The following is a 72,089-nucleotide window of genomic DNA, read 5'->3' as shown; positions in this document are numbered from 1 at the left end:
CAAATACTACTTGCAATGAAATTTTTCATATACAAACATATCTTGCAGATAAAGAACTGGCTAACAAATTGGAAGAACTTAACCAGGTGAGAATGTGAAATACTTACATTTCAATTTTAATAATAATTATAAGACATTTTCTTTGCCCACAGTTTGAAAAATTATTAGTACTATACTGTAAAATTTTTTTGGTCCTGCTAGAGAAAGAGTAAAGTAATCCACTAGAGGAAAAAAAAAAAAAGTCAAATTACACTAAAAAAAAAAAAAAAAAAAAAAAAAAACGACCAAGAAAGAAAAGGAAACCAAAACAAAACTATAGCTGAAGTGAACTTGAGATAAAATGTGTAGAAAATCTGGATTCTCGTCCCAGCTCTCCAATTAACTAACTAGAAGACCATGGACAAATTAAAAGTCTCTGGATCTTAATGTCCTCATCTGTAAAATGGGAGGCTATACCTAGATTGGTGATTTTCAAAATTTATTATTATTTTTAAATATGGAAATACCTTTTCCCAAATAAATTGGATGTGGTCCTAGTAAATGAAGCATCTGAAGGTGGAGCTGTCCTGCTCCCCCCTGGTTGGGGGCCTGAACTGTCACCTTGCTCACCTGTTCTCAGCCCTCCTGATAGGGAGCGTCTTAGCAACCTTATTCCCCCACTGCTTGACAGGCTGGGAAGAAAATCTGAAAGTCTCCAGATTAGATGATTTCAAAACTTGTCTACATACATGCATGCAAATCCATTATGATACAAACCGTGTGGCTGTTTGGGAGAGAGAATCATGCCCCATCATTCTGAGCGGGTCGGACATGGACACCCTCAGTAGCCAGGCTGAACTCGGGTAGAGTTAGGTCTTCAGGGTATGGGCAATCGGAGAGCTTGCTAAAAATTAACACGGGTTGAATTCCAGGTAAAAACCCTAGTGCCTCAAAATACTTCTCCCTTCCTTCTGGAAAGGAGAAATATTTCAGGAAATTCAAACATTTACATAACTCTTTGGAGCTCCTTGAAAAGGACTGCTCATTATAGGTGATATAAAATCCAGTCCAGCAACACAGGCTGTGTTTACAGCCTCCCCATTAATTAACACCTAGAACTGACTTCCTTCACCATAAACCTGTTTTTTCCTGATCTCCTGTTGAGTCATGTACCTTTCCCAGCCAGTCTCTAAATACGAGTTCCCTTGGAGTTTTCTACTTAATTCTTTTTGTTTATTTTCTTTATCACTTTTTCTCCTTTTCCATTCCTTTTTTCCCTCCTTTCTTCCTTTCTTCCATTTTTCCTACTCTTTTCCTTTCTTATTCTAATTATTCCTCTTCTTCAATAGAAAGCAGCATCATTCTTATTAAGATCAGTAATTTTTTATATTTGATTTTTATTTTTAACAGTTGGAAAAGCTCAAAGAGCAGTTCATGGAGGCCAAAGATGCCGAGATATCCTATGCTATGGATGGTCTATCTTCTTCCCATCCAAATAAGCGAGGTAAATTTTAATTTCAAAGCTTTAAAATTGACATCTCAAAGATTACTTTTGCAATTCTTACTAAGAGGGAAGAGATTGACTTGACATTTCTCAATCCCATGCTGATTATCAAGATCAAGGTCCATATTTAAGAAAAAAACATGCCAATGAATATGTTCCCATATGAATATATGTAAGCTCTGTGGTGTTTACAGGAGGGGATAGTAAGGTCATACATACCGGATTTAAGTAAGATAGGCCCTTGTTGCTAAAAATTGTGACCTACCCTTGCTACTTGGCTTAAAGACTGGAGTTGGGAGAATCACAACTGGAAGCAAGCAAGTTTTAAGTCAATTCAAATTTTAGAACCTCTTTATTGAAGTAAGGAGAACGCTCATTGCTCTAACACTTGGTTCAAGGTTTGAATCATAACATTTAATTTTAGAAAGATTTGTCTTTCGGATCCTTCTTATTTTTTATAACATTTCTTGGGCAATTTTTGTTTCTTGCTGAATTAGTTCTTATATTTGAAAAAAACTGTATGTGTATTTCTCCATTCATAGAGTGATGTGAGCCTTCCTAAGCCTCACTTTACTTATTTACATTTTCTTCCTCCTCCCAGATTTGTCTTTAACTTGTGCGAAAACTTATTTCACAATGCTACTAAGTAGAAAGAGGATGCACTGGTATTATTTAAACACTTGGCATATACCAGACATTTTATACTTTAATATGTCAAAATATTGTGGGTAAATACATAGGGTCTAGAGCTAAACTGCCTGGGTTCAAATCAACATTGACATTTCCTACCTGTGTGATCTTGAGCCGTTAATAACTTCCTGCGCCCCATTTTCTTTGCCCCCAAATACAAATTATAATAATAATTTTTATAAGATTGTCAGCAGGATTTGATGAGTAAATATTTGAAAGGCATTTAGAATAATGCCTGGCATATAGTAAGTACTATGTAAGCCTAACTTGTTTTTTATGGTTTTGATCAATACTATAATTATTATTTTATTTTCATCATAAACACCATAGGATAGCTATTACTATGCTTATTTTATAGATAAGGAAATTACATCTCAGAGAGGTGAACTTATATGCCAAAAATAATCCACCTGCTTCATGACTCAGCAAGTCGGCCTGAAGGAGAGGGCAGTAGAAGATGAATTGGAAAGGAGAGAACCTTCAGGATTTTAAGGACTTTAGCTTCTGTTGGGTACCATATGGGACATCATTGGAAACTTTTAGCAAAAGAGTAATATAAGTTTTAACAGAACCACTCTGATGCTTTGTGGAAAATACACTGCAAAAGATGGACAAAGGTAGAAGCAGAGAAACCATTGATAAAAAGAATTCAGTGGTTCAGATGGTAAGTGGTAGTAGCTTGGATTAGGGTGGCAGTGGTGAGTTGATAAGAAGGGGTCTGATTCTGAATATAATTTGAACAAAAAAATCCACAAAATTTGTTGTAGGATTACATGTGGTTTGTATTTTTTTAAAAAGGGAAGGCATCAAAAATGATTCCAAAATTTTTGTTTTGAGCAACTAGGAAAAAGAGGGCAATTTCTATTTAATGAGCCAGAGACAGCTGGAAGAGGAGAAAGTTTGGTGGTATAGAAAGATTGGTATAGAGATTTATTGGGCCTTCCCATCATTAGCATAGCTTAGGCTATGATATCGTACCAGTTTTAATCCAAATCTCAGAGGCCTATTATATAATAAAGTCCAATGCATGTTGTACAATCCTATTCTATTTTCTGGCTATATCATCTAGAAGGTTGTTATACGTTGACTGCCCCTAATATTGCCAAGACACAGGAAAGGGATAGAGGACACATCCTAGCTCTAAACTGCCTGAGTTCAGAACTCAGTTCAGTGACAGGTGTCACTTCTCCTGAAGTCCATTAACTAGAATTAGTCACATGGGCTGCCACCAAAATATTGGCAAGGTAGGCTGAGAAATTTTAGGAAGTACATACAATACTTGGGGAGCACTGCCTCTACCACACTCAATCCTTTGATCTCCCCTTAGCCATATAGTATACTCAACCGATTCCCATTAAAGACAATTCCAGATCTCTTTCACTGACTGAATCCAGAGCAAAGAACAGGCTCTCCAGGAGGAGATACTCACTAGTCTTCATCAGCTACAGAGTGGCTTCTTCCTCTTCATTCACAGACCTGTTGGCTAAAAAGACAAATCCAATAATTGGCAGAGGAACAAGGATGGGATAATCACAACCAGTAATCCCTTTCATAAGGGAAACAAATAAGACACACACAGAATGCTGCTCTCCAGCAATTCTGAAATCTCACTGGGCAAAACTATAAAGGTCTCCTACCCCGGGGATGGGGAAAGGTGTTTTGACTGTAGTCGGTCGTATCCAGGAGGAGTCATCTGCCCATTGTAATATTTCCACTGGCTGCACTGTTTGAGATTTTTCTTTTTCATTTTTATCCCTGGACACATCTTACATGCTACTTGGGGATTATTCCCTTCTCCAGGATGGCACAGTTTTCTCAGGTCTCATTCTACTTTTGCAAAGATGGAGGCCAAAGGTTTATCTTGTCTTTAAGTGTTAAAGATATTTTTATTTTAGGAGTTATGGATTGACAACGATGTTCTTTCAAAAATTTAGAAAGCTTCTCATGTACTTGCTCCATGCAAATACTTTTTAAAAAAGCATTTTTAATTATTCTGCATTCTCACCCCCAATTTAGTCACAGTTGCCTTGAAAGTATCTGGAATATATCTTAAAGACCACACACTCAATCTGATTTTTGCCCTGCGTTCTTTATTCCAACTGCTATTTACAGAGCCTCTGTCCCTTGGAGTAGTTTTAAATCTCATAGTGTTTGGGATCTAGAAGAAGTTAGTTCTTCCAATGTTTCAAGATCTTACATTTCAGGACTCTCTTTATTCCCTTTGTAGTTGTTGTCAAATTGTATTTGGGGATAAATTAGGCAAACTACTGTAGCAGACTAACCTTACAATGTCAGTGATGTAGCTTGCTTTAAGATTTATTTTTTGATTACATGAAGCCTCGTGTATGTTGGTCGTTTTCCTTTACTCCTTATCTACTCTACATGTCCCTGTAGTAGAACAGGAGAGAAATGGAGGTAAACACACTCTTAACTGCCAAAATTAGGTACACAGATCTTAATCTAACTTATCAGGGTCAGGGAAGCACCTGGGAAATGTAAAGAAAAGTACAAGGAATATTTGGAGTGTCATGTCCCTACCACAGACATTTTGAGCTTGTCATGCCATGCAGAAGAGTATCTTCCCAGTATAGCAGCCTCCTTATGCACACTTTGCAATTTCAGTTACCTGTGGTCCACCATGGTTCAGAAGCAAACGATCCTCCTTCTGACATATCAGCAGAATTCTGGTCAATGGTAGCCTAATGCTACGTCATAGTGCCTGCGTCATTCACCTCACTTCATGTCATCACGTAGGCATTGTATCATCTACATCACCACCAGAAGAAGGGTGACTAGAGTATAATAAGATATTTTGAGGTAAAGAGGTCACATTCACATAACTTTTATTGCAGTATATTTTTATAATTGTTCTAGTTTAACATTAGTTATTGTTGTTAATCTTTTCCTGTGCCCAGTTTATAAACTAAACTTTATTGTAGGTATGTATGTATAGGAAAAACATAGTATTTGTAGCATTCAGTACTATCTGCAGTTTCAGGCATCCTCTGAGGGTCTTGAAACATCTCCCACAGATAAGGGGGGAACTTCTGTAGTGATCTGAGTAGACCATTGAATATATAAATTTGAAGTTTAGGAAAACAGCTCATATTGGAGGTATAAATTTGACAGTTACCAGCATATCAATATTGCTTGGTATTGTGATCAGACCATCTAAGGAATGACTCTAGATATAAAAGAGAGGATAGCAGGGCTGAAGCCCAGGTGATTCCAAGGTTAGAGTTTGGGCAGACAAGAGAATCAGCAAAGGAGGCTTAATAGGAGTAGCTATCAAGGAAGAAAGTGACAAAGAAAGGAAGACTGCACTGTTTCCAGGAAGTAGTGAATATATATTAAAGCTATAATAGGTCCAGTAAGTTGATAACTGCAACTTTCCTTCTGAATAGCAATGAAAGATTATTAATGGCTTTGACAAGAATTGTTTGGTGAACTTTGGGTTAAAGAGAACATGATAAAACAGTATTTTTATCATTTGTCAGGAACCACGGACAATAGACACTGCTTTTGAGAAATTTTGTTCAAAAGGTAGAAAAAATTGGGATATTAGCTAGAGCAGTTTGAAAGCGGGTCAAAGAAACATCTTTGTTTTTTAAGCAAGGAGATATTAAAACATATTTATATGTAATTGGAATAAAATAAATATTTGTGGTGATAAACATATGAAGTAGATGCCCAGGTTAGGTCACAAAAACAACGCACATTTAAAGTGTGGTTCTATTGCGTAACTAGGAGTTGTCTACCATGAATAACATTGTGTGAAGATAAAATGGACCCAGAGATCCAGCTAATACAATAGTAACTTATACTTACTGGGGAATATTATATTTTGCTTTACTCATTTAATATATAATTGATAGACACCTGCTGAAGTCACTAAGAATGGTGCTGTCTAATGTGATAAAATACATCTTCTCAGGATAAAAACAAATTAGGTATCAAAGGAACATGCCCCACTATAGTAAAGACCATATATAACAAACCCACAGCTAATATCATATTCAATGGAGAAAAATTGAAAGGGACTTCCTCTGAGTTTGGAAACAAGATAAGGTTGCCCACTCTCACCACTTCTATTCAATATAGTACTGGAAGTCCTAGCTAGGGCAATTAGGAAAGACAAAGAAATAAAAGGCATCCAAATTAGGAAGGAAGAAGTAAAACTGTCACCAATTGCTGATGATATGATCTTATACATACAAAATCCCAAGAAGTTAACCAAAAAACTAAAAAATTAATGATTTCAGTAAAGTGACAGATTATAAAATCAACTTACAGAAATCAGTGGGATTCCTTTATACTAACGATGAAACATTGGGGAAAAAAATCCCAATCACAATAGCGTCAAAAACAATTAAATACTTAGGAATAAAATTTAATTGAATTATAGTTGATATACAAAATTATTTTAGTTTCAGGTATTCAGCATAGCAATACAACATTAGGAAGTGTTCCCCAGGATAAATCTATCCACCATCTGTTACCATATAAAGTTTTTAAATATTTTTAACTATATTCCCTATGCTGTACATTGTATCCCAATGTCTTATTTATTTTATAACTGGAAGTTTGTACCTTTTAATCCCCTTCCTCTATTTCACTCCCTCCCCTCTGACACTGCCAGATTACTCTCTGTGTCTAAGAGTCTGTTTCTGTTTTGTTTTGTCTGTTCATTTATTTTTTAGAGTCTACATATAAGTGAAATCATATGGTCTTTGTCTGACTTATTTTATTTGACATAATACCCTTTAGGTCCATCCATGTTGTCACAAATGGCAACATTTCATTTTTAATGGATATTCCGTGTGTGTGTGTGTGTGTGTGTGTGTGTATTTGTGTGCAATCTTTCTATCTATTCATCTATCGATGGACACTTAGGTTGCTTCTATATCTTGGCTATTGTAAATAAATAATGCTGCAATCAACATAGGGATGCATGTACCTTTTTAAATTACTGCTTCCATTTTCTTCAGCTAAATACCCAGAAGTAGAATTGCTGTATCATATGGTAGTTCTATTTTTAATTTTGGAGGAACATCTGTACTGTTTTCCATAGTGGCTGCACCATTTTGCATTCCCACCAAGAGTGCACGAAGATTCTTTTTTCTCCCAACTTTGCCAACAGTTGCTATTTATTTATTTATTTATTTATTTATTTTCATAAAAGCCATTCTGACAGGTGTAAGGTGATATCTTATTGTGGTTTTGATTTGCATTTCTTTGATGATTAGTGATGTTGAACATCTTTTCATATACTGTTGGCCATTTGTATGGCTTCTTTGCGGAAATGTTTATTCAGGTCCTCTGCCCATTTACTTAGGCAAAAATTTAACCAAGGAAGCGAAAGATCTGCACAATGAAAACTATAAGACTTTGCTGAAAGCAATCGAGGAAGACACAAACAAATGGAAAGAAATCTGTATTCATAGACTAGAATAATAAATATTGTTAAAATGGACATATACCCCAAAGCCATCTACAGATTCAATGCAATCCTACCAAAATACCAAAGGCATTATTTACAGAAATAGAAGAAATAATGCTAAAGTTTATGTGGAACCACAAAAGACTCCAAATAGCCAAAATATTCTGAGGATAAAAGAACAAAACCTGTTTTCAAACAATACTGTAAAACCATAGTAGTAAAAACAGTATGGTACTGGCACAAAAATAGACATACAGACCACTGAAACAGAACAGAAAGCCCTGTATTAAATGCTGGTGTACAGAGTCAACTAATATTCACAAGGGAGCCATGAACACCCAAAGGGAGAAGGATAGTCGTTCAAAAATGATGCTGGGAAAATTGGAGAAACACCTACAGAACAATGAGATTGGACCCTTACGTCACACCGCTCACAAAAATTCACTTGAAATGGATAATAGACTTAAACATAGACCTGATAACATAAAACTCCTAGAAGAAGATAAGAGCAGTAACTTATCAATACTGGCCCCGGTAATGACTTTTTGGACATGACACCAAAAGCACAAGGAACAAGAGCAAAAATTAACAAATGGGACCACATCAAACTCAAAAGTTTCTGCACAGCAAAGGAAAGAATAAAATGAAATGGCAGGCTATGGAATGGAAGAAAATTTTAGCAAAACATATATTGGATAAGAGGTTAATATCCAAAAATTATAAAGAGCACAACTTAATTGCAACAGAAAAAGCCCTAAAAAATCTGATTAAAAAATGGGCAGAAGAACTAAATAAATACTTGTTTTTCTAAAAAGGATATCAAAACAACCAAAAGGCACGTAAAAGATGCTCCGCATCACTAATGAGCAGGAAAATGCAAATCAGACCACAATGAGATGCCACCTCACGTCTGTTGGAATGGCTATCATCAAGAAGACAAGAGACAATGACTGAAGGTGAGAATGTGGTGGAAGGGAACTCTTACACACGGTAGGTAGGAATGCAAATTCATCCGGCCGCTATGGAAAACAATATGGGTGTTCCTCGAAAAGTTAAAAATAGATTTACCATACGATCTAGCAATTCCACTTCCAGGTATATATCAATGGATGAATGGATAAAAATGGCGCGCACACACACACACACACACACACACACACGGAATATTATTCAGCCATGAGAAAGGAGGATATCCTGCCATCTCCAATGATATGGATGAAACGAGCACATTATGCTAAGCAAGATAAGTCACACAAGAGAACGACAAGTGAGTACTGTATGATATCACTTGTATGTGGAATCTAAAAAAGTCGAAACTGTGAAAAAACAGAGAGTAAAATGGTGGTAACCAGGGGATCATGGAGGCAAGGGGTTTGGATAAGATTGGTGGTGTTTAAGTATACACACCTGTAACCGTCAGTCAGTCATAGAAATCTGCAGTGTAATGAAAGTGGACAATAATATTGTACTATAATGATGTAATCTGACATAGACTACTTCAATCATATTGCAATGTATAAATTTATCAAAGTAACACACTATACACCTTAAATTTACAAAATGTAATGTCAAATTGATCAAATAAAAAAAAAGAAGGAAAAAAGGGCTCCTTAGCTCTCACTCTGGTCTATTTACTTAGCTGCACTCCTAATGACTTTTTTGATTCATAAGCTGACGTAGGATAGAAGCAGCACATTTGAAGAAACTTGGGGACGGGAAATGAAAAATAAATATATAGCTGTCCAACACATAGCATTCTGCTAAAAACAGGGTTACAAGAGTGAACCGGACAGACATGAAATGACACCAGAATGCTAGCGAGAGGCTTCCTTCACACAGATGATACCCAACAGACAAGCACTGAAGGTTGGCTCTACTGGGGATGTCATTCACGACCCTTCCTTTCATCCAGGTCCAGAAAATTTCCCAAACTATATTCCATTGCCTACTTGAGCCGCTTACGAGTAATTTTGGGATATGTGTACATGTATATTTTCCTGATAGACTGAGATCGTCAATGACATCTGAAGGGCCAGAAAGGGCAGTGACGATAACTTTCCAAAGCACACTATATAAAGAAGATTGGATTAGTGGGCCGGGCTCCTCAGTTTAATGTCTGAAAATAAACTCCTTTCATAGGATTTGAATGTGGTTTCATTTAAAGGAAGCTGTGGCTCTTGTAGAAATGAAAAGTGGACTCTGAGTGCTGTCATAACGCTGCGTGTGTAGGTGGTGACGAGCTTGAGGGTTACAGTTTATGGAGTGAATAGAGAGGGAGGGAAACCTGGCAAGCAGACAGACTTTTATCATTTATTTCAAAGAGTATTTCAAAGAGTATCTTTTTTAACTCTTTTTCATTGTGCGTCCCATTCATCAATAATGAATCAAAGACCTGTCTCCCCAAGGTCTTAATTTTATAAACCACTTAGATTGAAGGAAATTGGAGAAATTTATAATGAGTCTATGAAGCTACTGTAAGTAGGGAGCAACCTACAGAAGACTTAAAATGACTCGTTCGTGCACTTGAGGATTAAAAAACTGTTAGAGTTGGTTTGATTTTTCTGAAGCATCATTTTTTTTAAAGATTTTATTTATTTATTTGACAGAGAGAGAGAGAGACAGACAGTGAGAGAGGGAACACAAGCAGGGGGAGTGGGAGAGGAAGAAGCAGGCTCCCAGCCTATGAGCCTGATGTGGGGCTCGATCCCACGACCCCGGGATCACGCCCTGAGCCAAAGGCAGACGCTTAACGACTGAGCCACCCAGGCGCCCCTGAAGCATTATTTTTATGATCAGAATGTGAGGACTCACTGTGGCAATTAAATTACTTAAATAACATTTGGTGATCTGCAAAGTGAACTTCAGACTCTCTTCCTTCTTTTCCCCCCCAGTAAACTGAAACATATTTATCATAGTTTTTACTCACATGACTTCCTCTTTGGGATTTCAGTTACCCCAAATATAAAACAGGGAGGGTGTATCTAATAGGATGATCTACTGTATTCTCTGAACTGTATTACATGCATTATCATGTAGAACGGTGCTATCCAATAGAACTTTCTGTGATGATGTGACCATTGTCTAATGCAGTGCCCATTGTGGTAGGCACTGGCTATAAGTCACTATTGAATATTCTAAATGTAGCTAGTGTGATGGAGAAGCTGAATTTTCAAATTTTATTTAATTGTAATTAATTTATAGATTCACATGAAGCTAATAACAACCATATTGAACATTCCTTTTACAAAAGTCTCTTTCTCATACTGAGGCACACATAACCTTTTATTCAAATGTTTCATCAAATACCCTCCTAATAAAGAATTTGGTTTGCTTTGTTTTTTAGCCTGCTTTTGGAAATACTGTGTCTGAAGTTTTTTCTCTGGATACAAAGAGAGAACACTAGAAAAAAGATACACAGCTACTCACTAGTGCTTCAAGATTGTAGCTATTTCAAGCATCAAAAAACTGTGGCATTTATTCTGCCTATTGTATACTTAAGGATTAAGTTGTAAATAAGGACAAATCAGTTGCACTTTGCCTGGCACGGGCTATCAAATGGCTTGTAGTGCTCAGGTTGACGTGTTGTATCTATTATTGTATGCTTTCCATAGATTCATTGTTGACATATGGTTTTGTCTGGTGATGACCACTCTGTTGAGCTATCAATTAAAGTATTTTAAAAAGCATTAAAATAAATTATATTGTCTCAATTTATGGAAAAAATATGCATCATTGTCCTTTCTCTTACGATTATGCTGGCTACTATCTCTTTTCTGTTCATTTGGACAACTGTCACTAAAACTACTACAACCAAATGAATACATTGCTAGAGAGCAGGAATATAAGGTTTATTGGACTCTGGGAGAAAGTAATATCTATCAGAGATAGATATTAAGAAAACTTTCTTACAAAACGGTTTGCCTTTTGGTTTCTTAATTCTCATCCCTGTCTCCTCCACAACACCATGAACTATTTGAGACCCAGCATGTCTGTAAGAGCTTACACTCATTGTACCAAAAAATAAACAAAACAAAACAAAAACTCATTGGCCTTGAGTCTTTTTTCTTTTCCTTTTTCACATCTGTACGTCAAACCGCTCTTGCTTACCTCTGAACAAGCTTATTTCGTCAGCTCAAGGCTGGGAGTTCAACTTCAATTTTGTCTGTCTCTTGTGCTATCACAGAACATCATCAAAGTAACTTTAAGGAATATTAAGGGCTAGAATAGATGGTAAGAAGAGGCTACACACAGTTCCTTACTTCACAGTCTGGGGGAAATGCAGTTAATCTACATAATATCTATTTTGTGGTGTTTAAAGAGAAAACTATCTCAGAAGAGAGTAGGAACAATATTGTTTAAGTTAAAAAAACCGTAAAACAAACCAAGTCGAGTAATATATCTAAAGTGCTATTTGTATACTTGTTAGGGGCCACTCAAATGTACATAAATATTAGTTGCTCAGTAATGCTTAAGTATTCCCACTTATTTACACTAGTTGTAAACACAAACATCATATTGTTATAAAGAAAGACAAAAACTCCTGTGTTCACCATCTCATGTTTATTAACTTTGGAACAGTTAAACAATATGCAGGTGTTTTGAAACTTCAGGGGTAAGGTCATTCCAAAAACGTTTGCTACTTCTTCCTTTTAGAAGAATCCATTAAATTATCTTTTAATAGTTTGCTTTAAGAAATTTAATTCCCTAAAGCTATCTGTAGGTTAAAGGTAGAATTTGCTAGACTTTCTGTAGTAGAAGAAAATTTTAAGATGATGTAACCGGAAATGAACACCCCTCATGAAAAACTGGTTATGTAATTGATGCCAGACCACGGAAATTCATATTTACAATTTGCTCTGTGAAGTTTCACAAAGGAATGAGATGACTCATCATATTCTTAACAGAAATTATGTTTTAATTTCCTGCTGTGTTAAAAGAATGCCCTATTTCAAACTTGCGTACTGCTGACTTATTTTCTACTTTGTATAAAGTAGTGGTAAAAATTAAAATATGAAATAAAATAGTTATAAGTGGAGAAAACATTTTTCTCTTTGTGTTCACTGAAGTCTTGGGTACGTATTATGAGATAAATGCATTATACATTAGAATAGAGTATAAATCCATATATTGTGACCTCTGATTTTAAACTGAATGCCATAAGCATAACTTTGCATTAAGAAAATAAAGATGATAGGAAGTCGATTTGTTTAATTCAACCTTAAATCTTCACCATGAGAAAATTTTCAGCTAAAGTAGGCTTTAATACCTTTTGTCAATGCGCGAAGCAGCAGCCCCCAGCTGAATTAGAAGCTTACAAATATCCAGATGGAGAAAAAGGGAAGAAAGAACTTCCAAGGAATAGAACACATTTCTACAATTCAACAGAAGGTTGGGGGAAAGTGGCAAGAAATATTCTAACTTCTTCTTAAAAAATTCTTTCAAATAGTGAGTCCTACAAGGTATTTTTCCCTGTACCACGGCTAACTTTCTAATGCAAGTTTATGAAAAACAGAATTGGTTAGCTCTCTCAGAATTCAATCTTCTTTGCTATAGTCCATCTATGATGGTTAACAGAATCATTCATTTATTATTTTTTTTCTAAGCTTAAATTTTAGCAGTTGGAAAAATTTCCCCGGAACTAAGAATTTATATACAAAGCCACTCTGTCTTCTGAGTATACGTGTTCATTGAAATATGTTCATATATATGTTTAAGTTCATTTTATTCTTTGAATCATACATTTATTCATTTTTTTAGTTAAAATTAACAACTATCCATTTTTCTCCCCTTGAGATATGAATATACCTTCTCATAACATTCTTCCTTTTTATGCTAAAATACACCTCTGTCCTACTGACCAAGCTTTTTTCCTCCAATGTATCAGGTCTGTTTGATAGTGATTATTAGGGTTTAAAGAAGTGTTTTCCAGAGGCTTTATGAACTTCTATTAACTTATGCTAAATGTCTAGTTCAAGAAATAAGTTATCTTTGTGTTTTGAAAGCATACCCCATGCGTAATGGGCTTATGTACCTAAGTGGCAGTAACATCACAGCTACTGTTGAGAACCGAGCTCTCCAGAATATGAGACTTTGTGCTTTGCTCGATCAATTAAAAATAATTTGAATCATTTTAAAGAAATCATTCTTAAACACATTATACTTTTCAATGCCTTATTAAACACAGTATATGAAACCAATCAAACAGTTCCCTAGGTGAGTCAGTAGCATCGACATGACGGCTTATCGTACTGTGCTAAAATTATGTGTATTTAACGAGCCCCAGACTGGTCTAGTGGTTTAATAGTAGTGATTCTCTGCCTTCCCCCATAATTTCATCTGTTACTCCTGTGTGGTGGTTCTCATAATTAGCCAGCACCATTCTTAATTAACTACCAGTTGTAATTTAGAGAAAACAAACGTTGTTAGGGGGTGTGAGATCTGCAAACTTAACAAATGAGTGATATCCTTCACTTCCTAGTTCTCTCAATCTGCTCTGACCTACAAGTATTTTCTCAGTTCTTTGGAAGAGTAAAATTGATGGGCTTCATTACCGCTGTTTTTTTCCTTGCTTCTACATCTTTCTTCTTTGATTTCTGGAACTGGGGCTATGTTTTATTTGGTTGAACCTCACTGAAATGTGAATATGTTAAGAGAAGCCTAAGTTCATAATTATTACCCAAGAGGCTCACAGACAAAGGATACGAGAGAAGTCAAATATTTAAGAGAACATATACAACATTGTCTTTCCTTATCCCTCAAAAATGAGCAAACAGATTGTACCTAAGTTGTACAGAAAAAAAAAATCAGTCTTAGGTTATTATTCTTCAACTGCATAAATGTAAATGGTAAATGCATATAGAAAACATTTCACTGTACAGTGTGTTTTGATTGTTTCTTAGAAAAGCAAGTTTTGGGGCTAGGTAACTATCCTGTTAATTAAAATATATATTTAAAAAAATATCCATGCATTGAAATGGTCTGCATAATTTAATTGAAGTTATAACGATACTGTGATGTGATGGACTGAAGTTCGAACTGTGGAAAGAATTTGCAGAAGGTCAGTTCCTTAAATGTTTAATCATTAATGAGTGTAAAGAACTTCACTGAAGCATCTTCCATGTTTCTGTGACATTTCACCGGAGGAAGCTGTGTCTGCAAAAAGGAAAGTTGAAATTGTTAAAGCTACTGAGAGCTCCATAGATAAGGGGAATACCATAAATTTCAGTGGAGAAGAGCTAAAATTCTACATGATGTTTCATTATAGTTTTTTTCCTGAGACATATATTAATTGCAAAGACAATAATGCAAAATGATCATTTCAGATCAAAAAGCATTAAGAAGAACATCTTCAATGTATAAGCCGGTGCTTATGCTCAAGCCACAGTTCCTTTCTTTGGGTACCTGCTATATTCTATTTCTTTTCAGTTTTCAATCTTGGTTCAAGGACGTTTGCCATGACATACAAAAGAAATAAAGAAAATGTAACTATTACTTTTTATTTATTGCTATGATAACACATTGATAATTGTATATTTTGCTCTACTGAAAGGGACCAACATAACACTGGTATTTAAACATGATTCTTCTGCTCTTTGAGAGTTCTGTTAATATTTGAATGATAGGGCATCAATATTGGTCTAAAACAGAACAACAACAACAAAAACCTGTCGGTATAACACAGCAACATGTGCCTTACATTATTAAAAGTCTTAGTGCATTTGGCAGCAAGGGGTAGCATAATTAGTTATTTCTACCCAATTTCAACAGGAAGGCATCATACTTTCAATGGCAGAGACCTAGAACTTGCTAACTGCATTTAGAGAAGCTGTGAAACGTTAGACAAAATCTCTCTCTGAATTTGAGTTGCTTAGAGCTGACGCCTATTAAAAAAAACCCTCAAAATTGTGGAATATGTTAATGATCTGAGGATGACATTGTTGCAAATACCAGGTTATCTTCCTTTCCAAAACACATATCGAGAAGAAGTTAACATTTGTTCTGGAAACTAGGTAACACAGAGCAGTGATATATAGATCTAAACTCAAACCACGCAAAACTTCCACGATTAGAACCAGTTTCACTTTTAGTGTGAAGACTTAAGAGTGAAACCCAGAAGGTGAAAACCCACAAATAGACCTTCTTTAAAAGAGTATACATTTAACTCCCACGGAAGTGGAACAGAGATTTTCACAAAGTCTAACATACCACTTCTGTTTGTTTTAGAAATGTATAAGCAGAGAAGCTGGCGTCCAGTAATGACTACTTAACCTCCTGATGACCTTATAGGTCATGAAGAGAACACAGGCCTAGAAGTCCAGAGACCTGGATTCTGGATCTTGTTCTGTCTGAAAGTCTGTAAAATTTTGAGCAAATCAACTTTCTCTCACAGACCCATTGTCCTCATTTGTAAAAAACAAAACAAAAGGGTTGGATTAAATGAGACTTGATGTTCTTGAATCTCTTAGTGACTTAATCCAAGAAATAAGAAACAATATATCAGAAAACGATTTGGAAAAGTTAAATGGAAATTAGATATATATTTTTATTTATTTTTTATTATTCATAAACTATAAAACATAAAACTTCACATGAGGAAGTAAAAAAGCATCTGAAAAATCTTGGTGATAATGGCAGGAAATTGTGAATAGAAATGTAATGGCTGAACGGTGCTCCTGCAATGATTGACCTGGTGATAATCCAGGGTGTCCAAGGTGATAGAGTACATGTGGAAACTAATCGAACTTAATTGTTTTAATCTCAGTGTCAGAATGCTCTCAACACATCAAGAAACTGGAGGATTGTGATCCTGATTTCAAGGAGTTACTTGGTTTTAATAGCAATTAGTTAGATCCTACTCAGATAAATGTGATTTTAAAATTCTGAAGAGTGACCATACTTGGTATATCTCTAGACATAAAGAATGTTCAGTCTGCATTTTGAAGATGGTACTACTCAAAATGCACTATTCTTCACAGTACTCATTAAGTCCTCTTATATTTGTGGACATTCAGTAACTTCATAACTTCATTGATCAAGAGATCCATGGAAAAAAATTCTTTTAACTAAGTCATTCTGAGAATAAGAAAGTTGAAGTAAAATATTCACTTCTCATTGTGGTTTAGGGCATTTGATGAAGAGAACAAACTGGCATGATTTAAATTGAGAGGTTCAGGGTTAATGTGATGCTTCTGGGGACTCTGCAGCATTGGTCTAAGGATCATCCCGAGAGAAATGAAAAGCATGAAAGTCACGCTTGAAATTGTCAAAACAGTTCCAGTTTGTCTCATCTGCTTGGGAGGGAGGATACATCCCCTGTAAGCTTTACTGAGAAAAAAATACATTGCCTAGATTTTATGTTTAACATTTCATGTTTAAAATATATAATATATATGACCAAATACACTTTTGAAAATAGAAGCTCAGAATTTAAACTTTCTGGATTTAAATGCTACTTACATCACTAGCTATATGGCATTGTGAGTTAATATATCTAAGTTTTCTACGTATTGTATAATATTAATATTATATAATATTGTATAATAATAATGATTATTGAATACTTACATGTCAGACACTATTCTAAATGTTTAACGTGTATCAATTCATTTAGTCCTCTGGACAATGTAATGTGGTTGAACTTTATTATTATCCTCGTTTAATGGAGGGGGATTTCAGAATTTAACCAAGGTCCCACAGCTAACAGATAGCGGAACTGGGATTTGATCCACAAAGCTGGCCTCTCCAGCTGGCACTTTTACCCCTTACACTGTACTACTACTCAGGATACTGGAGACAGTAATAGGACCTACTTTATGGAACAGGAGGATTAAATGAAGCAATATGTGCACGCACTAAGTATAGGACCCAGCACAGAGTAAAGTTTCAGAACTGTCATCTAAGACCATATGCATGTCCTGTGTGCCCAATACACATCTAATTGAATTCTCACAGTACCACTATGTTACTATCTAAATGTACAAGATGTAGAGAAATAAGATATGGAAACGAGGTGATGAACGAATGAGTGACAGAGCCAGGATTTGCATTAGGTGTTCTGATTCCATAGCTAATACTCTTTCTGCTACACCATTCTCTCTCCTATGTTCCATGTTATCATAAATCTGGGAATTTAGTTATTGGCAACAAAATGGTGTGTGTCTGAAATGTGTCTTCTTTATAATAAAGGGATTACTACACAGTTACGTATACGTATGAAGGTGATTTATTACGTCAATTAGAATTTTAACCATTGTTCACATATTTATATTCAATAATTATATAAGAATCTGTGGGAATAGCTGAATCTTTTTTATGGTGAAGTAGATCTAGGGCATTCCTTTGCTTCTTTACTGTCATTTAAGTTACTTAGCATCAATATATTGATTTAGTACAGAAATGTGAATTTATAAGCTAGGAAATTAAAAGGGCCATTTATAAATCAAGATGGATCAATTAGCCCACTGTGAAATGTTAATCAGAAGTCTGCATATACTGTTACTCAAATTGTACTCACGGCTGGAATCAATTAGCCTCTGGAATTAGAGAGACGGTTTCCACCAATCCGATCCACTGGGATACCAAATCTCCTTTTTGGGTGATCTACTACTTTTCTGAAACAAACCAAGGAGAATATTTTTAAACTAAAGTCCAAGTTATCAATTAATGACTTTTTCTCTTTTATTTCTTGCTCACCTGGGGGCTTTCTTTGGGAGTTTGAATACACATGATAGTTACCATTCATCATTACTCACTATGGGCCAGACACTATCTCTTATCCTTTCGACATCTGTCAAAGTGGGTCTCACCACCTCCACTTTATATCTGAGGAATCTAAAGCTTTGAGAAATTAAATTACTTATCCAAAATCAAACATTGCCGACGAAAAGCCGGGTCTTATCAACATACCAATCTGCTAAGTTTTTAGTTTGGGTAAGTCCCTTTCTCTCTTCAAATGTTGGTGTATTCCTGTGTTAATGGAAGACAATTACACTAGGTCAGTGGTTTTCCCCAATCTCTGACTCAGAATGGTTCTTCCAGGGAAGAATGGTGATGGGGGAGGAAAAAGTGCTGATGCCAACAGTGACTGTGGAGTAAGGGTGCTTCTCATGTCTTCGCTCGGATTTTACCCACAGAAGCTTTGTACACAATGGTCTATGTCTGTTACACATTCTCTGTGTCAAATAGTATTGGAAAAAATTAGCTTCATTATTAAAATGAAATTTAAAAAGTCCAACTAGGGAACTTCCAGCTTGTATGTTTTGTAAGTTCTCTTTTTAGAAAGAAGAAACATTTTCATTTGATTTGTTCTACCAAGTCAAATCCTACTAGGGGAGGTCCCAGAACTCTCAGAACATAACTTTCACTGGCCTTGGAGCTATGAGAAGTTTTGAGTCTTCTCAATGGAGAGAGAAACAACTGAATCAGTTTTCAATAGCTTAAAGAGTTAAAAAGATTTGTTTCAGAATATTTTTAATAGCTTTTATTCTAACTACTTGCATTGGATTGTCAATATACACTACACAATTTAAGCACTAAAAATGAATGAAAACTTCAATATCATTTTTTCCTATTATCATCTATTATGTAACTACTATACAAGGTTCTTTTTGTGGCTGTCTTGGGATTGATAAATCAGACATAGACTTTGCTTTCACAAACCTACAATTAAGTACTTTCAGATGAGTAAGGATTTAATGTAAGTAAGTAGAGGAAAAAATCTCTCATTTTTATCGACACCAAGTTTTTACCTTAACTGCCAGGTCTAACCAGTGTTCCTCATATCACTATTAGGTAAATAATTGATTTAAAAGCTCTGAGAAGTATAGAGAAAAATGGAAACATGGGGTATTTTTATTACTGTGTCTTGCACATAGAACATTCCATAAACTCTGCTGGATTGTAATCAAAACAATAAATTTGATGGTAATTAATATTATTTAATGCTTTATACATGCCAGGCACTGTGCTTAGTACTATGTAGACAAGAATGATAAAAATAGGCCTGAACCTGACTTGAATCTTATCCCTAAATGATACTGTAGGAACAGGGCACAGGGCCATGTTATGTTTTTTATTTATTTGTTTTTACCGAACCCAGCCTTCTTTTCTGTTGATTCACATCCATCTTCCTTTATAGGTTGGCCTTTAGTTTTGCTAGTCTATGCAGATAGTATTGTATGTATGATCTTACAAGGCTGTCTGCTAGACACCAGTTTGATCAGTGGGGGAAAGTCTAGGAAAAAAATATTTAGTGCTTATCCTTAACCTAGCCATACCTCTGCCTCTACTCTTCAAATTTCTGAAAAACATACTTTTTTAAGTGAGGTCTATCATTTGTACTTCTGGATTTTTTGATATTACATTAACTACATATTTTTCAACTTGATAATCAAAGGGGAGACATGTTATCTGTAAAATTAGCATAAAATTAATGATGAAGAGTCATAGGAAATATGCATATCAGTTGTGCTTTAGGTATTCTGATATAATTATAAATAATTATTGTTGGAAAAAAGAAAAAAAACCTCTTATATTTTTTATTTTTATTCACATAATTTATGGACATTTATTTTAAGCAGTTATTTTCCTTGTGGTAGTAAGAATAGGGTCTTCCCAAGGACGTCCACACCACAATCCACAGAATCCATAAGTGATAAGTGATGTCCTCTTACGTAGCAAAAGAGACTTTGCAGATAGGATTAAAAAGGACCTTGAGATGAGAAGATAATCCTGGATTATCTGGGTATGTAGGCCCCATCTAGTCTAGTCTCCATAAAAGTGAAAGATGACTGAAGAAGAGTGGGTTGGTCAGAGAGCTGCACTCTGAGAAGGACTTAACTTACCATAACTGGCCTTGAGGATGGAGGAAAGGATCAAGAACTAAGGAATGATAGGAGTGCCTGGGTGTCTCAGTCAGTTGGGCCTCTGACTCTTGATTTCTGCTCAGGTCATGATCTCAGGGTCCCCATGTCTGCTCTGCTCTCAGTGGGGAGTTGGTGGAGAATTCTCTCTCTTCCTTTCCCTCAGCCCCTGTTCTGTTTCCCTCACGCTCTGTTCTCTTGCTCTCTCAAATAAATAAATCTAAAAAAAAAAAAAAAAAAAGGAATGCTGTGACTTCTAGAAGCTCTCAAAAGAAAATGAGATGTCAGTCCTACAACCAAAATGTACTCAATTCTGCCAACAACCTTAATGAGCGGGAAATGAATTCTCTAGAGCCTCCAAGGAGTGTCAGCCGCTGACCTCTTGACTTCTTCCATAGCCAGCTGGCAGAGCAGGCAAAAGAGAGCATGGAGCAGCTAGCAGGGAGAATTTTAGAGGTTACACAGTGGCTAACAATCACACGGCTGCACCTAATTGGAAAGAAGACTGAGAAAAGTTGTGTAGATTGGCATATGGTTACTGCAGAGATTACATTGGACTTCTGACTTACAGAATTGTAAGATAATAAATTTGAGTTAAGTCCAGAAGTTTAAGGTAATTTATTACCATAGCAATAAAATATGAATATATATGTGTGATTTAGATCTTATGTCTGAGGGTGATGTTGTTGATATATATATATATATATATATTTTTTTTTTTTTTTTTTTTTTAAAGATTTTATTCATTTGACACAGAGAGAGAGATAGCCAGCGAGAGAGGGAACACAAGCAGGGGGAGTGGGAGAGGAAGAAGCAGGCTCCCAGCAGAGGAGCCCGATGTGGGGCTCAATTCCAGGACTCTGGGATCACGCCCTGAGCCGAAGGCAGATGCCCAACGACTGAGCCACCCAGGCGCCCCTGTTGTTGATATATATTTTAAAAAATCAGACTGATATGATTCTTTATTACTTAAACCTTTCAATTCCTTTACTGACTACCTCCATCATAACTCCAGAAAGGGGTAAGATAGAAGCTACCTCAGGGAGAGAGTACTCAGGAGAAGTTCCAGACAAATAAGGAAGAGGAAGTGAGAAACCAACCCTTCTAGTGTTTAAAGGACTGGTAAGAAGGGGAAGGAAATGGCAGCTGGGAAAAAGAGTAGTGCCACACATGTTGAACTGACCTCCCAAGCACCTGTGGGATGGATGGTGGCAGGAAAAGGAACGCTTCTGCTTTTTTAAAGGAAAGTATGATGGTCTCGTGTACATCATAAATTAGAACAGAACATTTCTTGGTTAAGATTACTAAGCAAACGAATGATATACTATATCTTGGCTAATTGAATTTAAATTAAAAAAAGAGTACTAATGCATTTTTTCAAAAATAAAAGTAAAATAAATGAAAATAGCATTTTTTTTCTTTCTTTCCTATAGTTGATCTTTTTTTGCTCGAGCAAAAAAGAGGCAGCTGCAGTGGTGGAAAGCAAAATAAATTCTTTTTTCCTTCCTTCTTCCCTCCTTCCATGTTCTTTCATTCCATTCTTTCCCCAAGATTTGATTGGGAACCAGGATATGAAAGACTTAGATTCTGTTTGGTTCTTCTACTTATCCATAGTGTAAGAGTTTGCACGACTGTTATCATTCTGAGCTTCTCTTTCTTTTTTCGATAAGATTTAGATAATACCTGCTCTGCCTATCTTTCAGACTGGTTTGTTTATTTAATACTTCTTTCTTAAGCAAATTTGATTGCTTTATGCACACTGTTGTTATTTTTTCTCTGCACTGGGGATACAGTGGTGAATAAGATGTTTTACTTGAAAAAAGCTAATGAGGTAACACACCTGAAATTATTTTATACATTTTACTGACTCTACTATTATTTCCTATCAGTCCTGTCCAATGGCTTTCAAACTATTTGTAGTTTACTATTTCTACAAATAAAAGCTTTACAAAAGAGATCAATACCTAAATACATGTTAATGTCCCTGTAAAGAAGTACCCCTCCTTCTCCATATATGGTGGTTCCTGAAAGAGCTTCCAGAAACACTTAAGGGTACTTAGAGCAGAGCTTGAAAACCACTGGTCAAGTGGATATGAATGTTTTTGTTCTAGCCATAGATCCATAATTACTTTGATTCATTCTCTAAAATTTGGGATTAGTTTCAAATGCTCACATGTATCTTGAAATCAAATACGAAAAATAAACAAATACATGTGAAAAGCCATTCAATATTTAAAATTTTTAGCACTAATACAAAATGAAATGAAATTATTCCCATAAACCAGCTAAACCAAAAAAAAAAAAGAAAAGAAAAGAAAATAGCTCAGTAAATTAAATAATCTCTATACAGACTCCATCCATTTAGAAGTAAAATGGCAAACTAGTATTTATCTTAAGATTTTTGCTGACATGAAATATATATCACAGTACTATACTCTGTAACATACACTTACAGAAAAAAACAGTGTGCAAAACATAAATGTTAAGACAGTGAAATAGTCTTAAGACCAGAGGGGAAATCTGTACTTTCTGACTATCTAGTCCCTCTTGTGACAAAATAATGGTATGACATGGCTTATGTTATATATCCACGTTACATTTTCCATTTTAAAAGATTCTGAAATAGCTTAAGGATACAAAATATCTGCCAAATTAATAAAGAGAATGGATTATTTTAAATACAACTTTAAACTTTACATTAAAATGCAATTCTTGTGGTAAATAGGATTTTTTAAAAACATTTATGTTCTTTGATGATCCAGTTTCTGAAAAACTTTTTACATTCTAAAACAACACAGTTAGAAAATGTGTATTTAAATGTTTTATTGAGAATCACTTCACACATACATAATGGCCTATAGATTTATCTATGTTCAGTGTAAGGAAAAATAAAATGAACATTCCTGTTGGCACCAAAGGAAGAAATAGAATATTGCCAACACTTTGGAATGAACCAGTGTTCTTGCTCTCAGATTGCATCCCTTTCATGGCTCGGTCCCAGAAGTAATCTGTAGACTGAATTTTGGTCTAATTATCCCCTTGCTTTTCCTTATAATCTCTATGTATTCCTCCAAACTCTCTTGTTTAGTGTAGATGGTTCTAAAATTTTATTTAAAAGAAATCATGTATGAATTCTTCTTGACTTCTTTCAGCTAATATTTTGTTTTGAGATTTGTCCATTTTGATATATATAAGCGGCATTCTTTATTTTTACTGCTGTATGATATTTTATTGTATTAATATACAACAGCTTATTTAGACATTCTACCATAGATGGAAATTTGAGTTATTTTCTTTTTTGTCATTATGTATTCTCGAGATGAAAATTTTCTTATAGATGCCTTTAGTGCACATTTAAAGATTTCTCTCAAGTATGTTTTTAGAAGTACAATTGTCAGCTATGCCTGTACTTAATTATATTACATAGTGCCAGACTGTTCCAAAGTTGTACCAATTTACATATCCAAGAGCAGAGTGTGACAGCTTCTATTGTTTCAAATCTAGGCCAGTCCTTGCAACGTGGGATTTTTGTTTTTCCTTCCCTTCCCCTATGTTCATCTGTTTTGTTCTTAAATTCCACAAATGAATGAGATCATATGATATTTGTCTTTCTTTGATTTATTTCTCTTAGCCTAATACCCTCTAGGCCCAACCACGTTGCTGCAAATGGCAAGATTTCAAGCATTTGTAATTTTATCTCACAGTGGTTTTAATTTTGCTTCCTCTGGATAATTGTTTCTCCCCTTTTCCTTTGTTTATTGGCTACTTGGATTTCTTCTTTTGGAAGTGCCTGTTCAAGTCTGTTGCTTTGTTTTCTATTGGTTAGTTTTTGTTTTGTTTTGTTCTGTGTTTTGTTTTTTAGAGAGAGAGAGAAAAAGGGAGAGAGATGGTGGGGGAGGGGCAACAGGAGAGGAAGAGAGAGAATCATAAGCAGGTTCCACGCCCAGTTTGGAGCCTGATCCAGGGGTCAATTTCAGGACCTTAAAATCATGACTTGAGCCAAATTCAAGAAAGGGACGCTTCACTGAATGAACCACCCAAGTAACCTAGTTTGTCATTTAAATATTGTTTTGTAGGAGGGTTACAAATACTCAGAATGTTAGATTTTGTCAGTTATATGCAAATATCCTTTCCCATTTGTGGTTACTCTTTATTGTGTCTTTTATAAAAAACTTTAATGTTGTTTTAAAATTTATCAGTATTTTTACTTTTTGTTTATTAATGACTTCTGCTCTAATATTATGAAGATATTCTCCTATTTCATGTTAAAATCTTTCTGTAGTTTTGCCTTTCACATTTACGTTCTTTAATCCTTTTGAAATTACATATTTATGGAATGAGACAAAGGTCATGCTTTTTTATATTCACATTCAGTTATTTATAAACATTAGATTCAGCTTATGAAGTTTCATGGAAAATCCTTATGCAATTTTACCTTGGATTGTATTGAATCTAAGATATAAAGAAGTTTGGAGAGATTTGAAATCTTTATGCTATCGAATCTTACTATCTAAGATCTTTTCTTTAGGTTATCTTTCATGCCTTCTCAAGAATTTTTGTAATTTTCTCCATAAAGACCTTCCATAGTTTATTGGATTTGTTGTTGTTGTGACACTATTTAAAAACATGTGCTGTAGGTTTTAAATAGTGTCCCTTACTTGGTTAAAAAAAAAGTTTCCTTCTATTGCTATTATTAGTTTATCAGTGATTTTGATCATGAGTAGATGTTTAATTTTATTGAGTGCTTTTCCTGCATCTGTTGAATGATGTGGCTTTACTTTTTCAATCTATTAACTCTGTAGATTGACTTTCCAAAGCAAATCAACCTTATGCTGTATTTTTGTAATGAACCCAGTAATACATTACTGGAACTGTTTTGTTAATTTTTTTGCAGGAATTTGTATCTACTGTCATTAATGCAGTTGTCCTATAATTTTTTCTTGTTCTCTCCATATATGGTTTGATGATCAGATAATGCATTCTCATGAAATGAGTTGAGGATCATACCTTCTTTTTTGGTTATCCTATTGCTATTTAATTATATCATGGTGTGAAAATATGTTCTATATGGTAACCAGAGCTTTAAAAATTTTAAGGCTTATTTCATGGACTGGAACTTCCTTGATTTTAATAGTTATTAAATGTTAACATAAATGTTCCCCCCTCCCAATTGTTGGATACATCAACTTTTACTGATCCTGCTTATGATTTTGAGTTCCAAGGAAAGAAACCTACGAATCAGAGTGTGGAGAATGTTCCCTAAAAACAACAGTCTGATTTGTCAGTGCGTCTTAAATGGACATGCCACTCTAGCAACCTTGAGTAATACGCAGAAAGGGAAGATGTAGTGATGGTTAACAGAGGATGTTCTTTTAAATAAGTTCAGGAATTTATTTTTATTTTAACAATTTTATTTATTTATTTGAGAGAGAGAGAGAGAGCACAAGCTGGGGAGAGGCACAGAAGGAGAGGGATTAGGCAGCCCAACAGGGGGCTTGATCCCGGGATCCTGGGATCATGACCTGAGCTGAAGGCAGAGGCTTAACCGACTGAGCCATCCAGGTGCCCCTTAAGTAGCTCAGTAATTTAGATTAGTAAAACATGTAATTAAACTATTATACCATACAGCTTAGGTGAGTACAGTAGCCAGGTTCCAACATGAACCCCAATAATACCACGATAATTCAGTCTCCTTCTGCACTGAGCAGGGCTGACCTCTGTAACCAACAGTATATTGTGATTAATGTGTAACTTCCAAAGCTAAGTCATGAAAATATTGCAGCTTCTGCCCTGCTTTGTTGGATCACTCAGATTAGGGAAGTCATCTGCCATTTCCTAAGGACACTCTAACAGTCCTATAGAGAAGTTTTTGGGGCAGTGAACTAAAGCCTCCTACCAACTGCCAGTGAGGAACTAAGACTTCCTGCCATCACCCATGCTGAGTGGGTCATTTCGGAAATGGATAATCCAGCCCTGGCATAGCCTCCAGATGACTGCAGCCCTGGCCAACTTCTTCACTTTAACCCTTAGAGACACCTTGAGCCAGAAGCATTCAGGCAAACGTTTTCTGGATTTCTGATGCACAGAAATTATGTGAGAACATCAACATTTATTAATGATTTAAGCTGCCAACTTTTGGGTAACCTGTCCACATAGCAATAGATATCTAATACCACGAGATTCAAAATGCTCTGGAATTCCGCAAGGGAAGAGATCGCGTCTAATTTGGGTGTTCCAGGAAGAATTTATGGAGCATATGGAAACAATAAAACAAATGATGGTCCCTATCTTGGTTATCACAATTTATAATTAAGGTACAGAATTAAGAAATTACTGAATGAGGGGGAGTCTGGCTGGCTCAGTCAGAAGAACACACGGCTCTTGATCTTATGGTCATGAGTTCAAGCCCCACACTGGGGGTACAGATTACTTAAGTAAATAAATAAACTTAAAAAAAAAAAAAGAAGAAATGACTATAGGAGGACAGCTATAACTGTATGAACTTGGAAGGACTGATGTATGAGGACAGACTAAAATGAAGGATTCAGCAAAGCCCTGAAAGAATGAAAAGGCAAATCATCAAAGTCCACAGAGTTGTATTTAAAACAGACAATTAAGCACCAAAAACCATACGTTACCTTGGAATTAACTTAACCAGAGACGTAAAGGATCTATATTCTAGAAACTATAAATCACTCTTGAAAGACATTGAGGAACACACAAAAAGATGGAAAAATATTCCATGCTCATGGATCGGAAGAATTAACATAGTTAAAATGTCCATGCTACCCAGAGCAATCTACACTTTCAATGCTATCCCGATCAAAATACCGAGGACATTTTTCAAAGAACTGGAACAAATAGTCCTTAAATTTGTATGGAACCAGAAAAGGCCCCGAATCGCCAAGGAACTGTTGAAAAGGAAAAACAAAGCTGGGGGCATCACAATGCCGGATTTCGAGCTATACTACAAAGCTGTGATCACAAAGACAGCATGGTACTAGGCACAAAAACAGACACATAGACCAATGGAACAGAATAGAGAACCCAGAAATGGACCCTCGGCTCTTTGGACAACTAATCTTTGATAAAGCAGGAAAAAACATCCGGTGGAAAAAAGACAGTCTCTTCAATAAATGGTGCTGGGAAAATTGGACAGCTACATGCAAAAGAGTAAAACTTGGCTACTCTCTCACACCATACACAAAGATAAACTCCAAATGGACAAAAGACCTCGATGTGAGACAGGAATCCATCAAAATCCTAGAGGAGAACATAGGCAGCACCCTCTACGACATCAGCCAAAGCAACCTTTTTCATGACACATCTCCAAAGGCAAGAGAAACAAAAGATAAAATGAACTTGTGGGACTTCATCAAGATAAAAAGCTTCTGCACAGCCAAGGAAACAGTCAAAAAAACTAAGAGGCAGCCCTCGGAATGGGAGAATATATTTGCAAATGATGCTACAGATAAAAGACTGGTATCCAAGATCTACAAAGAACTTCTCAAACTCAAGACGCGAGAAACAAATAAACAAATCATAAAATGGGCAGAAGATATGAACAGACAGTTTTCCAATGATGACATACAAATGCCTAACAGACACATGAAAAAATGTTCAAAATCATTAGCCATCAGGGAAATTCAAATCAAAACCACACTAAGATACCACCTTATGCCAGCTGGAATGGCAAAAATTGACAAGGCAAGAAACAACAATTGCTGGAGAGGATGTGGAGAAAGGGGATCCCTCCTACATTGTTGGTGGGAATACAAGTTGGTACAGCCACTCTGGAAAACAGTGTGGAGGTCCCTTAAAAAGTTAAAAATTGAGCTACCCTATGACCCAGCCATTGCACTACTGGGTATTTACCCCAAAGAGACAGACGTAGTGAAGAGAAGGGCCATATGCACCCCAATGTTCATAGCAGCATTGTCCACAATAGCTAAATCGTGGAAGGAACCAAGATGCCCTTCAACAGATGACTGGATTAAGAAGTTGTGGTCCATATATACAATGGAATATTACTCAGCTATCAGAAAGAACGAGTTCTCAACATTTGCTGCAACGTGGACGGCACTGGAGGAGATAATGCTGAGTGAAATAAGTCAAGCAGAGAAAGACAATTATCATGTGGTTTCTCTCATCTATGGAACATAAGAACTAGGAAGACTGGTAGGGGAAGAAAGGGATAAAGAAAGGGGGGGGTAATCGGGTAATCAGAAGGGGGAATGAAGCATGAGAGACTATGGACTCTGAGAAACAAACTGAGGGCTTCAGAGGGGAGGGGGGTGGGGGAATGGGATAGGCTGGTGATGGGTAGTAAGGAGGGCACGTATTGCATGGTGTACTGGGTGTTATACGCAACTAATGAATCATCGAACTTTACATCAGAAACCAGGGATGTACTGTATGGTGACTAACATAATATAATAAAAAAAATTAAAAAAATAAAACAGACAATTAGGCTTTTAAATTCAAATTCCAGAATATTAGGATGAAGGACCACAATGAGTCTGAATGATGGTGTAGTTTTTAGGGCCAATACACAATGTCCCTTTTTCCCCGGAGTCTACATTCAGAAACAATAGAGAAATAAGTTATGATTAATGCATGGAAACCAAAATGTCATTTTTATTAGTGATCAAGCTGAACACAGGATGTGGCTTCACACCTGCATTTGAAAGGGCTTCTTCATGTTTCCTGCTTGGATTAGACCAATTTATACAACTAGTCATGGTTATCAAGTAACAGGAAGAAAGGTGATCAACAAAACATGCTCAACTCTTTCTCAATAAATGGCCTATTAGATAAATGACTGCTTTCTCTTCCAGAAGGGAGTGAATCAAGGGTAGGACAAGAAGCTAGTCTTTCCCTAACTGGAGTTCCTCTCCATGGAAATTTGAGGCTTAATGAATGGGATATGTTTAATAAGATGGAAGAAAGTGCTACTTTGCCTAGCAGAAAGTTGATATATGGCTTTTGGAATTCTATTTCAAAGCAGTAATTCAATTTTAAATGGATTCTATTAAATTTATGATGATGGTGCTAAGCATAATGTCACCTTCTAAAGTATTACCCCAAGGAATGGGCAGAAACAAACCATGAGCACTGGAATAAATAATGAAATTGAAGTTTCTGTAAAGTAACATAGGCATGCTTGATTTGGAAATTGCTGTAAAGCATTAGGATAAGGCATAGGGGATCTTCATTTGCTTGGCTCATGAACCTCTGTGACCCAGCAAATAGATTTACACAAAAATGTCTTCTGGAATTTTCTTCTGGGGATGGGAGTAGGTGACGTACATATCAAAGCCTATCCATAGAATCAAGTATTGCCTCTTTGGGGAGAAGGTTTTAAACTCATCCATACATGAGTGAGGTAGGGAGCAAAGGCAAAGGGACTGTCTCAGTCTGTGGTATTGAGCTGCGGTGATGAGAGGCCAGCAATAGAGAGCAGTTATGAGGAACAATGGTCCCGGATCATTATACTTAAGAGCATTTCCTATTATACAGCAGGCTTTTCAACTAGAAGGAAGGAAGTAGGGAAATAGCACACCATACTCTGAATCATTTTCCTGTGTTTCTCACTCTGAAATGGAGCCCATTTTGAACTACCTCCTTAGGGCATCACCAAATAAGAGCTGGAAAGGAATAGCAAAAATCACGAAATTTCTAGGCTGGCCTCGGTCTATAGCATTGCTTCTCAATTAATTAGAAAGGAAAATGAAATGTTAAGATTTTTATCTTTAATCTTTGGGACTGCCATCAAGAAGGGCAATCATATCTGACAAAATGAAACCGCAATTACTATTCTCAACTGTAGCCTGAATTTAATGTCTGGCTTAGGACAGAAACCCATATATCATTGGTATAATTTTTCTAAAGCTATTTATTTAATGTACACATTCTAAGTGAACCTTGCTGTTCCGGGTCTTGGAAAAGTGCCTTTTTCATACAGAACTTTAATTTCTTCATCAGAAGCAGCTATTTACCTGGAAAGTCACTGGATTTAGAGTTAAACAATCTAACATTCTAGCTGGTAATCTCAGAAAAATAATTTTGCCTCCCGGAAAATATGCAAATAAAATGGGGATAATAATATCTTCTTAGGGAGTTATAGGGATTGGGAAAAAAAAAAAAAAGCCCATATATACCAGAATGTTAAAATGGGATTTTTTTCTATCTCAGTTTCAGCTGTGGCCTCAAAAAGCTGAGGAAAAACAGAGGTAGGTGGCAAGTATTTCCTCTTGCATTCCAAAGTGAGACGCTAGGTTCGTGCCGTTTTTGCAAAGGGGTTTCCTAAAAACTGATTTTCTGAACTTGAGTCCAATAACAGGACAGATGTAGAATAGGTGAAGAAGGAGAATTTCTGTGAAATGAGTTGTTGGAGAACAGTGGCATTTTTCCTCCTCTTTCATATTCCAGGGTGGGGGGGCGGTTCAAGAAAACAACTTAGATGGCTTGACATGTGCCCGTGGAAGGGGCAGGCCTGAGAAAGCAGTGTCAGTGAGATCTGAAGAACAAGATGCTGGGAGACTTTGCTCTGGGCAAGAATGAAGAGATGCTGACATAAAGAGCAGCTTCAGTTTCAGTGACCAGAATCAAAGATGTGGGATTTCTGTAGGGCAGACACAGAGCCAGCGCACGGGTAGAGTTGGCCTAGGTTCATTATAAAAGGCACCTTCCCTGATGGGCTTGATGCCAGGGGTGATAGTGAGGCGACCTCAGTAGGATGCTGGTGGTGGGTGGTGTCAAATGAAGAAGTTGGGAAGGGAGGATGAGGATGAGGGGCAAACTGACCTACCAGGGGAGAAACATTGCAAGAAGCAAGAAACAATGGGGGTTATGTGATGACCCCCTCCCCCAAATCCCATGATAAGGAATCTGCTTTGAGCATTTAGTGAGGCCAGAGAGCAGTAAAGCCAGGGCATAATAGTATCATTCAAGTCAGACTTTTCCTTACCTCTCTGCACTGCCATCCCCAAGACCGGGGAAGCCGAAGGCAGCCCACTGTAGCAGGGGAATGGGTGAGGACAAACTGACTACAGGCAACCCCCTTCCCATTACTGGTTTACGGCTTGAATGGGGCACAAGCAGGGGAGAGGAGAAACTTTAATCATATTTATGTTGGGCTAAGATATAAGAATAGTTATTTGAATGGCTGAAATATGGTTGTTTTCTAATAAAAGTGACCAGAGGGTTCTTTATTATTTCAATGGGACCAGTGGAGCCATAGTACCCGCCCTTGTTTTTATCTAAGATGTAGGAAGCAGCTCCTGCTGAATAGGTTAGAATGCACGGAGGTGGGGATTAAAATTGTTTTTCTGAGTATGTCCCATGGAGTCCTTCTCTTTGAACTAAGTGGTTATAATAACAATGTATGGGAGCAAAGTTTATTGCCCTGAATCTGTACAATGTGTATAATTACACTGGGTATATCTTCCATCTTGCGTGCCAGAGTCAATCTCTGCCTTTTCTCATTTGACTTTCAGTCCAGGAGGCTAACCTGTTTGGATCACATAAAAATTCCTTTGCTCTCTGGCTTTCGTTTGGGTTAGGCAATGGGCAGCCTTGGAAAGAGACTAGAAGAACAGAGGAAGTGAGGTCAGGATAATGCCCCCTGCCTCCCGCCTTGCCAGGTCACTTCCCCCGACTGAAGATCACTGCTTCTCTGAACCCATCTGACTATTCAGGACTCTCTGACTTCTGGAAACCTCTCCCTTCCTTTATCTCTTTAGACCAGTGTCTCAGGCTGTTGCGCCATCCATTATGATTCCCTTCTACTCAGTCTTTTGTAGTAAGTCCTGCTGTGAACAAATGCTTCTCCAACTTTCCTATTTCCAATGTGCTGCCTATTTCCTGCAGAAACCCCGACTGACACAATAATGCTGACCTCAAGATATTAACGAGAGAATTCAAGCAATAACAGTTGTGAAGATGCTTATAGTAAGTCAATATAAATAGAGTATTAGTGTTGTTTTCTTTTCCACAAGGTATTCTCAGCATTGTGTGAAGGAGTGAGGGAAAACAGTTTTTAGAGAAATTCCAGGCCTATTATTAGCATCTTCTAATATTAAAGCGTCATTCATAGAGTAGATTCCATTTTGCCAGGGATATAATCATAGCTGCTTCGTTTTATTTGCATAAATAAGAAAACCATTCATTAACTGCAGGTTTTAAACAAGCGAACTGAATGAGGAAAATACTTTGGACTTCAAAACACGGTTAACTTTGCCCTGAGAATTAATTTGCACATCCATTTGAAAATGAAACTGGTGTCAAATTGAGGTAGAAAAAAAGTTAAGCATCATACAAAATAGGAACCAATAGGTGGCTCTTTGCTTCATTTTAATATGATTTGACATAGACTTTGCTCTGTTTATCTTTTCATGATTGTTTTTGTTTTTATTTTCCCCCAACTATTTATTCAACTTTCCATTTCCATCTCTTATGAAGTTTTGCAAAAGCAGAGTGTAAAATTTTCTTTTCTGAATATTTTATAATAATTGAAAATAAAATAATGCATGTCATATGCTCGAAATTCAGAGTTTTTAAATATGGAGTCATATTGCCAATATAATTCAAGGATGCATAAATGTGATGGGAAAGTGTTACATCTTCTGTTTCATTACCTCCTAATTGAAACACAGCGATTCCTTCACTTATGAATGCAGGGATCAGATCACAATAACATTAGGAGTACCTAGACCTTGCCACAAATAGAAATCATAGATATATTCAGATCACATTCAGTCGTTGTAGATACTTCGAAATTGCTTTTATGTTCGGCACTACTTGAAATGATTGCTGTTTTTTAGACTTGTGTGTTAGAACATGTTGTTTTATGCATTAATAAATATATTGCTGTATTACTAATTAGTTTTAATTTTTTTGATAATTCTGTTTCTATATATTGGTAATCTTTGAACTCTTATGACTATTATCCACTTACAAACAATAATATGAGAAGGAGTCCATAGGTTTCACCAAACTACTGTAGTGGCTCATGACCCAAAGAAGTCTATGAATCCCTGGATTAAGTGATGAGTGAATCTTGGGGCTACAGTATGAAAATGGATCTTGGACCTATGCCTTTCTCTGGGTAAATATGAGAAGGTAGAGAATGCATGCCTGAGAAGGATACAACTTGATGGCATACACATGGAAACCACAGATGTTTATAAGCACCAAAGAAAGTGTGCACACTCAGACATGTTAAAGTAATATAATAATTCCTAATTTCGTGAACATTTCAAAAATAAATAGGGAAGAGGTTAAAGCTACCTGGATTAATCATATTGTCTCAAATATGATAAAAGAGCAGCAAATAACCTTATGTATGACTCTCCCAAGCAAAATTACTATAACTTCTATGAATTTTCTCTTTATAAAATAGTTGCAAAACTCTAAACTGTATCTTTTTATACTAAATATGGGGAAATGCACATTTTTGTCCTGTCACTTTATTATATACATTTCAATGATACAAAGATATTTTTGTAAATGACTGAAAATTTTAATTTTTCATTTTGAGTTATCATTATACTTTTAAAAAAATCTAAAATTGTTTTTCTGTTAAAACTCAAGAAGGCATAGAGAAATATTTTATGCAAGACTTACTACTTATTTTCCCTTGTTTTCCACCTTCCTAATGTACAAACCAAATTTAATATTTACTTTGAGACCAAGAACCGGAATCCCTATTAAAAAAAAATAAATCCTGGGGCGCCTGGGTGGCACAGCGGTTAAGCGCCTGCCTTCGGCCCAGGGCGTGATCCCGGCGATCTGGGATCGAGCCCCACATCAGGCTCCTCCGCTGGGAGCCTGCTTCTTCCTCTCCCACTCCCCCTGCTGTGTTCCCTCTCTCGCTGGCTGTCTCTATCTCTGTCGAATAAATAAATAAAATCTTTAAAAAAAATAAAAAAATAAATAAATCCTGAAAAATAAAAACCCACAAGGTGTGCCCTTTGAATTTAATTTGAAAGAGTAAACCATCAACTACGGAAGATAAAAATATAAAATGCATAAATAACTTACATCTACATAAGAAAATTGTTAATGTGTATAGGTCATTCTAAATAGATTCTAAGTAAAACAATCCTGACATTGGAGCTCACCTTTGTTGGTATGCCAGAGAGTACAGAAAAGCCTAGTCTCTGTATTCTAATTCCAGAGATGAAGCAAGATAAAAAATCTAGGTTAAGGGCAATCCTCAATTTTTCAAGCTCATGGGGAAACTACTGTGTAATGTATTAGTTCTACTTAACTCATTTCCAACTTCTGTAAGTATTTGGAGGTGAAGGGAAAGGTGGAACAAAAGGAAATAGAAAACTACGATTTTCGACCTCCTACGATCATGTTACTCTCCTAAAATCCTCTCTTGCTTTACATTCGTTGGATGGGACATTCACTGTCTAGTTTCAGAGATACTGAAAGAGTATATGGGTTTTGTATAGTTTTTGAACATAGTTTTTTAAATGGCGTTCCTGCGTGGCACCAAATCTCCTTCACAAGTTCATTTCTTGTCCTGCTTCTTATCTGTATCTGATACTGAGCCCATACCATTGCTATTAAGCCCTCACAAGAACATGCCCTGAATGTTCAAGTCTGTAAACCATCTCTTAGATGACTTCCTCTCCACAAAATAATTTTGTTCTTAATCCACTTAACCTTTCAAAAGCAGTACTAGTTATTTCAGTTAAAATTTGTTATTACTGTTGAATATGAAAAATCATCATTTTTTTTACCTTTTCTGGAAAATTATTGAACAATACCCATTATCTCCTCAAATAGGGATTCCCTCTGTTCTATTTGTTCCCACTAAACACTTGTTAGATTAATTTACACATTATAATTTCTTATTCTGTTCTCCATCTCTTTTGATATATTCTGAAGTCATTTCCTTAGCCTTCTCATATGAGGAATTCATTTACTGTTTGGCCAGATCTAATCTACTATTTCTCTCATTGTATAGTCTTTTCCACCCCCCCTTCAATTTCTCATGGGATATTTCAGATCTGCCAAATAGAATTGTATAAAAAGCTCCCAAGTATCCCTCATTCTACATCAACAATCACCAGTTAGGCAAATCCTGCTTCTTCCATTCCATTCTTACTCCCGTACTATTTTGAGGCAAATCCAAGATAAATGCTTTCAATCAAACTTTTGAATGAGAATCTCTCACTTTTAATGTAACCAGGGTATCATTATCATATTTAAAGGTACACACTAATTACTTAAAATCATCAAGTAGCCCCTATTCATGTTCACCATTGTTTCTTACTAAGTTATTTTTTAATGTGACTGGTTAATAAATGTCTTATTCTGCTTTAATCTTTCGGATGCCCTTTCCCCTCCATCTCTTTTTCTTCAAAACCTTGTATTCATTGATTGAAGAAACTAGATTATTCATCTTGCAGTTTCCTATAGTCTGACTCTTGCTGTTTGCATCTCTGCAGTGTCTCTGGAGTGATTTCTCTGTCTTCCGTATTTCCTGAAAATCCACCTACGAGGTGGGTCTTGGGGCAAGACTATTTTATCTCTTTGATGGATTTTTGCCAATTGGACACACACAAGAATAGTATATCAGCAAAAATTTAAGTGCTTTTTTTCTTATGACAACAGGTAGCATCTTTTCACGTGATCGTGCATGATTTGCATTTCTTTTTGACGAACTATTTTTACCTCATTATTCTGACTTGTTCATTTTCTTCTCTATTTTTAAAAGTTCTTTGTATATATTAAAGTTGTTAACACTTTGTCTTTAAGTTACAAGCATTTCTCCAATTTGTTATTTTTCTTTTTTACTTTGCTTTCTGGTACCTGTAGCTATGGAAACGTTAAAAAATATATAATCAATCAAGTGTATCTAGTTTTTCCTTCCTTATCTTTTTCTGAATTTTTCTGGATTTTTGCACCAGAATTTGGAAGATTTTACCTACTCTTTCTCTGAACAGAACTCGCCAATGTTTTCTTCACTGAAATGGATTCATCTGTTTTCTCACTTAAATCTCTAATTCATTTAGAATTTATCATAATGTATAGTTTGAGAAAGGATCAATTTTATCTTTTGTTTTCCATATTTCCAGGTCACTTATTCAGAGTCTATCCTTTTGCTCACTAATATCTGATACTGCTTTTTAAATCAAGTAATATGTCTATTTCTTGAATTTCTGTTCGGCTAACTAAAAAATTTTTTTTTAAATTTTATTTTCAGCCCATCCATGAGCTATTATACCACTGTAGGGAAAGGAAACATGAAATTTTAAAATATTTGGTGGGGATTTTCTTTCTTTGGGGTTTTTCCATTTATGCTAGTTTTTAATTTTTCCAAATTAATTTTGAAACCAATTTCTTTAGATCCAAAAAAACCTGATAGTATTTTTTATTGTAATTGTGTTAAGTTTGTAATTTAACTTAAGAAGAGCTGCCATCTTTTCTGCTTTTGAGTCGTTTGTTGCAGGAACATTGTGAGCCTCCATTTGTTCAAATCTACTTTTCCTATTTTAGCATTTTTCCTATAGGTTTCCTCATATATAGACATTTTTTTGTTCTTATTTAAATTCCAGTTAGTTAACATACAGTGTAATATTAGTTTCAGGTGTACAATATAGTGATTCAACACCTGGTGCTCATCACAAGTGCCCTTCTTAATCCCCATCACCTATATAACCCATCTCCTGATCCACCTCCCCTCTGGTAACCATCAGTTTGTTCTCTATAGTTAAGAGTCTGTTTCTTAGTTTGCCTCTCTCCTACTTTTTCCCCCTTTGTTCATTTGTTTTGTTCTTATATTCCACATATGAGTGAAGTCATATGGTGTCTGTCTTTCTCTGATTGACCTACGTCGCTTATCATTATATTCCCTAGCTCCATCCATGTCATTGCAAATGGCAAGATTTCATTCTTTTTTATGGCTGAGTGATGGACATTCTTTGCTAGCTGTATGCCTAGATATTTTCCTATTTTTACGCAATTGTAAGTGAGGTCTTCTATCTGATCTCCGCTAGTATGTACAAGTGCTATTAGCTTTATATATTCATGCACTTCGCATTTTTATCAACAGGGTTTTGTTGTGGTAGTTTTTCCATTAATTATCTTGGTTTTTCCAAATTGTCATTTTTTGTTTGTTTGTTTTTTTAAAAGATTTTATTTATTTATTTGAGAGACAGAACGAGCAAGGGGAGGGGTCAAAGCACAAGCAGACTCCCCGCTGAGCATGGAGCCCATGGGGGCTCGCTCAATCTCAGGGCCCTGAGATCATGACTTGAGCAAAGTCGGACACTTAACTGCCTGAGCCACCCAGGGGCTCCCAGCTTGTCATTTGTAAATAAACATAGTTTTACTTCTTTCTTTCCAATTCTTATGTCTCCAAATGTTTTCTCTTATCTAAATGTGTTTCTAAATTGTAGTAGAAATAATGGGCGTGGTTTTTCTGTTCCTCACTGTAGTAAAACTTCCAGTATATGTCACCATTAGGTAAGATACTGTCTTTGGGTTGAGGAGTACACACACACACACACACACACACACACACACACGCACAGACACACACACGCACAGACACCATATTAAGAAAGTATCTGTCAGTTCTCATTTTGTTGTACCTTAAACAATATAATAAATGTTAGATTTTGTCAAATGCCTTTTCTGCCATCTATGGATATGATCACATGTGTTTTCTCCATTGCTCTATTGACAGGATGGATTACATTAAAGGAATTCCTAATATTGAATGACACTTTCCTGGAATAAGCCCAATTGGCTAAGATGTGTTATATTTTTAAAGTTTTATTGGATTCTGTTTATTAACTTCATATCTATAGTTTTTGCATTGATATTCATATATGAGATGAGTCTAAAATTACGTTTTTAAAATGTAATGTTTGTGATTTGGGGATCAATATTATATTTGTATCAGGAAATGAACTTGGAAAGTTTACTTTGCTTATTAAGATCTACAAAGATAAAATAACCTTGGGATTATCGGATAATTTAAGATTTGGTAAAATCCTCCCATGAAAATATCTACATCTGCTTCTTCTTGGCAACCTCTTATAAAATTAAAAAAAAAATCTCCATGGTAATTGGACCATCTATCTCTTTTGGGGTCATTGTCTGTAAATGATATTTTTCCAAAATTTTATCCTTTTTTTTCAGGTCTTCGATTTATTTATATACAGTTGACCAAAGTTGCTCTCTTTTTAAACATTCTCTATTTTGGTGTTTCCATCTTGTCATTTCTAATTTTGTGAATTTGCTTCATCTACTTTTTTCTTAATTAGGTTAACTAGTGGCTTGTATTTTTCTTGATTTAAGAAACACAGCTTTGCATTTATTTCTTTTATCTTATGTCATGCTTCACAAACATTGATTTCAACTTTTGTCATTGTTCCTAGTTTCTGCTTTTTTAAATTTTCTCCCCTGGCTTTTCCTGGCTTGTTTTGTTGTTCTTTCTAAATTTTCTTGTGTGTCACTTGCTTTATTTTTACTTTTTATTTTTATTGGTATAATCATGATTTTTATCTGATATTTGCTTTACCTGCCCCTAATATTACATTTTCATTATTATTATTTTCAATAAAGTATGTAATTTTATTTTGTATTCTTCTTTGACCCAACAGCTATTTAACAATATGGTTTATACTTCCTAGGTAAAAGTGCCACTGGTTTTCTGGTTTTGTTATTAAGTTCTAGTTTATTGTATTTTAGTTAGTCAGTACTTTTTTGATATATCTGTTCTTTAGAATTTCTAGAGGGTTTGTCACCTCAGATACAGTAAATATTGTGAATAAGCCATATGCACTTGAGAAGAATCTATATTTTCTATTACTGAAATTCAGGGTTCAAAGTAGATCTATAAATTCTGTTTTATGGATTATATTGTGTATGTCTTCTATAAATTTTAAATATATAATCTCCCTTGGATTTAAAAAATGAATTAAAGTCTCCTATTCTTAATATGTTTCTATTTCTTAGCATTCCCTGTGGTTTCTCTCTGATAAATACTATTGTGTTCACTCTTTTAAAATTTTTAACTTATTATTTGTTTATAATTTATTTTCCTTTAATTTTTCCCGATATAATTTGTCCATTCTTTTAGTGCCAGCCTTTCTAAATATCTTTATTTGTAGATATGTATCTTAAACACAGAAGAGTGTTGGGTTTTCCTTTATCAGACAATCTAAAAATACTTGCATTTTAATAGGCAAGTTACATCTATTTACATTTATTAATATAATCAGTATTTTTTAGAATCTATCATGTGTTAAATGTTATATTTATATATGTTATTTTATATAAAGTTTTTAATGTCTTTTTTATGGGAAAGTTTTAATTTTTCTTCTTACTTTCTTTACTCTAATACTTTTATATGAAAATCTTAGTCTTTGCTCTTTTCAGCTGTTTTCTTTTTTAGTAAAATATTTGTTAAATTCAGTTTGTAATCTTTTTTCCTTCTTGGCCATGCCTCCAAGCAACTATTTGTAGTGATAACTCTGATTCCCAGTGAGTAGCCATGAAACAATCAAAACTCATTCCAAATTGTAAATGTTCTCACTATTGTTCCTGCCCTGCTAGATATTTGATGAATCTATGTTGTCAGATGGATCTGTGTAATCATAACATGCAGCACTCTTTTCCTTGTAACCATCATTTCACTTTAATTCCAGTTATGCTCATACCAATTCTTGTGCTGATATCTCTCCAGTCATTTCGTCCAAAGAAACTCATCTAGCAGCTTTCGCAAGAAGTGCTCAGGGGAACAATATTCCCTAATTTTTAAAATGTTTATAACAGCTTATTTTTAGCCTTTATAGTGAAAATCTGTTCAAATGGGTATGAAATGCTTGCTAATCTCCCTTTTTTTTTCTTGCAAGCTAAGCTATGTGAGATAGATTATATCTCCCAATATGGTCTCCCCTTCAGATACTTCCTGAAGAAATTGTTAGGACGAAACCTCAATATAGATTATATGTATTTATGAAATCAATGCCATATGTATTTGGTATATAAGCTATGTATTTATGCTATTATAAATTTATATTTAAATATTTACATATAACATCTATATATTGATTTTTCAATTATTTAATAGACTATTTGCAAGACCCAGGAATCAGAGAAATCACATTTATTAGAAGGCACAATATTTTCTCCTCTAAAATTCCACTGATTCCTTGGAATTCCATGGCCTTTAGAAATCGCTTCATAAACATCTCTCTTCTTGCTTTACGTTATAATTCATTATCAGTATTTTCATATTTCTTATTAGCATGTGATTTCTTTGAAGGAAAGAGACTATACCTTCCTCCTGTTTTCAACAGGAGCCAACACAATGTCTAGAACAATAAGTGGGACTAATTTGTATGTGTTTAATTAAAATAGGGTCTGAGGGGCGCCTGGGTGGCACAGCGGTTAAGTGCCTGCCTTCGGCTCAGGGCGTGATCCTGGTGTTATGGGATCGAGCCCCACATCAGGCTCCTCTGCTATGAGCCTGCTTCTTCCTCTCCCACTCCCCCTGCTTGTGTTCCCTCTCTCGCTGGCTGTCTCTATCTCTGTCAAATAAATAAATAAAATCTTAAAAAAAAAAAAAAGAAAAAAGAAAAAAATAGGGTCTGAATTTCAAAATATAGGTGAGGGATTATTTTTCAAGTACAGGTGTGATAAATTATAGTCCCCAAATGGTGATTTTATTTCCTCACGTAGCTTGGAGACTCTCAGAAGAGAAGTCTAGCAAATTGCATCCTGTATGCTGAGTCCTGGAGCACAGCAAAATCATGAGACCATGAACACACATGACAAGTCCCAGAACTCCAAGTAAGCAGGTGAGACTGGGGCAAAGACATGGAAATGAGTGCATGACAAAAGGGGTGTCAGATGTTGAAATTCTTTGTACGGTTTGCTGAGGAGTTTTCTTTCATCTTGTAAGCAATGGGAACATTTCACCAAAAGATTTTGGTGTTAAATGATCCCTCTGGTAGCAGAGCAGAGGATACCTTGGTGCTAAAGAGGTAATGATGGTGGTAGAGGTGGAGATGATGAAAGACTGGAGGAAAAGACAAATATGAAAAGGATAATTGAGGCCAGAATTAGGAAAGCCTTAATGGGAAAAGATATTCTGGAAATATTTAAGATACAAAGCACATAGGATTTGAAGAATGTCACGAGAAATGGAATGTTTCAAGTAAGCAAAAGGAATCCTAGTAAATTCCTCAGGTTCCTGACCTTGGTAATTGGGTGGTCTCTTGAGCATCAGGAACAAAGACCGAGGAGGTGGAAAATGAATCAAGATCGAAACGACTGCTTAAAATTTAAATTGATAGTTACTCAATGATTAAAAGGAGACTTAATCACTCTAAATCTATTATAATAGCCTACAAAGTACTCATTTGAGTTTTGTAGAGGTTAAGTAATTATCCGCATTTTACAGATAAGTTAGTTGAGGATCACAGGAAGTAGGATTCTTGTATGAGTCACATGGCTAGAAATGTTCACAAATTTGATTTAAACACACGTTTTCTGACTCCAAGTCCTGAGAGATCTTCACTACCTCTCGGTATATGAAAGTGGGCTCATTCACACTCTGGAAAGCTTTGTATCATAGGTGAAAATAGAAATGGAATTCTGGTTACCTCTGTTAAATTGAAGACTCAAGTGGCCATAACATTTATCCCATAATACACACAACCCCCCTCATCTCACAAGGCTGTAATGTCTTATAATAACTATTTTACATTTGTATGCAGTGGAAGCTTCCTCAGGAAAGTATGACGTGTTTAGACATCCCTCATCTCTATGCATTTTTGTCCCCGTAGGTCTTTCACATACAGTGTGAATATCAATGCACACTGTAGCAGTCATTTTGCTTTCTAAACCATTATTTCCAAAATCATACTATTAAACTCACAAGTTAGCTAAAACACTGTCAAATATGTTTACCTACAAGGTTTCCATTATATTTTTTATGTGGAATTCTGTTTCTCAAATTAGAATGGAAAAATTAAAAATAAAAATATTCCTCTTCCAAGAGTTCACTTACCTCTGTTTACCTTTATGATCGACAGAGCCAGCAGAGAGTCTGTCCAGGGGAGACCCAAAACCTGAGAAGCTCCTTTTCTTCTTTGTTTCAATTACATCGTTCTCCAGAGACACAAGTTCATCAAGAAGCAAGAGTTTCGCTGCCAGATTAGTAGCTGATTTCTCCTCCCTGACCGTGGGCGGTGACTGCACATCTATGACTCCAGAATCAAAAGCCTAGAGGGCAAGTAAGGTGATTCCATTTGTTCAGAAAAAAAAAACCCTTAAATATATATAATCATCAGCATTTGGCTTTTGCTCACTTTAGCTGACCTGCCTGTCATGAAACATGATTTCTTATGGATTTATGTCCCCAGAAAAAGACCTACGGGGACAAAAATGCATAGAGATGAGGTATGTCTAAACACAATTAAAACAAAACACACACACACACACACACCAACACGCAGGAAAAAAGGAAAAACTACAGGCCTGCCTCTAAAATTTAGTATATTAACTGATCATTCTGTTAGATTCTTTCCCAGTAACAGCTGCATCCCTCCGTATCATTCCAATAGCACTTTATCTATCTTTCATCATTGTACTCATTACATTGTCCCCTGTATTGGATTGGTTACTATATATTTGTGTTGCTTATTAGATCGTGAGTAACCTGAGTATGTCTACTTAGTCTTTTATTTGTTCGCTTAGTCATGCTTAGGCCAGTATTTTGCTCATTGTTAGTATTCAGTAAATTTCTAAATACTTATTAAATGAACTTTGAAAATGCAAACTTCACACTGTTATCTTTTCACCACTCATTCACACCTTATTGATTCAAGCAATTAAGCACCCACTATGTACCAGGTTTTGCATTAGACCTGATGGATAAAAAAATGAACAAAATCCAGTCTCTGGCCTCAGGAAGTTTACCATCTCTTTCCATGTGATGTTTTACCACATGTTAATGAGTGTCTACAGTGAGTCAGAACTATCCCAATGACTTTATCCTCCCATGTAAAATTTCTTGTTTGTTACATATATTGCCACTTTGCCCTTCATTCAAAGCATAAAAGCATGGGTGTCTTTTCCTTTCCTAAGCCCGATCACAGCATTTTAAAATGTGTTCCTATGAACTATCTTTAGTCATTGCGGAGTTTGGGGGATATTACTTCTTTTCTAAGAGAGTGAGAATATTCCCCTGTGGGAAGAAACTAGCTCCAGGGACCTCCCCCCTGCCCCACTATAAGTCACATTGCTCCTTGTGCCAAGCTCTTGGTCTTGGCAAGACTCTTTTTCTTCACTTCCTGTCTTTCTTCTTAGATTATTTCTTCCATTCTCTTTCTATGTTCTTCATTTTTCCCCAACAGAATGAAAGAGTGGCATTCTCCAAACCTTTTCATCATTGGCTCCTGCAACCCTCTTGTGAAATACAAATAGTCTGACAACTATACTCAAAGCTATTGAGCCTCCCCTTTCCTAAACCAACCAAATTTGTGCTAAGTCTGGTCAGTTCTTCCTAGAAAACCTCTCTTGCTCTTGCTCTTTCTGATTCCCATCAGTAGTGACTTACATCAGCTCCTCTCACTGCTTAATGTATGTACACTCTTAAGCACTTCATAACCTGCTTTTCTCTTCCATCTGAATACTGCCATGAAGCTAATTATCCCAAACACACTCTCATCCTGTAGAAAGAAAATAAGAAATCTCTCATAGTTCTTGTTATTTCCAGTGCAGATTCCATAATGTCCACAAACTCCGCCTAAAATCTCAATGTCTATCACTCTCCTACATCAGCTTAATGACTTAGAAACTGGGGAAGGGAAGGGTGCAATAATCATGAGAAAGAAACTCTAAAGAGCAGCAGACAATCTTTCAAAGGGCAAAGATAGGAGATCTTTTATTATCTCTCAGTGCATCCTCCAAAAAATATGTTTTCCTTCTTCCAACTGCCGCACGTACAAAATAGAGTGTGTTCCTTTTTAAAGATGTTCTTAATCCTCAGGAAAAAAAAAATCATGGAACTCAAGTAAAACTTGCCTTCAGTAAAATGCATTTCCGATTCTCACTTGTTATTTATGAAATACAGAGAACACTTTCTAATAAGAACAAATGAGCCACATTAATGTTTCTCTGTGTGGAGACATCCTCGCATTTCTTTTCCTGTGTACTTTAGTCATGGCAGCAAGAAAACATTTGTACAGTCATACAAACTTTGGCCAAAACAACTCAAATTTTGACACATAACAGCTTCAAATTTCACACAAAAGCACTTCATCTTGATGTAATTGATTTAATTAAAAATATGGCTGAAATGATAACGAATTTTCTCCTAATGCTCTTTTGCTCAAGGAATGCACATCTTTATTACTTCCAGTTCATTTTTTAACATTCAGATAACCGGCCTTCTCTGAATCTACAATGAAGTCAAGACAATAGGAAAAAAAGTCTGTTTCCTTGATTTTGTGCTATCAAGGCCTCTCTCTATTTGTCAGCAGCACCTGCTTCTGACATAAGTAGAAATGGCTTATGTTCATAAAAAATATATGGTCCCTTAAGCTATTTCCATTACCTCTGTTGCTGCATCCACTGAGCGTACTCTTCCTGCACCCCACAGCACCAACGTCACGGCCAGAATAAAATGTGCATTTGCCGATCTCCAGTCCAGCATCTGAGGGTCACAAACATCAGGTCAACATTTATTAGTCTGGCATATAAAGATAAAAAACAAAAGCTTTGGTAAAGCTTGTTAGACGCAGGTGATAAACCAAATTATTCAGCTTCTAGATGCTGGAGTGCATCTCTGCAAAACTCAAATAATACTTAATAGAAGCTGTCAGTCTCCTGGAATGAATTCTATTAAGGCTTCATTTCCATGGAAACCTAGACTGGGGTGGTATAGCTTTAATCATAATTTGAACTAACAAAAGTTTGAGAAATCTAGTTTGTGTAATCTTATTATTTGACTATCTAATCCAAGGATTATAACCTCATATATCTAGGGGAAATGTGTGAAATTGGCCAGGTTTTAGAAAATAAGGTCCAGTGAGGTCAGTGTGAACCTGAGAAAATGTGCTGTGTCTAAAAGCATTTAAATTCACAAATTCAAAAACACCACATATCCAATAAGTAAATATATTTATGTCCTTGTGTCATGTAAGGATTTTTTAAGATCCAAAAGGTACAAAATGAAATATATTTTCAATATAATATATAAAAGAAAGATTAGCATTTGAAATATTTAAAACCTGATAAGTAAAATTTTAAAAATAACAATTAATTAACAATTAAGTAAAAAAATGGCCAAAGTTATGAATGGGCACTTCATAGAAAAGGAAATAACCTAATAGGAAATAAACATCCAAAAATACATTATCCAAAAGTACATGCAACTTATTTAATGCAGAAAAAAAGATAGAGATCCAGCAGGTTGGCAAAAATTCAAAGTGAACATTGCAAATGTGAGAGTGGTGCTTGGAAACAGTAAAACACAAGTGATGCTAGTGGGGTTGGAAACGAATCCAATCACTTGGAGAAAATTAGACAATATCCAGAAAAGTTGAAAATGATCATGTCTTACCTATCAAACATATATTTCACTTCTTGGTATGTATTCCAATGGAACTCTTACATGTTTCTATGGAGATATATATCTGAAAGTTCATAGACTCATTGCTCACAGTGATAAAAAACTGGAATCAACCCAAGTACTCCACTGAGGAGGAAATGGGTTTATCAATTGAGGTATATCCATAGTATGGACTTAGAACAAATGACTTTTTATTTATTTATTTTTTTAAGATTTTCTTTATTTATTTGACAGAGAGAGAGAGATAGAGAGAGCCAGCGAGAGAGGGAACACAAGCAGGGGAGTGGGAGAGGAAGAAGCAGGCTCCCAGCAGGGAGCCCAATGTGGGGCTTGATCCTAGGATTCTGGGATCACCCCCCCCCCCCGAGCCAAAGGCAGACTTTTAACGACTGAGCCACCCAGGCACCCCTAGAACAAATGACTTAAATATATCTGTATCTACTATTAAAACAAATGACTTAAATGTTATGTCTATTTATGAGCATGGATTTCAATGAAGCCACTTTGCGAGGAAATGGGAAGTTGTAGAACAATATATATTTACCTAAATTGTAGATACACAAAGCAATTTTATGTATTTTGAAATCTATACACATATTTAAAGTATAAACCAATAGAACTTGATTCATGACTATGATTGCTTCTCTGGAGGGAAGGAAGTAAATAAGATTATGGGGGAAACATAGGGACTTAGTGTTTTTTTTTCCCAAAGATTTTATTTATTTGACAGAGAGAGAAAGAGCACAAGTAAGGGGAGAGGCAGGCAAAGGGAGAGGGATTAATAGGCTCCCTGACTGGGGCTAGATGCCAGGACCCTGGGATCATGACCTGAGCCAAAGGCAGATGCTTAACCGACTGAGCCACTCAGGTGCCCCAGGACTTAGTTTTAATCTATATCTATATATATCTATATATCTATATATATATTTTAAAGCAAATATGTCTAAATAGTACATTTATTAATTCTGTGTAGTAATCACAAAGATGTCATTTATACATTTATGATTTTTTATATTAAAATCCACTATACAGACAATGAATGCTAATCTATGGTCTGTAATAGGTCTGCTAGTTGCCACTTTGACTGCTGGTAAAGGTGAGGCATTGCGTGGTTTAGGGAAGCTCGCAGGCTGTGGATTACAATAGAATGGGCCTGACTTCACCACTTGATACATGGTTTTGGAAAAGTCCGTCCCCCCACCCCCCAACCAGGTCATACATTATGAGTGAGAAGTCTCAGGAAACTTTTATTTCCATAAAACAATCCTTCAGAAAGCTGCTGAGATCACAAAGGATGGGATGCTTAGATGGAGCTGAAGAACCAGATTGGAGTCTCCTCGTGGCTTCAGTATTAGCGATGTTGGATGCGCCATCATTTAATCTACTTGAGCTTTATTTTTCGTATTCATGAAGCAAGGAGTAATTCTCACCTCAAAAGACCTTTGGGAGGATTGAATTGATCTGTGTGAACTTTTTTATCCTATAATATATTTATAATTTTAAGTGAAAGAACACTGATACTAAGTATCTCTTTAGTAAATACATTCGGTTTGGTGTGACCCAAGATTTTTTTTTACAACACTTCCTTATAATCCTGTTACTGTGAAACCTCAGGGTAGATTTTAGCAATAGAGACTATCTGCTAGAATATAGACAAATAAGTGTTTTATACCTACAGGGTAGCATCTGTGTTAACCAAGTCTATTAGCATTTAAAATGGGCATAAACGTATTTTAGTGTTGTTGATAACATTTATCAAATATAACTTTAATTTTCATGTTATATAGTCTAAACTAGTTCTTCAGTATGCCACCAATAAATATTTTGGACTCTTGTAATGTTAACCGCTAGTTACTTCTCTATATTCCACCCTTTCTGGAAGGGGGCAGTAAATTCTGTGTTCTCTTTCTGACAAATTGATATCTGAGCTGAGTATTTTTGTAAGTATCAAAAAACAATAAATCATGACTATGACTCTAAATTGAGACAGTAGAAAAATAACAAGAATGCAACAGTTATCAGGTAAAAATACCAACAAAAACCACATTACCTATTCTTACAATATCTGCCACAGAATCATATTTTTTTTCCTTCTGATTATGCTGCTGTCTCTTTAACTTTCCTCAATGTAAAGGAAGAGATATCAAAACTTTAACTATTTTAAAAATGATTTTATATTTCTGGCATATCTTTTATTTTTTTAAAATAGCTCTCTTATTCAATCAAAGATAAACTACAATTGTGATGTTTTTCTTCCTCATTTTTTATCATGTTAAAAAACAGGTTACAAAGTGTGAAACTGCCCAATTTTATAAGTCTTTCCATGCGGATTTCCTTTAACTATTTTTATGTACCTTTTACAAACCAGGTTTCTCTCCATCTCTCCAGTAGTATAAATGGCACAGGATGATGGGCATTTATAATATTGATGATTATGTTTGAGGCATATATTTTTGTGCTTGGGTGTATATAGGAAACGAGTCGTAATGTGTCATCTTACAGATAACCACATCCTGATTATTTGGATAGGGAGATGTAAAAATAAATGCTGAGTTTAAATACACACATTTAATGGTTTAAACCCATGCTTGTAGCCAGTTAACCAAAAGGCCAAGTTCCTAAATATGGCAGTTGGTACACTAATGAAAACAAACACTCTGGCACCTGCCACACAAAAGACATTTGATTAACTTGTTGAAACTTGATTGCCACAAAATTAGAAACAGAGGAAATTATAGGGAGGGAAGGAAAAGAGTAGGTTCAGCTCCATTTCCCTATTTTGTTGATAGTGGATAAATATAACCTATGATTTAAAGTCTAGTTGCCCCCATGTACACTCCAAATCACAGAAAGAACACTGAAGGATGTTCATTGTAGGAATACACCGGAGTGGACATGTTTGCAATATTTTCAGGACATCAGTAACTTGGATTGAGTGATTTTTGAATAATATTCCTCCGGCTAGTGAGGAGCTTTGAAAGAGACTGCGAGCGTGGGATCTGCCATACAAAGTTAGGTGCGTACTTCATTCATTGTCAGCCAATTGGTCTACTATGTTCCTGCGTTTTCACATTTTAAATAATACTGCTAAATAAACAAACATTCACATGGCGTGACTTTTCAAACTTTGTTCAAAGACTTTTCCACATGTCAGAATTATATCCCAAAGGAATCCTCCAATCTGTAGCTGGAGTGGCACTGACAAGGTGGTGGCGGGGGCGGGGGGTGAAGTTTTGTCATTTAAGTTTGGGACGCAACCTATATTGTATATTCCCCGAAGGAACATTGAGCGTGTATATTGACATATTAAAGGCTCTGAAAGTACAGTGGCAAAGAAATTATTTAATTATATTTAGGCTAGAATTAAATGAGAATTCTGTTAAAATGAAGAAAGATGTTTGCATTGTTGAGAATTGGTGAGGTGATGAGTCATTGTTATTATTTAAAAAAAGTCTCTCATGTGGGCTGGGATGGAAAAAAAGAAGAGATTGAGAGAACCACAGATATAAAAGAGAAAGCAAACACTAATGAGGGGAGGTGTTAGAGTGAGAGGTTAAGCTGAAAAGAGAAACAATGTGAGTCAATATCTGATCACACACACTTCTGAATCACACTTTTAAACTGTCTTGAGGGCTGGTGTTGGAAAAAACCAAACTACTGTGGTGATTGAGAACATTTCTCTTCAACCTGAGACTTTATCATCAATGGCTGACTTATGGTTAGTATCTGTTAGGAAGTCTCAAGAGTACTGAGTTTGAGCGTGAACCTTGGTAACTTGGGGAGTTTTTAATTTACCCTAGTTACTTGATTGGAAATATTCAAAATAGACTTTACCGCACCTCATTTTCAATAAAAACTAAAAATAAAGGGCTTAACGATAAAGGATAGAGGACTGACAAACTAATTAAACCTTCATATTTTCGTAAATGAGATTTAAAAACATTTAGGACATGTGGGAAAGGGTCCCTGGTTCCGACACTATGAAATGACCGTTGTGTGTGCCTGCCTTCCCCGCACTGTTCACTGTCTTCTTAGAAAGCGATGGCGGTCATCTAAGCAATTGGTGAGTCAGCTTGGCCCTGAGCAAGTCTGTAAAACAGAGTAAGTTCAGTGTGTCCGGTACCCTGCTCCATAAGTTATAGTCACCCAGGTCTTTTGTTAACAAAGGAAAGCTTCCGGAAGAGTCGATAACAGAATGACTATCATTTTTTATTTCAAAAGAGGACCTAAAAGGGACAATGCTTAACACAAAGTCTGTGTGCTTCACTTTAACAGAAAGAGACCTGCTCCAGGTCGGGAGAGACTCAGGCCCTGCCTTGGCTCAACCATATCACTTGGGCAAACCCTTTCCTCTCTAGGCCGAGTGAAATGGGCTCGATCTAAATGACATCTAATGTTACTTCTAGCTTTATAAGTCTGTTGGTGAGTCTGTCTCTTTTCTGGTGTAAGTGCACACAGTGTAGGTAATGATAATAGTTGGTGAAGGTTTAGCTAGAAAGGCCTTTCTGCTGTCCCTCAAATCACCCAGTCTGCGCCTAAGATTGCATCTAGGTTTTGACATAAACATGTTCCTCTTGAATTTAAAGTATTTGCAGCTGGAAAGGGAAGGCCTCCAAGTCTTTCATTTTAAGATGTCATTTATAGTTAGAGATCCCATTTTATACATGTATTTTAAAAGAAAAAATGCTACGAATTAAATTATGATATGCTATCCAGTGTAAGACTCATTCCAATTTCCGAGATGTTAAAATGTGCATCAGAATGGATGAAATATGGCACATCTGATGTACTTTCAAAGGCTCCCTTGTTTTTTTTACTCCTTTTTTTCATCATGCTTAAGTCATTATGCTCAGTATTTTAAAAATATAACTCTTTCAGTCAATAAATAGGGATTCAAGAACATCAGAAAAATATTTCTGTGGTGGTGAAGAAAAAGCTCAGAATTAGATTTGAAGGATAGAGAGAAGCGTCCTTGCTGTGCTATTTTATTGGTCTGGTGACCCTGAACAAGATGCTTAGATTGCCAGAATTGTCTGATAAAACTCACTTTATGAATTCACATTTCAATTTTAATTAATTGAAAATTATTTAATTAATTTACATAAACATTATGGATTTGGTTTAGGATTGCTGAATAAGAGTAATAAGTGTATTTAATCTTATATTTAATAGTATTTACTACAAATGTATAAAGGTACAATTATTTAAGAAAAAAACACCCTACCATTTTTATCCTTATTTTATGATAGGTAAAAACTTTTCAATGGGAACTTTAAATTGTACATGAGTTTTTGTAAGCTCTAAGATAATGTGAAAAGATTAATTACGTGGTATCAAGGGAATCATAATTGAGCTGAAGGCAGATCTTTGAAGCCAAATCCTTCCAGGGAACAGCAAGCTTATACTCAGCAACCAGATAGCGAACTGAAAATTTGGGGGCATTCATAAAGACAATCTGCAGCACTTATTTTCAAGAATCAAAAGGTGCAACATGTATGTTAAACAACCAAGAGGATATATTATGTAGACAATTTTGGTATTTCAATGAGTGGCACTATTTGAACAGAGTGGTAAGAAGGTTGCTACTAGTTTTCTTTGAAAAGTGATGTAGCCAGGTGCTCCTGACACTTGCCTGCTGGAAGGAGAGACTCAGACTGGGTGAGGTGGGGGTCTCTGCTTCCTAGAGCTTCAGTTCCCTGCCTCTGCTGAATCTGGCCCCACAAACAAGAGAACTCAATGTATCTGTGGCACTTAGAACTTTAGGAGTGGGGAATTGCTTTCAGATCGTCATAAATAAAAGACTTAAAATCACTGAGGATTTTCACCCCAAAGCATTTTGAATTAAAAGTTGTAGCTTCCATCAATTTATATATATATATATATATATATATATATATATATATATAATCACAATATATATATATAAATATATATATATATAAAATCACAATATATATATATATATATATATAAAATCACAAAAATACATTGGAGAAAAAGGTTCGTGTTGCTGAGGCATTTATTTGAAATTCTCTTTGTAAAATTTGTTATTTTCAGTAAATTGTGTGGTGGGTATGTTGCTTTATGTTTTGAGTATGATCTGGAAAGAAAGATGCAAATTGAGACAGCAGTTTAACATTTTCCATTTTTTTTGTTTTAATTAAAATATCAGGAATGTGTTCTTTCTCATTTCTCATTGCTCTTCAGTCGGCAATAGTACGTTTTCCAAAATCTCAGAGCCAGTTCGAAGAGCTAGAAAAACAACTTACATTTTCAGACTCTCAGTTTCATGCTCCTTCAAGTATAACCGGTTTGTAAAAGTCTAAAACATTTTTCCATTTCCAAAACAAACTGCTTATACAGTAAAATGTTTACAGATGACATGTTCTTCATGTGGTAAACACCTGCATTTTTAAAAGGACTTTCTCTGAATGCTATGAATCAGGAAGAAGGATAATTTACTATTATACATGTGTTAATTGATTTTATTCTATTTGGCACTCTTTTCATTCTTTTTTTAGACACTATTGCCTTTGAAAATTTCAAAAATTTTGTTGTTAAATCTCTTTAGCTTGGTTGGACTTTTCAATCATACTAGTAGTCTCTTTCTTGAAAAAATTTAACAAGGAAATCTACAATGACATTTAAAAGGAAGACTGCATTAATAAAAAGCCCAGGTGAATATATTTAACGAAGTATTTAGAGTCAACGTGATGTGCTGAATGAACGAATGAATAAATGAATGAAGCGGCCTTACGTGGGAGGTAAATAGGAATGCAGAGCAGATATTAACATTCCAGCTTTATTGATATGGAAACTAAGGCTCAGAGAGGGGAAGAGATATGCTCAAGTTGTACAACCACAGTAATATGTGATGAAGTTCATGCCAGAATCCTAGTAAATCCATTAATGTTTCACATCTCAGATTCTCATTATAATGAAAGCAACATGAATCAATATTTTCCAATAATTATCCTAGTAGAGTTTAAGATTTCTCCTTATCAAACCTTAATTTGTGCTTAGATCCCTGAATTAATGCAAGTTTCTTGAAATAAAACGATGTGACCTGGAAATCAAAAAAACCCTTTAGTGTATGAGCGTAGATAATTCTGCTAAGGGGATTTATTGTTTAATTCTAATACTTTATAATGAGAAAAACAAGGATCTTTAAAATTATGGATAGGGAAAAGCTGGAGACTTGTACATAAATGTGCTGCTTGGCCATTTGATACATGGGGAATTTTTATCTGGCATAAAAAGGCTTTCAAAGGATAAAAATTCAATTAAAGATGGCACATATAAGCCTCAGGATATTGTGGAATGTTACCACCTCCTTTACCTTTTACCCCCATTTTGTATCTACACATAATATTTCAAAAAAAATATTAACTTACATTTTAACAACGTTAAGCTAGCCCATATAATCAATTAAAAATACTGTCTAAAATGTACATGAAGGGCCAAAAGTGTAAATTTTATCATACTCAACAGGATGCACTTATTAGGTATATACTATATATCAAACACCAGGAATATAAAAGTGAGTAAGACACCCTCCCTGTCCTCCAGTTACTCCCAGCCTGGTCAAAGTGGAGACCCCTTGACCACTTGCCCTGATGTCCCTGGATTTCTTCCTGCAACACCAGACTCTTCCTGGAATGCTTCCATTTCTTTCAAGTACAATTGTTGTAAGTAACCATTTTTTAAACATTTGCATAGTACTTTATTATTTTGAGATTAATTTATCTCCTTTCATCACCACATCAATCATGCCAGATCTACATGAAAAATATTATAATTGTACTTTTTAAAATAGATGCACTGAGATAAGCTGAGTTACTTTAGAATATTGGTATCCTAACTCCCTGTACTGTGTGTATACTTTTTTTTTTTAAGATTTTATTTATTTATTTGTCAGAGAGAGAGAGAAAGAGCACAGGCAGGGGGAGGGACAGGCTAGGTTCCCAATGCGGGAACCCTTGGATCACGACCTGAGCTGAAGACAGACACTCAACCCACAGCCACCCAGGGGTCGCACGCGTATACCTTCTAATACAATGAAGTCAATTAGTAGAAAGAGGTTGGTCCTTAAGTTACACAGATACGACTCTTAACTGGGCATGCTACTCAGCCTCTCTGTTTTTAATAGTTTCATCAGGAATATGGGGCAAAGGTTTACTTTGTGGGTTTATTATAAGGATTACAAATAGTACAAGTGACTAGCACAAATTAATTATGCAAATAATAGCTATCATTATCCTGATATTGCCTTCCAAATCTGGCAACTTAACAAAATATGCCATACTACATTTTTATGTTATGAAAAATATTTTTTTATCCTTGTTCATTTAAAGGAACAAAATTATTTGAAATCTAGAATTATGACAAAGTGGTAAAAAATAAATTATAATAAAGTAATATTAAGGGAAGAAAGTTTGCCAGAGTTATAAGTGGCAACCACTCCAACATTTGATGTTACAGTATATTATGCATTATCATTAATTTCAGCAATAATATTTCTATGAAATATTTCTATGAAAATATTAGCATGCAATAGAATATCATAATAGGAAGAAACAAAAGGAATTAATCTCAGTTATACTCAAAACATAATTATTCAATTTCTATAGTAACAAAAATGAATTTTTAATTGAATTTTAATATAATTTTATATGATACATATTTTTGTTTTATAGTTCATAAGATATCTTTATTGATTGTTTTTTTTAAATTTCTATGTTGTTAGGATCATGATTTTCACGAGTTTTTGTGATATTGACAGTATAGCATAGTCAGCTGTGTCATGAAAGCAGAACCACCATGGGCATTATGGGAATGAAGGATCTTGTCACCAGACCTCAGCTTACACAGCATTGGAAGAGCTGGGAAGGGATGGACTGCAGAGAAGGCAGAGGAAGAAGGCATGCCTCTTAGGGCCCTGGTGTGGACAGACAAGTCAGAGCTTACAGGGAAATGCAAACACCAAAGTGGTCCCACGGGAACCATAGCTCTAACTTGGTGCGTCAACAGCCAAATTGTCATTAGCGGCATGGATGGTATTTTAAAAGTTCATGTTTTTAGGGGTGCCTGGGTGGCTCAGTCGGTCAAGTCAAGCGCCTGCCTTCCATTCAGGACATGATCCCAGGACCGTGGGATGGAGCCCTGCATCTGGCTCCTTGCTCAGCAGGGAGCCTGCTTCTCCCTCTCCCTCTACCTGCCACTCCCCCTGCTTGTGCCCTCTCTGTCAAATAAATAAATAAAATCTTTAAAAACAACAAAGAAAAATAAAAGTGCATTTTCCACATGGTTACAGCCTTATGTGTCATGGGAACATAGAATTTTAGAAAGGGAGGGGATGGTCATTGGAAACCGTCAAATTTAACACTCTCAACAGAGAGAGCAAGGCTCAGAGACAGTTAAGTTGGCCAAGGGGGAGGAGATGAAGGAGAGACTTAAGACTGACAAAGAAGAGGAGGGAGCCCAGTGAGGCAGGGCAGAGGAACTGTTGCTGTGGGAGCAGCCTTGGGCTGAGGTCTGAGCTGATGGGACATTGATAAGGGTAAGGGTGGGCTACAGCCAGTTCAAACCAACCAAGGCCCCGGGAAATTACCGACAGGTGATGCTAACTACTGCTCCAGAGAGGGACCCTGAGAACTATCTGGCAAAAGAAAAGGGAGGGCTCAGTTAAAAGAGACCTCTAAACCAGAGAGATCTCAGGGACAGGGGAGTTGGCCTGTGTAGAGAGGTGCCCAGGGCTAGTAGGGAACTTGGGGCTCACCTTTCATTACCACCGGGTCTCCAGGGAAGAATGAAGCCCTGGGAAGCCTGAGTGAAAGGTGCTGAAGTCAGGACTGGGATTAGAAGTCTGGTTTCCTGACCCCAAAACTCATGTTCCTCTGAGGACACCAGAATCTCTAAGCAAAAGTTGTCTGTTAGGTAGGGATGTCAGCAGAGAAAATATAGGCAAGAAGATTAAATTAGGTGATGTGTAAAGATTAACCCCAAGATACTGTGAAACTGAGTCTTCATTCTCTAATATAGGAAAACTGGATGATGTGGGAGCTTCCCTTGGTCATTCTCCCACTCAGTATCCCTCGTACTTCCAGCTCTTTTGTCTCTTTCCATAATAACAGGATATTACTGAGCCCTACTCTGTGCTTAAGACTTGCCTGAAGTTATAAACTACGTAGTGACAGAGTTGGGATAGTATTTTGGGACTGCTTACTTTGAGTTCTATTCCTTTGGGACAAGTTCAGTTAGTCTGATTTTACTAATCAAAGGTTCAAATCATTGGAAGTATTTGAATAGGAAGTTAAAATTATAGTCCTGAGGACCCAAAATCTAGTCTACTAAACATATCTGCTTCTCTACTGCCCACAATTCATTATCTAGGAATCCGTTCAAAACTCTGAGAAGTAAGGGGGGGAAACAAATGTGAACTTTAAATACCTTATTGAGTGACATCACAGTGCAATTCACTTACAAAGAGGAGACTTGAATTCATATCCATGGGAGAGTTTCCTCAGAAAAATTCTGGAAGAGTGCTGAAGACTAGTACCAAAGTAAAGACAAGACACACACCGTGCCTGATGTTTTTGGGGAGACCTATCAATTTTATAGCTAACATGGGCATTACAATCATCACAAATTATTGTTAAAATTATTTAATTTCTAAAAAGATAACTTAGAAACAAATAATCACATTCCTAAACCTATAGCATCTATCATTGTAATCTGAAGGAGCAATATTTTGCATCGGTAAACTGAATTTATTGAGTGTATGCTATTCCCACGGATCAAAACCTGAAACAAAGTTTTAAATTTGTTCTTGAACATAACTTAAATGTATGCTTCAGATTAACTCTTAATCCAATCATTTAATAGCAAGAGCACTTCAAATACAAAAGAATAGAGGAGATTTAAGCCTACTCTAAACTGTTATTAATGTCATACCTGTATATTTGAGTTTTACAAGAAGAAAAACAGAGGGTGCTTTAGGTTTGAGGAATACAGAATGTGGACTTTAGAATCTGATTAATTTAGGGATATTTCGTAAGCTCCAACTTTGATAGAAATAAAGATAAGAGAAAACCTTTCTTTTCTACCTAGGCTTTTAAAAGTAGACCACTTTTATACATTTAAACATTTACTAAATTGAATATCTTCAATGAAAGCAAAATTAATACTATTAACATATATAGAGAATCATTATCTTGAGTTGTCTTTCCCTTTGTTTTGAAATGGGAAATAAAAGCAACAAATAATCCAATAGCTATGAAATGTCTGAACAATTAGTTCCACCTTAATTTTGTATTACAAAAATATCTTCTTAGATTTTCCACTCGGTTTAGAGAGGGAAATATTACCAATAAACATTCAAAATCAAGATATAATCAAAACATTTAAGAAGTATGTGAAAATTTAAAAAAAGTAGCTCAAAGGAAAAAAACCCTAAATTTTTCTCATAGCTTTTATATTTAACTTACCTTGTGAAAAATGAGGAGATTCTAACTTTAGAGTCCTGTCTGTGCAGTTTCTCCCAAACTCAGCCCTGATGGTGAGTTTTCTCTCTGAGTTTTTATAGTCTCAGTTATACACCCCTTACTCCAATCCCTGCCTTTGCTTTCTCTTACATCATTTCTAGATTTTCCACCGAACATTTTCCCAAGCCTCTCTTTAATCTCTCCCCCCACTCTCTCTCTTATTCTCTTTCTCTCAGTTTTTCTCTTTCCCTCTCCTACTCTTCTCTATATTTATTTTATCTATTTCTTTGATCATGGTATTTAAGTAGGAATAGGAGCTTGGGCTCTGGAAAATTTAAGTATACATTTAGTATTGTGTTCAGCTTCAGACCCATCACTTCTCCCTGAGGTTTTAGTCTAGCTCAGATAATTACAAATCATATTTGGGAAGCAAAAATGCACTAGGATTTGTTAAAAGGAAACTCACTAGAGTATTTCAAAATAAGATTTAGGGTGATTATAATCAGAAACCCAAACTGATTTATTGGTGTATATTTTGGACCCTTAAATGCAATGATCATCTATGGTAATGGTGAGTAGTTTCAGCCTCGGTCAGGTGCACAGTGCTGTGTCAGTGAAACTGACAGAGACTTCAGAATTAACATTGCTATACTGGGAAGGTTGTCACTCACAAACCTATAAATACTGAACTGTGACATGTGGGCTATAAATGCAGACGTTGTAATCATTCTTATCTTTCTCTGCTCTCCAGTATTCTAATTTCCTTTTCACCAAAACATTACTGCCTCTGGCTGAAACTTTCTTCATTCCCATTTCCTACTAATCACATTTGCAACCTTACACACACAGATTGTTAAAACATAAGTTACTAAATCCTAGAGGTATTATGCTGTTAGATCATTATTAGCTCATCTGATTCACCACTAGGTCTCCATTTGACAGATAAGGAAACTGAGGCTAGATACATTAAGTGACTTTATGAGGCCACACAGCTAGGAATTAGTAGCAGAACTGATTTCAAATATGCATCTTAATTCCATATCCAGTTCTGGTCCCACAGCTTCATCCTGTCTCACTATTTAAAAAGCTAGGAAAAGGGGCGCCTGGGTGGCACAGCGGTTAAGCGTCTGCCTTCGGCTCAGGGCGTGATCCCGGCGTTATGGGATCGAGCCCCACATCAGGCTCCTCCACTATGAGCCTGCTTCTTCCTCTCCCACTCCCCCTGCTGTGTTCCCTCTCTCGCTGGCTGTCTCTATCTCTGTTAAATAAATAAATAAAATCTTAAAAAAAAAAAATAAAAATAAAAAGCTAGGAAAAGAATCCAAGCCGGATTATGTTTTGTGCAAATAGAAAAAAATTTGTTCTTTTTGGTTTTGCTTTAAAAGTCATTTAAAATACTAGTCACTAGTGTAGAAACTATTACATGGTTAATTTGGATCTAGAAGGGGAACTGACCAAAGCACACTGAATTGGTGGGACAGTAAAATACTTCATTTTTTTTTTTTTATGAAGGGTTTCCAGGGATAACATATGTCTCAACAAGCTTGAAATTTGAGTAGTTGGCCGTGAGAGTTCACAAGTCAAGATAAAAATATAGCCTAATTGTGGACCCCTGTTTAGACATTACTGCCATAAAACGATTATGTTAGCTTGAGTCCACATGATGGAAAACTCTCAATATAGATTTAATGGATGCATCATGACGCTACCAGAAGCCAATACTCTTGACGTACCTTCTACCCTTATTTGAAATGCCTCTCTCAGCATGCTGACAAGTGATATCTGTGGCTGATTTATTCCAGATCTGTCCCTGCTTAGACAGTCCAAAGATTCCACCCTATTTGTGGATTTTGTTGACCTAATTCAAAAGTTTGACTTAACTGTTCTGCAGCAGTAGAAATAGCAAGTTTATTCCAGGAACATAACCATGGTACATTTAAGCCATTTATACAGGGTTCTGCGCATCATATACCCCTGTGTAAATTGCTTATGCATTTATACATGAGAGAGACAGTCTGTTACCTTGAAAGACAGAGTAGAAACAAGAGCACACGAAGAAGTTGAAAGAGAATATACATCCAGTGATAGAAGGGAGAGACTAAGATGAGAAAGTGAGAAAATAATAACGAAAACTTTTCAGCTAGTATAATCATTATTTAATCTGCGTAACAACCTTGCCAAAGAGGTATTATTATTCATATTTAACGGACGAAAAAACTAATGCACAAATATGTGAAATGCATAGCCCAAGTGCTCACAGCTACAAAGTGATGGAATCAGGAGTTGAACCGTGCTCTCTGTATCAGTCAGGATTGTGACAGTAAAGGGATGGCATGTTGAAATGGAATAATTTGAGGCGAATTTAATGTGGGCAGGGTGTAGAGGAACCAGAGAGGATAGCGTAGTATACTGAACCAATAATAGGTATCCCTAACCTTGAAGGATTAAAGGTAAGTAGAGACAGAGGGATATGGGTAGACAAAGTTGCTTGGCAGAAGTGTGACCTTTCATCCAAGGACACAGCCAGTCAGTAGAAGCAACCTACAGGGGAGGGAACTTAGGGAATAAACACCAAGATTTCACTCTGCTTTCTCAATATAATCTCCTATGACGTTTACTTGTGGTCAAATCCAGCCGGAAAAGGGATTGAATGGGGGTAGATAAAAGACCCAGCACATTATTCAAACCACAAAAGTGTGTTAAAAGACATACAAATGAGATCCTTTGTGAAGACCAATGTGACTGCAAATGCCACGATTTACCTGAATTAAAATCTGATACTTCCTAATATTTTTTTCAAGTCACTTGGTTTATTGAGATGCAGTTTAAAATGTAGTGTTTTAGGAGTTTTGACAAATGTAAACATTATGTAACCTCCTCTAAAATCAAGATACAGACTTTGTCTATATGCCCCCCACCAAATTTGCTTCATGCCTCTTTACAGTCACACCCCTACCCAACCCACAGGTCCTGGTAACCACCGATTTGATTCTGCCCCTATAATTTTGCCTTTTCCAGAAGACTGTAGGAAATTATACAGTATGTAGTTATTGGTGTCTGGCTTCTTTCACTTAGAATAAAGCTTCTGTGATTTATCCATGCTGTTAAATGTATCAGCACTTTTTTTTCTTTTTAATGAGAGGGTGCTAGTGGATGGATGTACCGAAATTTACGTATTCATTCACGAGCTGGTGAAAATTTGGGTAGTTTCCACTTTGGGGTGATTATGAATAAAGTTGCCATAAACATTAATGTAGAAGTCCTTGGAATGATATTTATGCTTTCATTTCACCTGGACAAATATAGATACCAGATTCCGAAATCATGTTGTCAGTTTATGTTTAACTTCATAGGAAATAGCTAACCTGATTTCCAAAGTGGTTCTACCATTTTTCATTCTTACCAGATATGTATGAAAGTTCCAGTTGCTCAGCACCCTTGCTACCATTTGACATTCATTGCCATTTTCAAAACTTGAGCCATTCTAATAAATGTATACTCGTATCTCACTATGTTTTAATTTGTATTTTCTTAATGACTAATGATGCTGAGAATCTTTTCATGTACTTATTTCCCATTCGTATATTTCTGGTGAAGTATCTGTTCAAATCTTTTGCTTAATATTCAGTTGTGAGAGTTCTTGATATATCTGGACACAAGGATTTTATAAGATTTGTTTTACAATTTTTTGTCATTCTGTGACTTGTCTTTTCATTGTCATAACACTGTCTTCCACGGGGTAGGTGTTTTTAATTTGATTAAGTCCGATTAGCCATTTTTTAAAAAACGGATCATGCTTTTCTTGCCCTAAGAAATCATTCCCTCACTCAAGTTTGCAAAAAATTTTCTCCTATGTTTCCTTCTAGAAGTTTTTCAAAATTCTTTAGTCTGTTCTAGGTCTTTTCCATTACCACAAACATTTTAGGATCAGCTTATCAATATACAAAAGAACTTGCTGGGATTTTTATTAGGATTTCATTGAATTTATATAAATTTCGGAAAATGTGACATCTTAACAGTATTAAATCTTCTGATCTGTAAACATAGTATATTTCCCTTTTATGTAGATCTTTGATTTCCCTTGACAACTTTTATCATTTTAAAAAGCATATAAATCTTACTCATATTTTGTTAAATTTATTCCTGTTTAATTTTTTTTTGTTGAGGCATAATAGACATATAATATTACATTAGTTTCCAGTATGCAATGTAATGATTTAATGTTTCTGTACATTATGAAATGATCACCACAATAAGTCTAGTTATCATTGATCTCCATACAAAAATCATAATTTTTTTTCTTGTGATGAGAATTTTCAAGAGTTACTTTCTTGGCAACTTCCACATATGCAGTACAGTACTATTAACTTTAGTTTCCATGCTGTCCATTACATCCCATAACTTCCTTACTTTATAGCTAGAAGTTTGCACCTCTTTACCCCTTTACCAGTGTTACCTACCTTCAACGTCTACTCCCTAGTGAATTATAACCTTGCGCCCTCTGATATAAATTCCACTTGGTCATGACATACTATCCTTTTCTATATTGCTGGCTTTGAAGTGATACTACATTTTAAGGATCTTTATTAATGAGGGATATAGGTCTTTTATCTCTTTAAAATATATTTTTCAAGTTTTGGTAACAGGTGTTATAAAATGATTGGGAAGAACTACATGCTTGTCTTAGTCCATTCAGACTTCTGGAACACAAATAACCATAGACTAGGCAGTTTAACAAACAAACATCTAGTTCTCATGTTCTGGGAAATCCAAGATCAAGGCACCTGCAGATTTGGTGTCTGGTGGGTACCTAATTTCTGGTTCATAAATTGTGGTCATCTTAACATGTCCTCACAGGACAGGGAGAGTGAGAGAGCTCTCTGGAATCTCTTTGATAAAGGCACTATCCCATTCATGAGGGCTCCACTTTCATGATCCAATCACCACCCAAAGACTCCACCTCCAAATCGGGGGTTAGGATTTCAATACATGAATTTTGCAGGGACACAGACATTCAGTCAATAACAACCTTCATCTATTTGCTGGAAGAGTTTGTGTGAAATTTGTATTATTTCCTCCTGAAATGTTTGGTAGACTTCACCAAGTGAGGATATCTGTGCCAGGAGATGCCTTTTTGGGAAGGGTTTTAACTAAAACTTCAAATTCTTTAATAGGAATAGGACTAATCATTGTAGCCAATTTTCCTGACTGCACGCTTCATAGCTTTCATCTTTCAAATAATATATCCATTTTCTGACATTATTAAAGTTATTTATACCACTCTCTTTTTTCCTTTTGATATTTGTGCAATCTGTGGTGATGTCCCCCTATTTGATTCCTAATTCTGGTATTCTTTTTCTTCAGTCTTTTTATTTTTATTTTTTTCAGTCTTTGTTAAAATTAGTCATTCTAAAATTCTATAACTTTTATTTATCTATTAAAAGAATCAACATTTGCTCATTTTATTTTAATGATTGCTACTTTGTATTGTTTTCTTCCTTTTTCCTGATTTCCTGATATTGTAATTTGTTCATCTTTTTAATTTTCTTAAGATAGATGTTTATTTTCTTCTAATATAGGCATGTAGTACAATGTATTTTCCTCTAGGCACTGCTCTATTACATCCTATACATTTTGATATGCTCTGTTTTCATGTTTAATTTGGAATATTTTCTAATTTTCTTTAAAATTTTTGACTACTAGTTATTTAGAATATATGTCAGTTAATTTCCAAATATTTGATTATTTCATTTCCATATATTTTTTGGTTGTTGACCGTTTGTTTTGTATTAAGGAAACATACTTTGTATTACTTTAATTCCTATGAATTTGTCAAGATTTGTCTTATGGCCAATAATAAGTTGTCTGCTCTGGTGAAGTTTCATGTATACCTTAAAAAGAATGTGTATTCTATTATTATTGGCTGGAATATTCTATAAATCTCAGCTAAGTTGGCTGATAATGTTCAAATCTATACTTTTAAGGATTCTTGTCTGCTTGTTCTCCCAATTACTGAGGAAGGATTGCCAATGTCTCCAGGTCCAAAATTTCTCTATTTCTGTTTTTACTTCTATCAGCTTTCGCCTTTCATGTTTAAGCCTTTTATATCCCTTTATCATTATGTAATTTACCTTTGTATACCTAGCAAAACTCTTTGGAAGTTTACTTTGTCTGATATTAGTAAATTCACTATAGCTTTCTTTTGATTATTGATGGCATGGCGTATTTTTCCCCACATCCTTCCACTTTGAGTCAATCTATCCCATCTGACACTCTGACAATCTCTAAATTTTGATAGGTGTGTTTTGACCGTTGCATTTAATGTAATTATTGATCTATTTAAAACCACAGTCTTAAAAATTATTTTCTTCTGTCTCGTCTGTTCCCTGTTTCCTCTTATTCTGCCTTCACCTCTGGCTTATTATTTACATTGTTGCGACAGGTTTACAGTAGGGATCATTATGTTACCACAGTCCTCCTCGAATAGTTTTCCACTTCATAGGTAATGCAACGATCTTTCAACAGTAACCTTCCACTTCACCCCTTTCATCCTTTATGGTATTACTGCCATGTATCTTAATTTTACCTGTTATAAACCGCACAATTTTTTTCTCTTTTTGCTTTCTATGGTTAATTATTTTAATGATTTTTAAAATGTTGAAAACTTCATATTCACTACATTTACTGTTGTTGATGCTGCTCTGTGTGTTTAGATTTACAGTTCCTTGTAGTACTATTTTCCTTGAAGAACTTCTTTTAACATTTCTTGTAGCGTTTTGTCCAAGGAAGTGCTTAATTCATCTTTATTTTTAAATGTTATTATTGCTCAGGATAGAATTCTGAAGTGATAGCTTTTCTTCTTTCAGTACTTTAATGTTCCTGTTCTATTTTCTTTTGGATTGTATAGTGTCTGATGGGAAGTCTGCTATCATTTATGATGTGTTTAATTATAGTTTTATTTATATTTATCCTGAAGGTCTCTGAGTTTCTGGTTGTTTTCTTTCATTAATTTAGGGAGAATGTTGGTCATCATATCTTCAAGTATTTCTTTTGTCCCATTCTCTTTTTCTTCTGTTATTCCAATTACATGTAATTTAGATCCTTTGACATTGTCCCCTATCTCCTGGAAGGTCTGATTTTTTTTTTAACTCTTTTTCCTCTCCGTATTTCAGTAAAAATATTTTCTATTGATCTAGCTTCAAATTCATTTACTGTTTCCTATGCTGAATGCAGTCCCTGATATCGTATGTTTTTACTTTTAGCATGTCATAGGCCTAGCAGATGAATGAGGATTTTGCTGTCTTGAGGTTCCAAGAAATCTAAATTGTCGTGTAGCCTACATATTTACTTAAAAAATATTAAAATATCATTTTTTTTCTTAACCACGTTTATGGTGACCTCTTCCTTCGGTGTTCTTCTGAAGGTCAAACAATTCGTGCACCCTCTCTCCCCTCAGAGGGGCGGTAACCATTTGAAATTTCTACCCCTGGTTGTCTGTTGACCTCAGCTTCCTGATACACTGAGAAAATGGACATTGTCATGCAGCTTCCTACATGCTAAGTGAAAATGCAAGTCTTCTTCCTTACATTTTTATGTGTGCTGTGCAGTCTTAAGAATATTTTGACAATCCCTTTCTGTTTATTTTTTCTAACAATATTGTTTTTATTATCATCCCAACTTTGTAGACATGCAGACAGGTTTGAGGCATGTAAGGCGTGTCTCCTAGCTAGGTTCTTCCTTTTCTACTGCCTTTGTCATCTGTATAAATCATCCCTGTAATGAAATTCAGAAGTGTGAGAACTGCATTCACAATCTCCTCATATTTTCATCTGTATTTATTTTGAAGTGAACTCCAGAAAGCTACATTTTCATTTCGGATGATCTTCCGGGTTGAAGACTAAACACTACCTCTGCCCCCTGTCGCACTCCTCCTGTCACTCTGGTTTGCCTAGATTTTTGATGTATTCCAGGCCTAGGGCACATTGCACCTATGTACTTGCTGTAGTGCGGCCTCCAACCACAGACGAGAGCTTCATGGACCCCCTTATGAGGAAAACACATTAGCTTTATTTTATAGGGCTAGAACCTCAATTAGTCTTGTTGGCTGTATTTCAAAAGTGGTTTTACAGCCACACGATCTGCTGAGCCTGACGGGATACCTTTGCCATTTGATACCTCTGCCTGTTACACCGTGTCCCCATTAAGATACCCCCCACCAGACAGGATTCTGTCTGCTAAATTCTAACAGTTCAAATCACTAACTTTATCAGTTTAAGGACATCGAAATGCTGGGACACCAGAAACCAGACTAGAAGACCAACTGATATATATATGTCCTTAATTTTCTCTCTTTCTCTTGCACACACAGTATCTAAACATAGAATGATTTAATGACCTGTCAGCATATAGCACTTCAAAATTTACAAGCCTTTATATAATTCATATTACTGCTATAGTAACTGTTCTCTTGTGGATGCAACAATACTCTTAGATAACAGGCAATTATTATTAACACCATTTACAGTTGAAAAAACCTGAAGTTTAAAGAATTATATTTACCTGTCCCATTAAATATGCAAGGAATTGTGTTCTCAAGGACCCTATATTTGAATGGAGAAGACAAAACTGAAATGCAAATAACTCCAGGATGGTCTCCGTATTATTTTGCGAAGAATTCAGCTCTCCTATTTTTTTTTTTAGCTCATTTACACTATTTTTATAAGGATTTCTTTCCCTAATGGATCACCTGATACTCTGCAAGTTTACCAACATCATATCAAATATGTATTCTCTCATGTTGAGTCAGGAATTATTTTTCTAAAAGGTATAAGAAATTATAGGGATGGACACTGAATAATAAGAATAACCATTTATTGATTAGCTTCTTTGATACAGGTATTATGTTTTTGCAGTCATTATAATAATCAACATAATTTATTGAAAACTTACCATGTGACAGCATGGCTCCATATATTAAAAATAGTGATTTACTCAAACCACAGGCAAAACATTCTAGAATCATGAGCTTTTTAATTCATTGTTTTCTTAAGGAAAAACAATGTTTAAGCTTACTTTTCTCTGTTTGAAGTCAGATTGAGGAAGGAAGGAGGGAATGACTTACCAGTGATTTAGTAGTTCTTTTAAATTCTGAATTTCCTTTCTTTTCGAGTTTCAGATTACTCCTTACCTGAAATATTGAGTCATATTGAGGGATTCATAATGATTGGGAATTGAAAATAAAATACATGTATAAAATATATAATAAATATATATTTAACGTTTATATATATCTAACATTCCCTAAGCACATACTATGAGCCACATACCTGCTCTAAGATGTTTTACATATAGCAGTTTATTTAATCACCACAGTATTCCACTGAGGGAAGTTCTACTGTATTCATTTTGAAAATAGGAGACCTGAGGTATATAAAAGTTACTCAGCAGATTCATTTTTGTTCAGAGGCCCAGTGCTTAGCCATTACTATTTATTGATAGAGAAAGTGTACTATGTATGCTAAAGCAGGGGTAGGTATTTATTTTAGCTGGAATAGCAATAGGTTTTAGTTATAAAACTTAGTTGGTAATTAGTAAAGATAGTGTTTTCCTTTCAACTTTTTTTTAGCAAGTCAATATTTATGTCTGAATGTTATTACACTTATTTTTATATTTTTATATAATTACTACTTCTTTGGGAATATGTGCTTATTCAAAGCTTGCTCTGTCTTGCTATTCCTTCTTTCTCTTAAACACACAAGCACACACACTAACACTTACAATGTCTTTATGACTTGGTGTACTACAGGTGAGCAGACATTCAGCAGAGGCAAGCACATTGCCTTTTTCTTCATCTGGAAACTTCATGTCCCACAGTCTTCTGCAACACTTGACTTTTGACTGTCAGGCATGATTTAATTTAGAGGTATCCCACAGTTTTCCCCTTTGTAGATTAGAAGTAAGATACTGATTGGAACAATGACACCCTGGAACCATTTGTTCCTCCATGAGCTGGTGTAATTGGGATCCAGAAGTGAAAACTGGATCTTTGCTGTCCTGAGCTCATTTTGAACAAGTGTCACATTTTTGGGTTTCTGGGTTCTTTATCAGTGAAATAAGAAGCTTATTCAAATGATCTCTGAGTCCTTTTCCAGTCTTCCAGACTCTGATTTACTAAGTGAGGTAGTTGTTTTTTGATAATGTGTCTACATTCACTACACTGTTGTCAGTTTCATTTCCATAAATATTTCTGGAGAATCTTTTGTGTATGAGGTCCTGAGAAGTCCTAGTGCCGGAAAAAGAGTTTGTAAAAGATAGCCTGTGTCTTCAAGTAACTGAAGGTCTTGCAGAGAAGAGGTTAATTTTAAAAATAATGACATTTCAATGTGATTGGTGCTATATAAGTGGTATGAAAAAAAGGTTTTATGCAAGCATATTTTAAACATGATTTGAGAGATTTACCTTCTGTCATATTATTTTAGTTGCCAGGGTGCCTGAAGAATGGCTGACAGATCTCACCCTAACATTAAGTATGTGAACACATGTTTTTTGAATAAGGAGGTATCTTACCATCCACAGGCCAACATTAGAGAAGGGATCGTTAAGGTCCACACTTAAAATCATAAATGCACAAAAGTCACTTTTTTTTTTTTTTTTTTACGTCCAAGATTCACATCTTTTTTCAGCTTCCATGGAGGTAGATAAGAAAAAAGCAGCTATCAAAGTGCAGGCTTAAAATTATCTTACCTACAATGATCACCATGAAGTATTTCCTCTAATAGGAATCACACATGCTTATTCCTCTACATTTCTTAAATATAAAAGAATGCTGTTCCTTCCACTTCACACTGTCTTTGTTTCAGCATTTACACTCATCTGCTCATTACCTGAAATAAACCCTCACTCATTTGTCTGCCAAGTTACTAGAATTCACTGACCTGCCAAACGGAAGCAAAACTAGGTACCTCTCATTAAAATGTATATTTTAGCCATGAATCTAATTATAAATGTGGGCATGGTAATATGGAATTGAAAGTGAAGTTGGGGTTTAACTTTGTGCAGAGCTGACAAATGAAAGCTCTGTGGGTGTGAGCAGAGCCATCCTCTTCACACTCTGCCCCACAATACTCGCTAGTTTCATCCGGCCCTCTTGGAGCAGCAGTGGGGTACTGCCATTTGTGTGAACTTGCCGTTCATGTTTAAAGTCTAGCATGAAATAGCAACAAACACTCATTAAATTATTGGAAAAAGATTTCATTATTTTATAAAAGAAACAGAATGAACCAAAAAAATCACTGAAGTTCAAATATTACTGTATTAAAGTACTTCATTGCTTAATTAAAAATTATGAAGGATAGAGCCGTGAGTTCTTCATTTATTAAGTTTTAAAACACTTCTGAAAGATTCCGAGTTCATTAAGCAACAAAGCTCCCAACAAAGTGTTTCCCTTAATTATTTTATTCATGGCTTCTTTGGCATAATGATATTAAATAATTATGATTTATTGAAACTTGTCTCATCGAGGAAAAAGTGCCTATTTAATTATTTCTTACGATGATCTGATCTAAACCACTTCATGAGGCCGCATTCCTGTGAAGACAGACATCAAGAAAGGTGATATTTAGGTGAAGGTAAAGGAAATGGGAACAAAGAATGGCCCATTTACTTCCATATTACCAAAATGTGGGCTCTAATAATAACAATACCTGCTAATATTTATTCAGTGCTTCCTCAGTGCCAGCCCTCTTGTTTAATCTTCACAGTAATTCTAAGAGGCAGGTATTATTATTATTAGCCATAAGTTTAAAAAGTAGTGACTTTGGCAGGAAGTGCTTACATGACTTATGAGAGGTCCCCCGGGCAGGAAGCGGTAGAGGTGGGATTTAGACCTGATGTGTTCAGAGCCCACAATTCTAACTGCATACTGTATGCCTCCTGAATATAAGTAATTTCTATGCACCCCTTTAATTAGAGCTAGTTACCTAGAATTACACACTTATCTTTTCATTCTTTCTTTTCTTTTCTTCCCTGGAATCCTGCTAGGGTAAAGAAAGTGTTTGGGAAAATCAGAGAAGATGTATGGAAGAGGTTATATTAACCACGTGTCTATTACAAAAAGAAAAAAAAACCCTCTTTTTATAAGTAGGGATAGGTAGGTTAAGGGAGGAAAAATCAGATGTAGGGCTATAGAATCTGGCCCAGCATCTGTTATTTTAGTCCAGAGAATTCCAGATCCCAGGGAGAAAGCTCCCTACTGAACTGGGGATTTAGAATCCAAGGTTATTGACATACCAAACTACTCTGAAGTGTCTGCTGGAAATGTTTTTCTAAGTCTAATGTCTTCAAATTAAAGCTCTATCCATTTATAAGTGCAAGCAAAAATTGACTCATTTAACTTAGTATTTTTTTAGTTGATTTAAAAATATTGATTCTGGGTACACAGTATACAATTTTGTACTTAAATTCAAGAGCATTACAAATGAATTAAAGATGGAAAGGAGTGCAATTCTATCATCACCTCATCTGACTTAGACTATCTTTAAAAATTAGCTTTCACTTTCTCAAAAGCCTCATTTTGTCTTCCTTATCAACACATTATTATTGGGACAGAGAGAAAACTTTGATTTTCCTAATGTTTTCCTTTAGAGGGGTTTTTGTTTTTTTTTTAAATCTCTGCCGCGAGAAGAGATTTGCATCTGGGGACCTTGTGGACAGACCAGATAGACTTCAGCTACTATGTGGAAACTAGAATTAAAAAGGTATGGCTTCATTTCTAGTCTGGACCATTCACATCTTCTCGTATAAAGGGATGGCTACTCATCCTGTTCATTTCAGGTTCTATCAGCTATTCCTGAGCGACAAAATCTGACCTGTCTTGTATTTGGCTTATTGGAGTTACACTTCTTCATTTCCGAAACATTTCTAGATCACTTCTTTTTGTCCACTCCATGACTTTCATGCTTAGTTTTTCTGGTTTCTCAATGGTCACCTCACTATCTCGTTTGACTATTTGATTTTTTAATTGCCATTAGATTTTAATGTTTGATGCATAGCTTCTGACATCTGTTCTCTATTTCCAAGTTTTCAAGGTAAAAGTCCCCACTTCTGAGCAGTATTTCAGAACATGTCCTAACAGGAATTGCCTTTCATTCATACTCCACCTGACCAGGGGTAGAAATTATTATTTTCCTTTATGAAGATGAAGTGAGATATGTAGAGAAAGTAGGGGGATGGTGATTGGAAAGAGAAATATCCAAAGAAATGGCATGAAAAATGTAATTTATTCACTAAATATTAAATTAGAATTACAGGGTTTAGTTAATTAGAATGATGGAATTTTATTTAATTTTCAAAGACACTATTCTCATTTCCTATTGCATAGAAATTATTAAAAGAGGAACTAGGTATGGTTGTTTTGCATTCTAAATTTGGCTAAATCTCAGGAAGAAATGCAAAACATGAGCCAACTTGTATCTTTACAGGTTTTACTGCTGTCTGGGGACATACTTTTTAGAAAACCTATAAACTGGTATTTTATCTTATTGTTTAAATTCTGATGATTAATGTGTATTGGTCACATGATAATACCTTAAGTTTTCTCAGAATTTAGCTCCCATTTTTGGGACACATGTCTTTTGGATATTTGTTAACTAGAAGAGAACATCTCAATATTTTCCAAATAGACTAGATCCTCAAGGTGATATTTCTAAATAGTACATGATAGCCTTATGTTAAATATCTTTTCTTCCCCATCTCTCAACTGTTACTTAGTTTCCAAAGACCACAAAAATGCTATCTCTTCTGTGGTCCTTTCCTAATCTCTCCAGTTGGGTTCGTTTTTTCTTTCTGTGACGTTCCATAATACAAGTACCCTTCCCTACACTATTAACTTAAAATTTGACTGCATCTCTCAACCTCCCACTGGACTCTAAGGTCCTTGACAGTAACAGCAGCATGTAATCTCCTTTGCCTCTAGCACAGAGGTCTAGCTTAATACCGGACTTGTGTTGGGTAGCGATAAGTTCTCCCTTAACTGAGCTGATAATTTGTTTTAGCTTTAACAGGATTCTATAGCCTCTTCAGAAGTTTCATCTCATGAGCCCTTTTTGGTTATTTGCGAACATATTCCTAGATTTTTAAGTTTTTGTTAAAAATACCAGTTCCTTTTCGAAAGCTGATTGCTGGTTTATGTCTTAACAACCTCATTAAACTTGATGGACATCCATATTAATTTAATAGTCTTATTTCCTTGTTCTAGCTGTTCACTTTTTACATTTCAAATAAATCTGACCAGATTACTACACCAGATATATTCTCCCCAACATGCACGTGCACACACACACACACACACACACACCCACTTTGGGCAAATTTTCTGTAGAAAGGGACACTAATTCCTATTCTGTAATGCTGTAGGGATGATTAAATTTAATAATGTATGTAAAGCAAATGTAAATGCTTAATATGTACTCAATAAATGTTGACTATCATTATAGTTTCACATTCAATTAATTTTTATAAAATA

General features: G+C 35.6%; 2 protein-coding genes across 2 annotated transcripts in view; one reads left to right on the top strand and one right to left on the bottom strand.

Moving 5' to 3' along the window:
• The window catches only part of UTS2B (urotensin 2B), a 17,028-nt gene extending 6,046 nt beyond the window's left edge, over nucleotides 1-10,982 (top strand). Inside the window, exons 3-5 of the mRNA XM_026500372.4 lie at nucleotides 49-86; nucleotides 1,390-1,483; nucleotides 10,957-10,982. Coding sequence (XP_026356157.3) covers nucleotides 49-86; nucleotides 1,390-1,483; nucleotides 10,957-10,982 — 158 coding nt within the window. The remainder of the gene's footprint in view (nucleotides 1-48; nucleotides 87-1,389; nucleotides 1,484-10,956) is intronic.
• A 3,448-nt stretch (nucleotides 10,983-14,430) lies between these two features.
• On the bottom strand, nucleotides 14,431-57,653 carry OSTN (osteocrin). The gene is made up of 5 exons (XM_026500375.4): nucleotides 57,572-57,653; nucleotides 45,069-45,167; nucleotides 42,519-42,733; nucleotides 18,127-18,223; nucleotides 14,431-14,765 (listed from the first exon to the last, which is right to left on the bottom strand). The coding sequence occupies exons 2-4, from the start codon at nucleotides 45,165-45,167 to the stop codon at nucleotides 18,139-18,141; spliced, it is 399 nt and encodes a 132-aa protein (XP_026356160.1). The 5' UTR covers nucleotides 57,572-57,653; the 3' UTR covers nucleotides 14,431-14,765; nucleotides 18,127-18,138.
• Between the last annotated feature and the right edge of the window lie 14,436 nt (nucleotides 57,654-72,089).

This window comes from Ursus arctos, unplaced genomic scaffold (assembly GCF_023065955.2).
Source record: "Ursus arctos isolate Adak ecotype North America unplaced genomic scaffold, UrsArc2.0 scaffold_4, whole genome shotgun sequence".
NCBI lineage: Eukaryota > Metazoa > Chordata > Mammalia > Carnivora > Ursidae > Ursus > Ursus arctos.
Note: the sequence above shows the minus strand (reverse complement) of the source record. Positions and strands in the feature narration are given on the sequence as shown.

What these genes read in the sequence shown, in the direction of transcription:
- OSTN (XM_026500375.4), bottom strand. Translation starts at nt 45,167, where the DNA reads ATGCTGGACTGGAGATCGGCAAATGCACATTTTATTCTGGCCGTGACG. An exon ending in CAGTGGATGCAGCAACAGAG is followed by an intron (nt 42,734 to 45,068) that starts GTAATGGAAATA and finishes CTTGCCCTCTAG; the next exon opens with GCTTTTGATTCTGGAGTCAT. An exon ending in GATCATAAAGGTAAACAGAG is followed by an intron (nt 18,224 to 42,518) that starts GTAAGTGAACTC and finishes GGTTTGTTTCAG; the next exon opens with AAAAGTAGTAGATCACCCAA.